Here is a 68,534-nt window from a genome sequence, read left to right on the forward strand (position 1 = left end):
CTTATGTGGCTTACTCCCTTAAAAAGCAAAATAATATATTGTTTTCTCCACAGTCAAAGTACAAGTATACAAAATGACAAGTTGTCTATGTCTAAAACTTTAAATATTCTGTTTTTTTTAATGATGCAATTTTGCTTGTAGTATCTGTTTTCTTTCTATCAGAAGGTTCAAATCAGCCAGACAAAAATATCAAATAGTGATAAACTCAATGTGACAATCTTTGTCTGCAAAAGTTGCGTTAATCTGTGTGTTTGTATCTAAAACCAATTCACTGAAATTAAGCTGTCTGCAGGTAGTTCATATCTCTATTTACACGTCATGCAGGATTATATTGTAGCTGATTAAGGTTTGTTGATCTACAGTGGAGGCAGTAAAGTAGAAAAAAAAAGAACTCACCAGCAACAACCAGCAGTATGGATCCCTGTCCTTTTTCGATAACTTCTGTATAAGTAGCACTTAGTTTGGTATACATACACCAGTATACATCCGTGTCATTTTCATTCAAGTCTTTGATGAGAATATCCACATTTAGGGATTTTCCATGTGTTTGAACTCTATGTATCATTTCTGTATTAATAGCTTCCTTTCCCGTGTCTCTGTGTTTAGTAAAAATGACAGTCTCCACGTGGATGCCCTTTTTTAATTGCAGACTTTCATAATCAGAACTTGATTTGCACTGGATTGTGATGGATTGTCCAGGTTTTTTCCAAACCAATTTCATCTCTACACAACAAGAAATAGCACAGCTTTACAACCATAACATTACTTGAAACATGCATTTTACTTTTTATAATTTTACTTGAGTGAGTCTTACCTGCGGTGCAGCAGAGACATAGGATGGTAGAGAACTTAAGCCAGATGGCAGACATGGTAATGGTTCGCTTTTGCTTTTGCAAAGTTCAGTTCAACTCTGGCACCACAGTCAGAACTGTTTTCAACAAGTTCTAACTTGACAGCCTGAACATACACGGACCGTTTCTGTTTGCTGTTAGGTTAGAGCTTGTTGAATGTTTACAACAAGTTCTAACTTGATAGTGTTAAGCAGCTGGTATAGGAAGTAGTAGTCCTGCGTGAGAGCTTATGATCTTTTCCGAAAGTGCAAGGCAACGCACAAACAAGAGTAACCAAGGAACGCTCTCAGCAGAAAAGCAGAAGAAATCTTTATTTTACTTCTGCTTTTGAAGTTGTTCTGTGCACGGCTAATCTTTAAACTTTCAATTCATACAGTATAAGAACTGAAAGATTTTGATTATTTCTTTTTTCATTAATCATTATGCCTCAGTTACATTCAGGTACCCTCAAGTTCACACTATTTATCCGGTCCTTATTTAAAGAGAAGGGCTAGGGTAGTTTACGGGTTAGACAAGACAGTATGCAACATTATTCCCACTTTAGATTTTCTGACTTCTTTAGTAATCAGAAATCATCAAAGTTAGAGTTTTTGTCAGCCTTGAAACGTAGGACCCAACATTCAAACAGACAGATCCGAATTAGTTCAAACAGTCGTTATCAGCCATTTATTCTAGTCACTGACCAGGGTTTCTGTTTCTACAGAGGATCTGGTTTAACTGCTCCAGCTGGCGAGTGGTCGCGCGCAGTTTATAAGTAAAGACTAAGAGCAATAGTCACTGATCTGGTTCAGAGTTCAGTACGACTACAAAAGGATGTGAGGGATCTCAAGAAGGAGATTGTCTTTTGCTTATGGCGGGCGCCGCCCCCGGAGCTCTGGGTGATGACTGGAGCTGATGCCAACCGACGCCGAGGAGCAGCTATGTCCAGAAGGGAAAATCTGAGCCAAAGTTATAACAGAACCAAGTTTGTAAATCAGACGATAACAGAGCCGATGGGGTAAAGATGAGGGAATCCAAGCCGTGGTCAGACAAACAGTCCAGGCTCGGTAAGCCAGTAGAATCCAGGAAAGAGTCCAGAACAGATCAGACTAATAGAGAAGACAGGGGAAGAGCAGAACTCGGGATCCACAAGACAGAAATAGGTCACAATTAAGTCATCAGAACTATAATCAAAACGCTAGAGTTACTCTCACCAAACAGCTCGAATAATCTGGCTCTGGTAGCTTGAAAACAAACAACATACAGTATATAGGAGCTGGAAACAGGTGGATCAGATAAGCAATGATGAGAAAACGGGCAGAGTGAAACAGGTGGATGGAAAGAACAATCGAGCAAGCCACCAGTGCCAGGACAGCTTTCCTATATACTGGTATAGAATGGCAGGAGCTGACAGGATAACTGAGAGCTAAAAAGATACAATACACTAAAGATGGTGTATCTGGTTTTTGATTGACCTTGATTTTTTTTTTTTTTTTTTGCCTTAATTATTACATGTGACCAAACTAAGAATCTAATAAATAGGTTTTCATTCAGTGTCTTCGAGTTAAACTACAAACATGGTCAAGTTTTTAGACTTCAAAAGTTTCTCTCTGGACTTTTGCAGCTCCTCCAGAGTTACCATGAAGCTTCTGGAAACTTCTCTGGTTTATATTCTTTTTCCCTGACTTGTCAGTTTTGGAGGACTGCTATGGCAGGATTGCAGCCATGGATATCAGATTGACTCACTTTTTTATTTAGGTGACTTCTAAAGCTACACTAAGAGGTCCTCTAAGGGTATAAGCTTGGGTCAGGAGACAGATCCAAGGATAAAGAAGGCAGAATCCAAATAGCAGTCTGAAGACAGGTCAGGCAAAACAGAAACGAGTCAACAGTTTATTAATATAGACTAAATTTTTTCTGTGTGTATAAGCCATGGAAAGAGTCTCTACTAATTTTCGTCATAAAATCACGTTGTTTTGTCCATTCAGAGTTAAACAAGGTCTTGCATTTTCATTATGCTAATTTTCTGTCAATATTTAATTCTGATCCTTGTTTACTTTTTTAACTAATGACAAACAGATATTTATGTGACACAGCACCCCTCTTAGCCAGTCATCTATTAGATACTTGATGCATTTTATACATTCTATGATTGGATATTGTGATGCAGCCCAGCATAAATGGAAATATATCTGCTCTTCAAGCCTTGTCCCTACTAGAGGAGGACAAATACGCATCCGGATGCCTGACAGCACAATGAAAATCCAGACTGTCCGGCCTACAACCGGACATTTGGCCACCCTACTTCAACCAGTCATCAGTGCTGGATTATTCGAGCCTTTGGAGAGAGTTCTCCAGTGTACCTAAGTGTTACTGATTGTCTGAGCCTGACATGTTCTGCTTCTGGACCTCTGAGCCTGCCTGTCCCAGTTCTGACCTTTGTACCTGACCTGACCTCAGACGCCTGCTGGTTTTCTGCCTGTTTACTGAACCCGGAACTGATTTCTGACTCCGTCCTGGATTTCTCTTCAGAACCTCTCTGTACCTCTGATTTCCTGGTTCTGAATCCTGAGCATGCCTTTGAAACTGACTTTGGCTTTGCCTTCTGGATTATCCCAGTTCTGATCTCCTGCCTGTCCCCTGACTTCTGAGACATCAGCGTCTGCCTTAGATTCTGATGCAGTTCTCTACAGTTCCATCTGAAATAAACGTTTTGTGAAACCTAACTCTCTCTCCGCATCGAAAACTGGGTCCTTTAGTTATGAGCCCGACAGTATATTAGTGCTGTTAGAGGGGCTCTTAACTGGAGGTTGGCCCCTTAATCTGATCCTGCTACATCCAACATCCTACATCCATTTGGCAGCTAATGGCGATCCTAATAAAACTAAACTAAACTAAACCTTGGATTCTCCATGTTTGCAGAAGCAATGAGAAAAGCTTTCCTTTAAAAATGTCAAATGCCTGACATAGGGAAGCCAATAATGATTTTGTTTTGCCTACTTTGCACCGCCCCCTTGTGGCAGAAGAGGAAAGCTTTGTTTTATTTACCCACTAGATTCAGAAAGCCAAAGCACAGGAGTAAAAAAAGTCAAAATATTACATTTTCTGCTGACCTTTAAAATAGATATCTCCTTTTGTATCATCAGCTTACTTTACAATATGAATTATTTGTTCATATATGATGGAACGGTATTACTGCTAAAATCATATTTTAAAAATCCAGAATTAAATGCTCAAATATAATTAACTGCTTTGCCTTTTAACAGAATAGCCACAGAATAAATATTAGCCAATTCAAAGGTCTTTAGAATAAAACAACTACCCCCTGTCATTATAAAGAAATGTTTATATTGTTTAATAAAGTTTAATTTAAAGCATACATTAATTCTGGTTTTAAGGTTCTTGACAGATAACAACTGAACTGGTAATATCAGCATCATTGTGTTTTTCTGTCAGACAGGGACAGTTTATATTCATCATAAGAAGTCTACTTATATAATAGATACAGAATCACAGTTGTGCTCATTGATGTAAAACCTTACATATACAGTGGAATACAAGTTCAAAGTATTTTCATATTAAGATGAGCACACACAATAAAAAACTCCATTAGACTGGTAGTCTCCCAAGGGGACAAAAAAATCAATCGATCAATAGCTGCAATATAGGTGTGTCTAGTTTTGTCTCATATCCCCTGAGGGAAAGCAGGAACAAATGGTCCTGGTTTCATGGTGTCATCATTCTTTTCTTCATGAGTGCCCTTCCTCCAGTTTCTTCCAGTTTAGGAGGTGGGATATAAGCCACAGGGGAAAGTGAAAGGAGCTTTTACGTCCCTTTGTTGCTACAGAAACAGTCCTGTCCATTTACCAGCCGGTGCTTCCTGTTTAATGTCCCGGAGGGTGGGAGGCAGCACCAGACCAGACCAGGATGATTCCTGGCTTGGTCACAGTCAGGGCAGGAAATCAAACAAAACAGGACAAGAATGATTCATCTCACTGTTGTTTTTTTAAATCAATAACTAGTCATTTTTGCAAGCCTTTTTAATAAACCCCCTCCACTGAATATTTGCAGAGTCATTTCACATGACTAAATGGTGGTATCGATTAACACACTGTTTGAGCATCACTCAGAAGTGACTCACCTCATTTCCGCTCTCGACTTCCCGTGGTTACGCCTCCTCTTCCTCCACAGAGACCTCTGGATGGCCTCATCTGGACTCCACATGGCCTAATAGGACTGTTGATCAATTAATCAGCAAATGAGCTAGGCTGCTTAAACACATGGCACCCACACATGGTAGATAAATAACTCAGAGAGTACCAGACCTTAAACAGAATGGGGAGGGTAAAGGTAATCTCCCATCTTTGGGGAAAGATTAATCAGATAAACAAAGGGAATAGACAGCAGAGACTGATTAGCTGCTGGCCAGAACAAAAGCACAGTACATTTAAAAAGTATTTATACCCATTTGAACCTTTCACTGTAAAATATGCAAGGAAATGAACTGTCTGTAGTTGATTTTACTGAAGGATCACTCTGTAAAAGGGTTTTAAACATAAATTCGATTATTATAAATTATAAATTTGATTTTATTTGAAGAAATAACGTGTTTTTTTTTTCCTGCTTCACATTTATTTGCTCCTTTGTCTTAGTCATTTGATCCTGATAGAACAAGATCCTAAAAGAACACACTGAAATTTGAGGTTGTGACCTGATGTAATGTGAAAATGTTCAAGGGCTGAGACTTCTTTTGCAAGAGGAAAGACTTTAAAAACTAAAATAAGCACATAAAAGCACAAATCTAATCTTTTCTCTGATTTTTTTTGGTAAGAATTAAAAAAGACTAAGTAGAATATGTGCACTTCTTTGATATGGGCATATAGGCTGGTAGTATGGAGTAAGTGTGTATAATAATTCTGTTCCCTAAGATAAGATAAGATAAGATAAGATAAGATAAGATAAGATAAGATAAGATAAGATAAGATAAGATAAGATAAGATAAGATAAGATAAGATAAGATCATACTTTATTTGTCCCACAGTGGGGAAATTGCAGCGTTGCATCACAGTGAACAGTACAGTAGGAAAAAAGAAAGAATACAAAATATAAAAAATATAAAAAGAAATATATACATTGAGTATATACAGACAAGGCCATCACACTTGGTGTGAACAGTTAAATGGCTAAGGCTAAGGTTACAAATGACAACAGTAAAGTTCTGTGCAAATGATTGATTGTATTAAATTATTGCAGAGTTAAATAAATATGAGTGAAGTATACAATAGATATGCAATAATAACAGGTAAAGTGACGGTGGACATATGGTTGATACGGAGCTAGCATTGTTGGTTGTACAGTCTGACAGCAGCAGAAAGAAAGGATCTGCAGAATCTCTCCTTTATACAGCGAGGGTGTATCAGTCTTTCACTGAAGCTGCTCTCCAGAGCAGAGAGAGTGTCCTTCAGGGGGTGGTCCTCATGGTCCAGCATAGACATGAGTTTGGACAGGGCCCTCCTGTCCCCCACCTGCTGTACAGAGTCCAGAGGACAGCCCAGGACTGAGCTGGACCTCTTGATGATCTTGTCCACTCCTTTCCTATCCCTCTCAGTGATGCTGTTGCCCCAGCAGGCTACACTGTACAGGATGGCTGATGCCACCACAGAGTCGTAGAAGGTCTTCAGGAGTGGCCCTCTCACCCCAAAAGACCTGAGCTTCCTCAGGAGGTAGAGCCGGCTCTGGCCCTTCCTGTACAGAGCCTCCATGTTGTGAGTCCAGTCCAGTTTGTTGTTGAGATGAACACCCAGGTACTTGTAAGTGTCCACCCTTTCAATGTCCTTTCCCTGGATGTTCACTGGGGGAGGGACTGGGGGATATTGTTATATTGATATATTAGGTTTATATTATATTGATATATAGCTATTGAAAAAAGAAACAAGAAAATGTATGTAAATCTGAAGACTTTTAAAATAATAGTTCTCTATTAATTCTGGTCATATCTTCATCAGGAGGTTGAGGCAGCAGCAGCCAATGAGAACCACTGTAAAGGGCACAGGACTTTCCCTGTTTGCACAACACTTACAGCAAACAAGCTTTCATTGAGCGAAATAAAACATCCTGGCTATTCTCCAGGGCAGGAAGTTCTTTTCCTGATCTTTAGTGACCCATGAATGCCTTTCTTGGTAGAAAAGTGGCCGACACACACTGCTGCTGCTGCACAGCACTAAGCAGCATGAGGTTTGGGGCTGAGAGGTTTCTTTAGCGGGTGACTAGGTAAGATACACAGAAAATGTTGTGGTACCAACCATGTTATATAGTATATTCAGAGTCTCGTTTGGAATGTTTTACATTTTGTGACCATCTGAAAACTTCAATGTATTTTTTATGATGTTTTATGTGATAGAGCAACACAAAGTAGCTCATTATTGCGAAATATAAGATAAATCATGAAGATGAAACATCCTACTGAGCCGATATTTGGGATGTCCCCTATTCCTTTAAAATTAAGTTCACACTCAGAATGGATGGAGAACATCTCTGATATATCCAGTCTTGCTACATATTAGTAATTAAATATGGGTCTGACTTGGTCATTCTTACATATGACATGATTTGATCTAAAAACATTTTGTTGCTGCTCTGACTCTAAATTTAGTGTTGTTGTCTGGCTTATCTAGCTAAACCTTTTAGCCCAAAGTCTTTAGCAAACAGGCTTAGCCCATGTTCTTAATAAACCCTGTTAATTGATGGTATACCCTCAGCATGACGCTGCCACTACAGTTCTTAATAGTGGAAATGATGGGTTTAGGTTTATGTACAATGGTCTCGATTCCAAGCCCTTCACCTTGGCTGGAATCATTATGTCTTAGAAATGTTTGCATTTGTATCATTTTCAATTAAAGCCTAGATGGTGAACAGGAGGTTAATATGATGTTAAAAACTTAAGATATTTTTGTATTATCCATTTTAACTTATCAACAAGTTTATCCCTGAGCTGCCTGTGGTGATGATTGAGACTTTAATAAGATAAAATATTAAAAACAAAAAAGGGAAGTGGTCAATTTAAAAAAAAGGTGTGGTACAGTTTAGTTAAACTGAAGAATTAAATGACAAATGCTAGAATTGAAATAGACAAATGTATTGCTTTTGTTTTCCTAAAGATGGTTTTAAAACTTTAAGTCTGTAGAGATAAGCTTCATCATGACTAATCTATAAAGGAGGACCTGCTTCCAAGGGATTACATGCTTCACAATAAGCGGCTTATAGAGACTTATAAAATCAACAATACGCCCCCATTCAAGGAACCCCCATGTTCTAAAGACCAGAACTTACAGTAGAGTTAAGTGCTTGTGTCATCATAGTTCTTCAGACTTTAGCTCCAACAATGTGCTGGATTGTTTTCATGTTTTAAATTATATAAAAAAAAAAACATGATTTATTTTGAAGCTAGCATTTAATCAGTATTTAATAACAGTGAGAGACTTGTGGAAAGATTTTAAACAGGACTGTCTCAAAATTTTCTACTTTCATAGACATAACAAGGAAATGCTTTTAGACATAAATTTAAAGAAGTTGTAGATCTACTTCTGAAAACCTCAGTTTTATTTTGATTTCTTTACACATTCCCATCAGCAATGAAGTTAAAGAGGCTGCTTTGACATTTATGTTCTAATTTTTAAATGTTGCTTTGAGTTTTCAGACCCTATTTAGTTTTTAGTCAGATAAATGTTTGGCTGTTATGCTAACAAATGTCTTGTTTTGTTTGATTAGGTGAAATGCAGCTTATGTCGTATTTCAGACACTTACCAGACAGCTGCAGGAATTTGATTAAATCTTTCTTCCCCCTTGAGAATCTCTCTCCCATTACTCAGAGGTTAGAGGAAGTCCATCTCTTCCTTTTTGGAGCCACGAAAAGGTGGAGAAAATCTAACATAAATTCTTTCAATCTAAGGGATTCCAATAAGGAGCTGGTTGGTAGGATTTACAGTTGAAAATTTTGTCATTAATCACATATTTTGTTTCTGATAGAACATGACTGAAGGCAATGACAAAAACATGACTATCTCCAATATGTTCAAATTACAAAACTTCATTAAATGGAAAAATCTGTATTGACATTACAGCAATTATACTCTTATAAGAGCTGACAGGCTTTTTTAATGTTTTCACTGGTATTTTAATAACAAGCTCCAAGTCTGAGGTTGTAATCTTTGGCTTCCTCCACATATTCATCATCAGTTTCAAGTTGGGTAACTGCCTGGGCAGCTCCATCATATTGTTACTTCCAGTCATGAAAAGCATATTCTGTAAACCTTAACCTGGAAAGGGTACTTATAATCTTGACCTTTACATCGTTACCTTTAACATTTGAATCCCTAAAAAGGTTTTTAATCCAAGCCATGTGCTGCTGAATACTGATTTTATTTTGAACAGAAAATTAAACAATTTAGGAGTAAAATTAAACAATCCACCAACTAGGAGCAAATTAATCAATGATTTGTTCCTTTTAAGGTTTCTAAACTAATTAATCAACGTAAAAATCAAGTAAAAATGCATCTATTTTCAACTGAACACACACACACATAATAGAATAAGGTACTTTATTTCCTGATTAAAATGTAAACCTGAAAAAGGTTTGTTTTTTTTGTTCAAGATCAACTCAGTGTAGTGAAAGCTTTGGGGCATTTGGCCATCATTTAAATGAGTGTTAGCAATTTTTTTATTAATTAATTTCAAATTTTGCTTTACCTTTGATTGTTTAAGTCCCATCAGGTCCCTGAAGTAATGATTCATCACTTAAAATGTAAGTAAATCAAACTTAGAAGAAACTGAAAAAGACCCCTCCCTATGCTATTTTATCCTGCATCCTCCTCCCGTTATTTAAAAATGGTGAATCTCTAGGAGGGAAACCAAATAAGGAATTATGGAAAGACCAGGATGATCTTCCAGCTTCTGTTAAAAAAAAACAACAACCTTTAGACGTAACAAAATCCAACACCCAGCTTGAACCAGAAACACACAGAGAGCCAAATATTCAGATCATGATGTCATAAAAAGATCTTGCTATTCTTTTGACCCATTTCTGCAGAAACTATCCGTTATTTGAGCTGTGCAGCTTTCCAGTTTGTAGCCTGTCTTTGCTCCCTGTCGCCATAAGGCTTCATTTCAGTGTTCATAAATATTACTCGGCTCTTTGCTTCTGGACATTTATGCAGATGGAAACCAAAGAGGAGCGAATTAACAGTCGCTTTATGTGCAGTATGTCTAGACTGGCGGGTTCACAACATAAACTGAGCAGTAAGAAAGAAAACAGAGGCAGCATGGGCAATTTCATATGAATCTTTATTGTATTTAGAAATCCACATCTCAAATCTTTTTCATTCTTTTTGTTTTACCATTTACAACCGGGGAAGAAATGAGGGACAAACTATGTCATGCCTTTCCCAGCAGGCGAGATGCACTACAGGATGGGCTTAAATGGAAGGGGTGTGGGAGATACATAAAGTGCTTTTGTCAACAGTTTTCTTCTTTCAATAGAAAAAAGGATCAAACAAAAGGTTTGAGGGTGGAGTGAGAGGACATGAGAGTCCATGCATGTGAAGGCATGGGGAGGACAGACGGTGGCATGTTGATGAGGTGGAGGAGAGAGGTGGGGTGTTTTTGTTTTCAAAAAATAAAAAAGTGATTGAATGAAAAAAAAAATAGAAAAAGAAAACAAAAGAGAACGTTGTTTTAACCAAGGATGAGGCTGGATTTGCCACCAGGAGGGTTTCTTCGACCTCCCGCGGCAGCATTGGCACCTCCCGACGGGGCGGGGGGCTGTGACGTCTCCTTCTGCTCTGGCTCCTCCTGCTCCCCCTCCACATCTTCAGGACTTTCTACAGCAACAATAAAAGGCCACTGTGACTTCATCTGAACTGAATTAGTTGATTACAGCAAATGTGATTCAAATCAGCAGCCGAAGACACTGCAGACATTTAGACTAAACCAGGGCTGGTCTACTGCTCCTGCTGTATAATGGCCGAACATTCTGGCTCCACAATCATGGTAGCTGATCACAGCAGCTCAGTATCAACTAATCAGAAGCTGAACTTTAGGGCTAATTCACATGAACAAACAAAACAAAAGGTGATTAAAAGAAGCAACATAAAGAAATATGAGAACCAAACGAGCAAGTGGTGGTAGATTAATCTGTACTGACAATAAAGGTTTATTTATGAGGAAACAAACTTATTTGGTCAGTGTGTGACATTGTGGGTCAGCCGATTGGCCGACACCAGAGCTGAACCAAAAATAAGCATGAATAAGAACGGCTGTGTTTGAGCAGCTTTGCAAAGGCGTACATGGACATGGATAATGCCTTTTATTCACTCTGACCTCAAACGCTGCTGCTTTTCCACAGCAAACACTCAGCATGGGTTTACAGTAAAGCTGCATTCAACAAGTGAAAGTTATTATTTAGGTTCATCACACACAAATATATTTAAAACCTTTTGCCTTTTAGTTTGAATGAAGTTTTGAAGATTACAAACTAAAGTCTGTCCTATAGTTTGTACAATTATTAACATTTCTGTTTAATACTGAAATCACAAGAAAGGTACGTCAGTCTGAGGTCACATCTTAGGTAGTTAGGAACTCAAAAGATACTACATCCAAGCAGTATATCAATGGAAAGTTAAGAAGAAGGAGAAATACATTTCCCAGAATCTGGAGGAACACTGGAGAGGCACAAGCTGGTGAGGAAGGCCACTTGTATCCTGGGCTTCGCTCTGCACTCAGTGGAGGAAATGGCTGAGGGGAGGGTCCTGGCCAAGCTTACATCCATCATGGACAACACCTCTCACACCCTGCACCAGACTGTAGAGGAGCTGAGCAGCTCCTTTAGTAGCAGACATAGAGTGTAATAAGGAACGCTACCGCAGGTTATTCATCCCTGCTGGCCTTTACAGTGCCACTGCACTATAACCTGATGTAAAAACGTATACTATCTATTTAACAAACCAGAAACCACACTTTACCTGTCACTGGAATAAAGGGAGAAGTTTCTCTAACTTCCTGTTCTCTTGCTTATGGGAAAAAAAAACAACAACTTGGATGCTTGGAAATATATCCAAAACATCTAACCTTCTGCTTCAATCTGCAGGGGAGGCTTGGTAAAAATGTATTAAATAAACAAACCTTTTAGGGAGGTATTGAGCTGTTTTTCAATGTAAAATGAATAGCTAAACTTAAGTCCTGTGATTCAAAGAGGATGTATTTTGTCTTATTGCTGTGTGTAATGTCCCGCAGCTGTGAGGTTTGGGGCGCTAAAACTTTCTTGTAAACCAAAGGGGGGACAACCAAGAAAAGTTTGGAAACCACGGGTATAGATGATAATATGATGCCTGATCAGTTTATCCTATTAATTTGCAGCATTATGAGTAAGTGTCACATTTCTATCTAAATTGGAAGCAGTTACTTCCTGTTGTAAAGTCCTGAGTAAATATCAAAGTTTGTATTTGTATTATTATCATACCATAAGAATCCCATAGCAGCCCTGCCAAGTGAACACTATTTATGACCCTATTTTAAGAGCAACAGTAGAAGCAGCTGTGGCAACTGGATTCATTGGGAGTTAATGGGCTCTTTGCCACAGACAGTGGGCCTGCATCGTTTGGTTAAAATGGACGCAGATGTTAAGATATTCCTGCAGGCTTTGCTGCCTTTAAATCTGACGCCTTGCTTTCTGCTAGCATACGTTCAAACTGACAAAACAGGAGTTGCAGCATCGTCAGAAACTAGAGTTCATCCAAGAGGAAATAGATCACTTACAGGCAGTGCAACAAAGGCTGCTTTAGTTCCAATATTTCTCCATTCAAACCAGACTGCAGACCCCTTTTATTATCAGAGGACCCAACCATTGGGCTCCAAACCTGCACCTGGTGATTAATAAAAGGCTTTTCATACTAAGTGAAGCCTGCCATCAAAGAACAGCTGCTTGACTCCAGATCGCCATGCCATGATGACAGGAACTAACCACATCAAAGAGGTCATGTGTTGCTGACTCAGAAAGGGAGAAGCTGAATCCTGTATATATATTCTTTTATTTAAGAAGTATGACTTCCAGCATAGATGAGACACTCTGCAAAGATGTGATATTAAAGGGCCAGGATAAAATTACCTGGTTTGTTTTCAGAGACCATGGAGCTTTTCACTGAGTAATCCAAGTCATGCCCTTCTGGTTAGTCACAGCCATCCTGTGACAGACACTTAGCTTTTTTTTTATAAAAACAGATGAGGAAGGCAGAGTGCTTACCATCGTTTGCTTGTTCCTGGCCGTTTTCACCCTAATATGTAAAGAAAAGAACAACAGTGTCAAACTGGTCATTAAAAGTATTAGGAACTTTTAATACATGAAAATAAAAGTACACTTTCCATCGTCTGCTATGTGACCGTCTATCGTAGAGTCCCTGATCCTAGTTTATTCCTAAATTATTCATCTAAATTAAAACTTTAGATTTGCCTTCCAATGAAAATTTCCATCTTTTGACTTGTTATAAACAAAAACTTTATGTTATTTTGTTTGGATTTTATTTTACAGACAAACACAAAGTACAGCATAACTATAAAGCAAAAGAAAAACAATCTTTGTTTTAAAACAAATATAAAAACTGTGGCGAGGATTTGTATCTAGCCGCTAAAAAAAAAAAAAAAAAAAAACGTAAGAAAACAAAATCTAGGCCTTAGAAAGTCGCCTAAACAAAGTCCATTTATTCTGTGAAGTTTTTTTAATGAGGACAAAGGAACCCAACAGTCAGATCAGAGAGCTTATAAAACAGCCATAGAGATGGTCAAGGAATGAATCCACAAAGCAACCACTGGCCATGAACTCCACAAACATGCTGTAGTAGTTTTCATTTACATTTGACCACAAACCAAGCAAAATGGTAATAAAACCCCAAAATAAGCTTGTGGTCATAATGTGACGGCATTCTTAAATGCATAAAACTCATGGGTAAACTGTGGCTCTTGTTTTGACCAGCTGTTTAAAGTGCTTTTTTTTCTCAGTATTTTGTATTTTTAACAATCCTGTAACGTTACAGTGATTATTAGTGTTGCACCCATACCAAAATTGCACTAAAATGGTATCGGCAAGTACCGAGAAATGGGGCACAGATACCATTTTGAGAGCCAAAAGTTTATTCAACTATCGTCACTAATTCCAGGTAGGCAATAAAGTGTTCTACAGGATTCACTTTGTATTAGTCTTTTTCCTGCTTCGCAAAGGTAGGCAGCAGCTTGACAAAGCCGTGATGGCAATTATTTTACATCCAAAACCACACTAGTGGTTAGAAAAGAAAATGATGCTCCATAGGTAAATCTTGCACATCTTGTACAATATGGACTGATAAACTCACTGATTAATGTTCAGGGTCCCTTTTCAATGAACTGAAAAAAGTACAAGCAACATTTAAAATTGGAAGTTTTTTTTTCTATATTTTGTGACGATTTCCTTCACTAAAACTGCTCTTTGAAGACATTCTTTCCATGTCTGCAAGAAAATGTGTTAAAAAACAATAAAATGTGTTGGGATTACAAACGTCGCAGTGAACATTTATCTGAAGAAGTGGATCAGATTCAAAAGCAGAAATCAAGCCATGAAATTTTCCACTCAGACACATTTCCTCTGTGATACTGAGCTCAACTAGACTCTTGCTCTGTTTTGGAAACAGAGCCTCCTCACTGTACCTCTCGTCTCTGGTTCCAGATCAAAGCTGCTCCAGAGTTGTGGATGGTGGTCAGCTCCGGCTGGGGGTTCTTGGGGAAGAGGAGAGGCTGCTGGACCCTCCTCAGAGGGGCTGATGGTTCTCCGCACAGAGTTCCTGTAGGTGCCCCAGCTGGATATTTGAAAGAAAAAAAAAAAAAAAAACACACCTTAGAGCTGCATGGGCGCTGCCTAGATGAACTCATATGGTAAAGCTAAACAGGAAACATGAACATGGCTTCAAAGCAACAGTCACGCCATATAAAGACTAATCCAATAAGCACCAAAGCCAAACCAGACCCAAATATCTTCAGCTCACCAGGACTCATCAACTCTGCTTTGACTAAAACAGCAGCTTTAAAAATCATCTGACTGAAATACGTCACTGGGAACCAACACTGAGCATCAAATCTGCTTGGACGGCTGCTTCAGACCCAGAAAGACGCAGTGGAAGGCGTCCAACCAGACGACCCCGGTTGCCAAGACCCACATTACCCCATGTAGTGCCTTCATCATTTCCCTTCTGCAGAAAAAAAGCGTTAAAACCCAGCGTTGGCTCAGTGCAGAGAGACAGGCCGTGCTATCCGAGGCCACATAAGGCCGCCACTATCATCCAGAGGGCCTGAGAGGCGACAAGCTGCCTTTGTTATGAGGGGAAACACTGGCTGCTGAAGAGCCAGGAGAGAGGCCACTGTTGTTAATGGAGTTCAATGAATTAGAAAGAGTATATACCCCCAACAAGAGCTCGTTCATAACTCAATATTTCTGAGCCCGATCAGCTTAGTGCCCATTGAACAAGACGTATGAAACATGAGAGCATTTAACGGCAGAGATTGATGGATCATACAAAACAGAGCATCCTACTTATCTTTATTGATCTCAGCGGTCCATGGCATAAAGGCATGGAAGCAGCGAGACAGGAAAAGTAATTCTGTGGTTACTGCTAGTCTGTGCTTCCCCCTTTATTAGAAATAGCTCATCATGTGGGCAGAGGCTGAGGGCTCTTAAACATACCAACCAGCTCTGCTGTTATAACATCCATCAATACTTTAGCTTTCAGGCGAACATATCCTCCCGCAGTCAAACCTATGAAGCTCTCATTAAATCATTTCCTCTTCCTGCTTTCCTTTATTGTCTTTTAGTTTAATACTATGGGAAATTAATTACCAATACAGACATGAGTGCTGGGATAAGAGGGCTCTAAAACCTGCACTTCATTAGCAAACCAACAAAGTTTCTTGTGGACTATTTGGAAAGAAAAATAAAACAGGATTTGTTTTGCTGTTTAAGTGGCTGGAGCATTTCTGCAGCTTCTTCCTGACTGGCCGCTACATGGCTCCAGATGGTGGAGACATATCCAGTCCTTATAAAACGCACATTTGACCATCTATCAAGGAATCTACACAGCCCTGCACGCCAGATGAACTATCGTCACACAGAAGCCGCGCAGGCTGAGCCCAAAGCTTGTAAACTGTGAGATAAGTTACCATTACCCCTAAATACATTAACATCCTCCTCCTCTTCTTCTTCCAGTTGTGTGAGCAAAAGAGGGGCAAGTCTAAGAAGCGTTTCTAAACTTGAAACGGTCCCAAGTAAAACAAAGCAGGCAGGAAAAAAGGCTTTACTGTAATCAGCTGCAAGCTGTCTAAGGCTAAAGAACCCATTTGAGGTCAAATTCTTGCCTGTTCCCAGATAATTTTTGTGAATTTTACTTTTGCTAAGCTTGGGATTTTGCTCTTTCTTGAACAGCTATCATCTGGTGAAAAGCAAGGAAACCGGTACAAGCTAAACATTGAATAATGACGGAAACTTTCCGGGCTTTCAGTCCAACCACTCTCGAAGGCATAAACGTCAGATCACATTTAAGCCTCCGTGGCTGAAAGTTTGCAGCGACCTTGATCGCTCCCGGCTCCCTTCACTTCCCTTCTCCGCGTGCAAGGCCATGCCTTTCACCGAGTGATACCGTTTTCCCGTCTTTCCACTGCAAGCACAGATCTACAGCCTTTATTTAACAAAGCTTAGCTTCAAATTACCCTGATGCCTGCACTCCAGGGCCTTTTGGCTGCCATATATGTGGGGAAACTCCCTCTGATGAGCAAAATGAGCCTCTAGTCTGCATCTTATGTTGCCTGCTTAGCCAAACTTTCTGTGTCGTTTATTTTTCCACTTTTTCAAAGTGTTCTAAATGACAGAACTACGCAAAGTAGTGCTTATCTGTAATGTGGGAAGATATCNCTATCGTCACCAATTCCAGGTAGGCAATAAAGTGTTCTACAGGATTCACTTTGTATTAGTCTTTTTCCTGCTTCGCAAAGGTAGGCAGCAGCTTGACAAAGCCATGATGGCAATTATTTTACATCCAAAACCACACTAGTGGTTAGAAAAGAAAATGATGCTCCATAGGTAAATCTTGCACATCTTGTACAATATGGACTGATAAACTCACTGATTAATGTTCAGGGTCCCTTTTCAATGAACTGAAAAAAGTACAAGCAACATTTAAAATTGGAAGTTTTTTTTTCTATATTTTGTGACGATTTCCTTCACTAAAACTGCTCTTTGAAGACATTCTTTCCATGTCTGCAAGAAAATGTGTTAAAAAACAATAAAATGTGTTGGGATTACAAACGTCGCAGTGAACATTTATCTGAAGAAGTGGATCAGATTCAAAAGCAGAAATCAAGCCATGAAATTTTCCACTCAGACACATTTCCTCTGTGATACTGAGCTCAACTAGACTCTTGCTCTGTTTTGGAAACAGAGCCTCCTCACTGTACCTCTCGTCTCTGGTTCCAGATCAAAGCTGCTCCAGAGTTGTGGATGGTGGTCAGCTCCGGCTGGGGGTTCTTGGGGAAGAGGAGAGGCTGCTGGACCCTCCTCAGAGGGGCTGATGGTTCTCCGCACAGAGTTCCTGTAGGTGCCCCAGCTGGATATTTGAAAGAAAAAAAAAAAAAAAAACACACCTTAGAGCTGCATGGGCGCTGCCTAGATGAACTCATATGGTAAAGCTAAACAGGAAACATGAACATGGCTTCAAAGCAACAGTCACGCCATATAAAGACTAATCCAATAAGCACCAAAGCCAAACCAGACCCAAATATCTTCAGCTCACCAGGACTCATCAACTCTGCTTTGACTAAAACAGCAGCTTTAAAAATCATCTGACTGAAATACGTCACTGGGAACCAACACTGAGCATCAAATCTGCTTGGACGGCTGCTTCAGACCCAGAAAGACGCAGTGGAAGGCGTCCAACCAGACAACCCCGGTTGCCAAGACCCACATTACCCCATGTAGTGCCTTCATCATTTCCCTTCTGCAGAAAAAAAGCGTTAAAACCCAGCGTTGGCTCAGTGCAGAGAGACAGGCCGTGCTATCCGAGGCCACATAAGGCCGCCACTATCATCCAGAGGGCCTGAGAGGCGACAAGCTGCCTTTGTTATGAGGGGAAACACTGGCTGCTGAAGAGCCAGGAGAGAGGCCACTGTTGTTAATGGAGTTCAATGAATTAGAAAGAGTATATACCCCCAACAAGAGCTCGTTCATAACTCAATATTTCTGAGCCCGATCAGCTTAGTGCCCATTGAACAAGACGTATGAAACATGAGAGCATTTAACGGCAGAGATTGATGGATCATACAAAACAGAGCATCCTACTTATCTTTATTGATCTCAGCGGTCCATGGCATAAAGGCATGGAAGCAGCGAGACAGGAAAAGTAATTCTGTGGTTACTGCTAGTCTGTGCTTCCCCCTTTATTAGAAATAGCTCATCATGTGGGCAGAGGCTGAGGGCTCTTAAACATACCAACCAGCTCTGCTGTTATAACATCCATCAATACTTTAGCTTTCAGGCGAACATATCCTCCCGCAGTCAAACCTATGAAGCTCTCATTAAATCATTTCCTCTTCCTGCTTTCCTTTATTGTCTTTTAGTTTAATACTATGGGAAATTAATTACCAATACAGACATGAGTGCTGGGATAAGAGGGCTCTAAAACCTGCACTTCATTAGCAAACCAACAAAGTTTCTTGTGGACTATTTGGAAAGAAAAATAAAACAGGATTTGTTTTGCTGTTTAAGTGGCTGGAGCATTTCTGCAGCTTCTTCCTGACTGGCCGCTACATGGCTCCAGATGGTGGAGACATATCCAGTCCTTATAAAACGCACATTTGACCATCTATCAAGGAATCTACACAGCCCTGCACGCCAGATGAACTATCGTCACACAGAAGCCTCGCAGGCTGAGCCCAAAGCTTGTAAACTGTGAGATAAGTTACCATTACCCCTAAATACATTAACATCCTCCTCCTCTTCTTCTTCCAGTTGTGTGAGCAAAAGAGGGGCAAGTCTAAGAAGCGTTTCTAAACTTGAAACGGTCCCAAGTAAAACAAAGCAGGCAGGAAAAAAGGCTTTACTGTAATCAGCTGCAAGCTGTCTAAGGCTAAAGAACCCATTTGAGGTCAAATTCTTGCCTGTTCCCAGATAATTTTTGTGAATTTTACTTTTGCTAAGCTTGGGATTTTGCTCTTTCTTGAACAGCTATCATCTGGTGAAAAGCAAGGAAACCGGTACAAGCTAAACATTGAATAATGACGGAAACTTTCCGGGCTTTCAGTCCAACCACTCTCGAAGGCATAAACGTCAGATCACATTTAAGCCTCCGTGGCTGAAAGTTTGCAGCGACCTTGATCGCTCCCGGCTCCCTTCACTTCCCTTCTCCGCGTGCAAGGCCATGCCTTTCACCGAGTGATACCGTTTTCCCGTCTTTCCACTGCAAGCACAGATCTACAGCCTTTATTTAACAAAGCTTAGCTTCAAATTACCCTGATGCCTGCACTCCAGGGCCTTTTGGCTGCCATATATGTGGGGAAACTCCCTCTGATGAGCAAAATGAGCCTCTAGTCTGCATCTTATGTTGCCTGCTTAGCCAAACTTTCTGTGTCGTTTATTTTTCCACTTTTTCAAAGTGTTCTAAATGACAGAACTACGCAAAGTAGTGCTTATCTGTAATGTGGGAAGATATCTAACGGTTTTACACAATCTGAATGATATTGTGAACACTTAAATTTAAATTCCGTGACTTTTCACTTTGATGCCTCAAAATAAAGTCTACTGTAACATTTAGGATTCACCAAATTAAACAAATCTCAATCTCTTTTCTGAGGGTTTTGAAGTTTTGCTATAAAACATTGGCAAAATAAATATAACAGAGAACAAGGAGCACAGCATATAGATCAGGGAGACAGTTGTGGAGAAGTTTAAAGCAGGGTTAGGTACTAAAAGCCCCCCCCAAAGAGCATTTCACTTCATTACAGATACTGTAAAACGAGTGAAACAATTGAAAACTGCCTAAACACAGCAGTATATCATACTTAGTTCAAACAAGGAGAGCATTTATTTAGAGTAGCAGACAAGAGGAGTTGTAAAGATTCATAGCTAAGGTAAGAGTCTCAATACTATTGGTCCAACAATCCAGATGAAATGGCGTGTTGAAAAGAAGCCATCAGACTCCTGTTTCACATTTGCTACAAGCCATGAAGGGGACATGGGGAAAAAACTGAAGGAAGAACCAAAACTGAACCCTCTGACCTAAATACAAAAAAAAAAAAGGGAAAACTGATATTAGCATTTAAGACCACACCTGCATTCAACCGGCGTTTACAAACCATCTATATAATGTCACAGAGATAGGAGATATTTGCTTAATTTCCAAAGAAGTGTAAGAGCATATTCTCATTCTCAAATGTACAAAAGCAATTAGAAACATAAAAAACCAATAAATGCTGGTTCCTCTACAATGATGCACTACATTGAGTTGGTCTAATGTTTGTGGTTAAAGTGGGAGTTATTAAAAAGACGGTACTGTATTTGGGCTCAATAAATACATGGTACTTTTGGTTTAATGGGGGCTTCTAGAAGTTCTAGACTCCACTAAACTCAGCCACAGTCATCCCGTAGATGTAAAGCTCCTGCAGCTTTGATTATGTTTGGCAGCTCAACTCACTTGGTGGATTGTTCCTTCGATGAGCATGGGGGTCATCCGGTTCTGCGAAGATGCTAGAGGCCATCTTGTTCTTGCGGTTGGGGGTTGCGTCTTCATCTGTGCCAAGAGAGAAGTTGGACTCCCCACCGGGCGGCCGTAGTACCCTTAGGGATTAAAAACAAAGACTGTAACAATAGTGTAACGGGAGGCTTTAACAGCTCAAAACAAAAAGCAGCTGTGCAAAAAGAAAAAAAAAAGAAAATCAATAAATCAATGAGCAAATACAACATGAGGATGCCCTTAGGCTCAAATCCCCCCCTTTACTAAACACATAGAGCGACCGGTGGGTCTAAGCTGCGGTTGTCAGCCTCTCAGTCACAATCTCTGCCCTTCAGCTGACTCTGCTCGCCTTTAAGCGCAGACTTAGCAAGCTAGCTGCAGCCTCATCTCAGCAGATTCTTTAGCCGTGACACACAATGACTTGTTCATTTTTGGACTCATTTGGAATCCCAGCTTCAATTTAATTAGGGGTTTCTATTGGACCAAAATCCAGGAACTGAGGTATGAGTCTGTAAAGGTCATTATACATTCAGTACATTTAGTTTACTTTTCAGTAGAACTGCAACTAATGATTACTTTACAAATCGATTAATCTGTTGATTATTTTTTGCAATCAATCATTGATAATCGGTTGGCAAAATGTTCCTTATAGAAGACTTTTTTAAATGAAATTAAACCAGGTGAAACCAAAACTTTTGCGCTTGAGGAGTTCTGGACAGAGCATATTGATAGAAGAAAACATTATCTATTTATTGTTTATATATTTCTTTACAATCTTGGTATAATTACTGCTCTAAGTAGGAAAGTTGATGATTATTTTTAATAATGGATTAATCATGATTAATCTGATTAGTTGTTTCAGCTCTACTTTTCAGAGACACAAAACTGTGCAGCGAAGCCTTTAAAAGTTCACTATGTGGAGCGACAGTTGGGGTGGATGACAGATACCAATCTGCTAGAACAGCCCATGTCGGACCCCTCCCTCTTCTTTTCAGCAAACTCTCCTCTCCTGGAGTCCCTGAAGCCACCAGCTGACACACGGAGCAGCTGTCCGAAAGGCCGGGCAGGCAGATGGAGCCCAACAAACACCTCACCTCCTCCAACCATACAAAGGAAATAAACCAGAGACATATCTGCACAGCACTCTTCAATGGATCCTTTTTTTTTTTTGGTGTCCCTCACACACGGCTGTGACAATAATGCCTAAACCAGACTTTATCCCCCGGCCAGAAAGGGATGAGCTCATGGTTTCCACATGGATTGTGATGAGAAGGGGAAAGCTGTTAGCAGCATGGCAGCTGACCCCACCCTAGATCAAACTGAAACACTATCAATAAAATAATCATCTGTTATAGGGAGCAAGAGGGCAGTTTAAAGGGCAGATGCAGGAGCTCCACAGTCAAAGATGGAATGTGTGATAAAGCAGGGGTAGGAGGGTCGCTGATGACCTACAAAGATTTGATCTCTTTGTTAAAAAAGCTGCTCTCTGGATCTTATTTAGACACACGGAAACAGAAATGACCACCAAATTGTAAAAAAAAAAAAGGGGGCTTTAGAGACCAAAAGCAAAGAGCTATGATAAGATTTAGAGGCTTAGTTAGCCCCCACCCAAGCCCCCTACATCACCCAAAAGCAGCTTGCAATCTCACAGCCGACATCTGACAGGCTTACCTCCCAAAATCTAGAGAAATATACATCTATTTCTATAGAAATATAAATTCAGAGAAGTAGAGGAAGGTAGCTTTTCTGTTTTTTTTTTGTTTTTTTTTACTGCAAAGGGGAGGAATTCATTCAGACCATATGCATCACTTACAGGAAAGGAATGACTGCATGCTTTAAGCATGAGGTGGTCTGTTTTAAAGCACATATAAAAAAAAAAGCCGTTTATCATGACTGATTAAATTCCCTTTCACCAAAATCACAGAGACTAAGATGAATGCAGACTTAAAGTCTACTCTAGGCAGTCACATGCTATTAATAAGAATGTAAAAATACTGAAGGTTCAATTTATCAGAACACAGAAAGACATTTAGTTGTAACAACAAAAGAATAGTTGAGGGAGGTTTGTGCACTTCTTAAAACGGAAAACAGAAAAAAAAAATTGTTTTTCTTTCTATTTTAGTCCAGCTCTCCTGGCTAAAGCCCACACTGCAGGCTTACCAAACTAACTTATGGTGGCTAAAGGGTATGGTGCTTCTGCGACCCAATAAGATTAACTCAATTAGCAGCTCTATGTGACAGTTTAGCTCAATCCAGTTATACCCTTCACCACCAATAGCGGACTGCTTTTAAACGAAGCAAGCCGTCTCCCCGCATCCCACTCCTTTTGTTCCTCCGTAGAAAATATTCAACGGCTCCTTCTTTTTTTATTTTTTTACCTGGAGCTGCTTTTAGTACCGGGGTCTAACCCTTGAAACGTGGTGGTGGTCGTCATCTTCGAGGAGCCGTTCCAATGTCTCGGCGGTCAGCGAGCAACACTCAAACTAATATAAAAAAATAAAAAATCCTCCTCGTTGCCCGCAGAGAAGCGACGAGATGTAGACTCCACCCGAGACTGGGAAAAAAACCATAAGAAGAAGAGTTCTGTTGCTTCTGCGGTGCCAGCCGTTCAGACTCAGCCCAATGGCCGAATCACGTACTCTGATTGGATATGACCGTTCAGAGGCTCCTTCTGATTGGTCGAGAGGCTCAGCGGTCAAACCTCTTGTTGGTGGCAAGCGTCAGTGACCAGGCAGCCCACATCCCTGAGGCCATATTCCATACAGTGCTTGAATTCATTTGTGGGTTTATAAAAGTGTTATCTGTTATTTGAAAAGCAAATATAATAAAAACTGCATTTAACTTTTAGGAAGTTCATTATAGAACAAATGTGCAGTATTAGAAGTGCAATCTGGGATTAACATTAACCCCAGCCGAAGAAAGAGCTTCCATTTCTCTCTAAGGAAGTCAGGATCACAATTTCTTAAATGTAGTTTTGTACAGTCACAGATGCATTTTAAATTTTCAATTCGAATACTAACGACATATATTAAATATATTCACTGATAAGAACTTGCCTCACCAGTGCAAAAGTGATCCTGCACTGGGGTCCACCTCTAATGGTGCAGGGTACTAGAAGTCATCTGTGCATGTAGAGGGCCCCTGCAGTAAGCAGCCAAGGCACAATAAAATATATGCATTTTGATGCTGTAGATGCTAAAATATACTTTCTACAACTATATTTTCAAGTTTTTAAGGCCAAAATTCAATAGTTTTGAATCTAGCTTTACATTTGAATTGCCAAAATTGCACTTAACTTTTATTCATCTACACTGTGATTCTCCAACTTAATTGCAGCCCTCACACAAGATTATTACCATCAATGGCTACTATTATTGAAGCTAAAAACAGTGTAATCTGTTCACTGTATAACTGTGGCAATTTATTATGGCAAAATTAGGCACTATGGCCCAGTTAAAGACTGAAAGTAAATCTGTTTTTAGTGCAAAAAATGGTTTTCAGTGAAAGAAATAGTACTTAGATTACGTTGCAAAATATATATCAAGGACATAATACCAGAAATACAATACCAAGAACATATATAACTGTCCCCAAGTTCTAGTTTCTGATCCATTGGTTAATGCGGAGCGCTCATTATGAGAGCCAGTGAAACTTAACATTTGATGAACTAATTACACTTTGTTACTTTAACAAGTGGTTTATTGCGTAAAGGCTCATATTAATTTTGTTTACTTTGCTTTTTTTCAGTTTTTTACGGCACTAGTGGCTCATTTTTTCAACAGTAGGCTGACAAAAAAAGGGGGTATGAGAGTGGGGGCGAGACATGCGGCTAAAGACCACAGGCCGGATTCGAACCCCTTCACACCCTTTTGTTTACTTTGCAAATGTCAAAAAGCACCACTAAAAGCACCCATTGTACTACAGGTTACAAATAATATAACCAGTAAGTCCAGTTGAAGTGTTTAAACAGCAATAAAGAAAGAAAGGAGGACAAAAATTGGCTGATCTGCAAGGATCTCGCATAAGTTTCATTCCTAGATCTGAAAATGTAAACAAGTAAACCTTTGGGGGAAAGAGAACAATAACTTTATTTTAACAGGCATTTGAATAAACAATACAGATGTATATTTAACCAAAACATCCTTTTAGCCTTCCCAAAGTATGAAGTGGTGAAGTAAAATGAGTACTCTTAACATCCAGTACAATATAAAAAGTATAGATTTGTTTTCCCTGATTACAGAGTTAAACAGCAACCAAGTCGTGTTCCCAAGATTGGATGTGCTGCTCACTAAATGACAGCCAGACCCAAAACATAACAGCTTAAGAAGAGATCTGCTAGACAATTATCAAGCCTAGCTTAACAGTAAATAACAAGATCAAAAAAACTTTCATTTTTATCTGCTCTCAATATTTTTCTGAGTCTGTGCAGAACGAACCTTCAATCTGGGAGGGAAACTTCTACAAATTTATCACAAAACAGCATGAAAAAAAAAAAACAAAACAAAAGAATGCAATGTGTTCAGGGTGTAATTTATGTACAAAGACAAAAACAGTAACAGGGGCATGAATAGAAATTCTTTACAGCAGTTTTTTTTTTTTTTTGTGAAGCACAGAAATTTAAAACCTCCTCTGTAAGAATTATGTTGAGACTGTTGGAGAAGTTGCCAATAGCCAGCCGCTGGGTGTTAACGGGCTGGGGAAGTCAGTCATGTTGGAATCAAAAAGACGGCAGCTGTGGTCGGTTAGATCAGACCCCCCGTCTGTTGTTGGAACACATCGATCGTATCCTCATCTTCCATTTCCAACTGCAAAGAAAAGCAGATAATGTTGTTACAGGAAAAAAAGTGTCCATACCCATCACCTCTATCCACAGGTTAGAATCAAAAACCTGTATTCTATACAGATTTGATGTAAAAGATAGCAGAACATAATCCTGCTAAAGGGGTTTGGTAATCTAAAAAGTGCGGCATGCATTTGATTTTAGAGCCCTGAGAAGGCATGGGATGGTTACCGGTTTTGCATTACACCACCATATTAAAAATCCTGGTTTCAGTCAAACTTTTTTGTAGTATAAGTATTCATTTATACATAAATCTCCTCAGAAAACATTTGTTGGCTCCCTTAGGTGCACCTGCAGCATCACCAGCCCTCCCCCCATGGCCCCCTGTAGCTGCTAGTTCTGCAGACTACATGTTAGCTGGAGAAGGGGAGCATTCTGAACCTGCAGTCACCCTGTCACGTATAAACTTTATACATAAATATGAAAGTGCACCACGAAGGGAAGTGAACCCTGCATTGGAGGGACACTTCTACAAGACACCTTAGATCTTAAACAGCTTCCACCGCTGACAATTAGAGCCAACTATGACTATGATATCATGAAAAGATCAGACCAGTTTAGCAAACTTTTCAAATATTTATTTATTTTTTATTAATAAATTTCAAAATAATGCAATGGCTTTAAAGTTATCATACCTCAGAAGTTCATACCAGCCCATACTTCCCCTACTGCAGCACTTTATATCGGTTTATTCTTATAATTAAGACTCCATTGGGTTTTCTTTGACTTGTTTGTGTGATAATGAAAGGGAGATCAATATAGATTTTTTTTTTCCATTCATACCATGCAATTTCATCAAAGTCATTTAAATCAATCCATGTTATGCTTCTTGTCAAAATAGTTAAAGTTCTTTTAGATTGGATGGAGAATATTAATGTACAGTGCCTAACCTTAAACCCTGATGTTTACTTGGATTTGGGTCCAACATGTCTGAACCCTTCTACTGTTGCTCTAAACTGAAACATCATTCATATTCCAGTTGTAAGGTTGGCTGTCACTACCTGATCCATCCCATCAGCTCATTTGTCCATGAGCAACCAGATATACATCTAGGTTTCTATAATCAATGTAATTCTGGTACTAAAATGACTTATTTTTTATCCTAAAATCATTAAAGAATGTAAATACAAACCATTTTGATGCTTTTTACGTTTTCTCCATTAAACTGCTTATCTGACGTCATATTTGGACATGCTCAGAATAGTCCGGCAAGATACAATTAAACCATGTTTATCTTCTTTAAGTTGTTTCTTTCTTTAGGTTACGCACTTTATACCATAATGTTAACAGGAAGGGAAAACATAAAACTCAAAAAGACTCAATTTATGTTTAACTCCAAAGCCGTAAAAGTTGCCTTCTGGAAGTAGCATAGGATCCCATTTCTGGAATAAAGTGGGCACAGGTGAGTTATAGAACAGAAAGGATTTAAATGCATTGATTTTCTCAGAAAATACAATATTAACGTTTGACATGTTATACTTTAGTATGCTTATTATATTTGGGGAGGAAAAAACATAATTTAGGTCTTTTTTATAAAATAAAATCGAGGGCAACCTGGACGTATATCTGGTTGCACAAACGAGCTGATGGCACGGATCGGGTAGTGACATGGGCCTCTGCTGCATTTTAAAGATTATTTGGAGTCTGTAACAGATCTTCCACAATTACCTATTTTTTTTTATTTTTATCCCATTAACTGTGACTAGTCTCCACTATTATCCATCCCTCTAAGGGAAACTTCCATTAAGGTCAGATTTGTGAGGTTTGTGTCAAAAAGCCTTCCCAATGACATGTTCTTCCATCTGTGCTGTAAAATGGTTCCTATATTTTTGTAAATGTTAAACATTATTTTAATGCAAAGATATGTGTCTAAGACAAAAAAAAAATATTAATCTCTTATCATTGCAGCTGCTCTTTTTGTTTGCTTCTTTGATTAATTCCCCCCTTGGCCAGCCTGTCAATACAACAGTTCTAAAACATGCTCTACGACAAACATCAAAAGGCAAAATCTAAATGTTAAAAGGTTGCAATTCTTTGGTAGTTGGGCTCAGGGCGACACTTTGCTCTATACAAAGTGAATTCTATGGTCTGCAGGCATCAAACAGAAATGCTGGCCACTGAAACGGCAAGCTGTATTTGCCTTTCTTGACAGCAGCAAAGGGAATGCAGACTTGCCTAGCCGTGTAGAACAATACAATAATGATTTGTGACGACCTCAACCACAAGCTGCTGTGAGTGTAACTGGCATCTGTCTGCAGAGACATATTTAACTCAGCGGCCCGACTGGGACTGAGAGTGGTGCATTGCCACTGCCAGAGGCGCTAAAGGCTTATAATGTCAGCGCCATGACCTGCATAGAGGCAGCGAGTGGCAGGTTGCTCCCCAATTACATGACTTATAATTGCATTTATAAAGATGGATCTATTGTCTATTTGAGAAACTTTAACCCCAGGGCTGAGATGACGAGTAAAGAAAAATAGTGGGGATGCACCAAGATGAAAATTCTTGGCCAAAACTGAAAACAAAAACATGAGGATACTAATGCCGAAAACCAAAACACTGAGAGAAGCTTAGTTGGCATTGGCTACAATGTCTACTAACGCTTTCAAATTAATTATATATATATATATATATATATATATATATATATATTTATTAGGGATGGGACGATTTATGAAAACCGTCCGAACCGTTCGGTTCGACTGTCTCGGTTCGGTCCGCGTGTGTTTCGTTCGTTTCATGCGCTGCTCCTATTTCTCATAGGCGAAGCGTTTACACTCCAGAGCAGAAGGTGGCGGTACTGCGACCAATGCCAACCGCCAGTAGTAAACAAGAAGAAGCGGCGAAGCAGCTTAGCCGGGTGTAGCAGAAAAAAATCAGTTGTTGTGGAGAATTGTGTGGGTATGGCGAGTGGGAAAGAACAGGAGTTGGAAGACGCGCCAGCAGCACTTTATAGGTCTGCTGTATGGGAGCGCTTTGCATTTAGAGTGACCTACGATGACGGCGGAAAGAAAGTTGTGGATAAAAGTGCAACAGTGTGCAAGCATTGTGCAACACGTTTTGTTTATGCTAACAGCAACATGACCAACATGTCATGCTAACCCCGAAATCCCTCATACTCCGTCAGCAACCACCGCTCTGCCCCGCTGCGCTCCAGACCGCCTGCTCAAAGCAAAGCCTACAGCCCCCACTGTGGCTCCCGTCCGCTCCCCTCTGAGTTCCTTGGAGATGGTAGAGAGCATGCGCGAGATGATTAAATTCAAAGCAGCAAAACCTACGGAAATGATCCAGGGTTTCCGCGGATCATTAAAAATAATTACAATAAATTATTTTTTGGGGGATTTTTTCATTAATTTCATAAATTTTTATGGGATTTCGGTGTAACAATCAACAAATACCGAATTGAAACGAACCGAAAACCGTGACAAAGAAACCTTGAATCGAACCGAACCATGGATTTTGTGAACCGTTCCACCCCTAATATATATATATATATATATATATATATATATATATATATATATATATATATATGTAAATGTTTATTTAATTTCCCTTTGAAAGGATTAATAAAGTTTTTTGAATTAATTTGAATTTATTAACCACTGGCAATGTCATGTCCTTTATCTTGGCAGAATATCTGTAAAACTTTCTTGCATTTCCAAACACGTCACCACAGACAGTGGCCATGTTTGGTAACAGCTTCCTTTTCTGTGTCGAATTCTTCTCATATTCACAATGTGGACGTTTGGATTTCTATGGCAATTTGTGCCACTGAGCACGCATTGAGACCTTTGTGCAGAGTTCAAACTCATGCACCCTCACTCAGAACCTGTCAGCCACGCACTCAATTACAAACTCTGCTCCACCACCTGAGCAATCTTACTTCAGTACTTTACTTCACACAGTCAACGTTTCTGCATATTGGCTGTACTGTTTGCTTGCAATCCTTTCCCCCCCGTGCTTGATGTGCTGTTTGTCGAGTCATCGCAAGTTTCATCCGTGTTGTTTTGGCGTTAAATTTCTATTGGCTGAAAACTGAAAATGCACTTTTCAGTGCATCCCAAGAAAATGACCTCTTAACGGAAAAAAGGGTAATGGATAAATGCATAATCACTCAGCACTTTTGAGTTAAAAATAAACTTGAAAACGATTAAAACAATAGAAGCAGATCTAGGTTTTACATTTAAATAAGCAAAAAAAGAAAAAAGAACTGACTTATGTAGTTCCAAAAGAGTGGCTTTGTTTTTTTTATTAATTAAAAGTCTTTTGGTTATTAAGAAATCCTTGGCCTTCTTACACCACGGCACTTCCTGGCTGGAAAAAAATTATTCATCCCTCACAATTTCAAGTACTATTTCTTATGTGTTGTTTCTTTTATATTCCGAATTATTAGATTTATTTTATCAGAACATTTGAAGAATAACAACGTGGATATCTTGTCAACAATTCCCAATTCAAGCTCATGACAGAAGGCTCCTTTCTTTATTCAATAAGCCAACGATGATCAAATCCAAGGCCGCAGCAGTCAGTTATTTTAGTAATTGAATAATTCAGCAATTTTCATTTTCCAGTAAATCTTTAAAGAGATACTCTTACCAAATTACTGACCTAAAACAAGTCTTTGAACTTATAAACAAGCATTTTTAACTGCATTGTCAAATGGCGAAAAAAAAATAAAAAATACACAAACTTAAATGTGCTTAAAGGAGTTCTGGATAAGTAGGGTTTTCAAATGCAAAATGATTCCATTTTTACAGTATTTGCTTACTGCTCTACCTGGGTTACCTTTCAGCAAATGGCCCCTTGAAGAGTTTACATACGTATATAATTGAATTAAACAAATACTAAAGTAGCTTGCCCTATAGAAGTCATTCATGTCATCTTCCCGCCTTACCTGTGCTGGTGTGTCTGTCTCATTTATTGGCTGTCCGTCAAATCTGAACCGGATTTGCCTCATCGAAAGTCCCTGGGAAGACGTAAAACGCTTGTCATTCACAGTCACAATCCACATTAAAAACACTTATGCAACAACCTAAGTTTGCTAATAATAAGACAACAATCAAAGACCTAAAAGAGGAGGAATGTGTTTGTTTGATGGCCTTAAAACACACCAACATAGTCAATGTTTGTACAAAACCAAGACTTTCTGGGTGAATCTGCTTCAGTATCAAGGACTTTATTGCTCTACAGCAACAACCTCAGACTTCATTGTCCCTGAGCTTGGAAAGAAATTGGCAATGGAAGTCAAACATGCGAATCAGAACCAAAGCAGCATGAAAATCACTTTCTGAACCCATATAAAGATTTTAAAATTTAACGACAGTCTTGTGCACTGACACTCTAGTGCAATAAATGCTTAAGATTAAAATCTGATTTTGAAAATAACCACCTATCTATTATTCCACCAGTTGCCAGTCTGTTGCAGGGCAACATAGAGACACACAACCATACATACACACACACTTTCAGACACTTAGGGACTATCTAGATATACCATTCAACCTAACAGTCATGTTTTTGGACAGGAGGAGGGCAGAGAACCCAGAGAGAACCCTTGCATTCACAGGGAGAATTTGCAAACACCATGCAGAAAGACCCCGGGCAGGGATTCGAACCCAGAACCTTCTTGCTGTAAGGCAACAGTACTACAACCTGTGCCACCACATGGAGCAAATCTTCTTATGAGGAAAATCCAGTAAATGTATAGATTGTAGCAATGAGAAGTAGACATGTACAGTCTGGGATATCTCTTTTTCTTGTTATGTCTTACAAACATAATAAATGCTCTAGGTGTAACAACTGGAGCTCCTGTTGGTGCTGGTTAGAAGTTCCTTTGCAGCTGGAAGAAATGGACACTGCTGCCTGCTTTCACCCTCTGGAAGGAAAGTATTTCCAAATGTGTCATTTCCCTTTACCCCCATGGTGTATAAACCCCAGCACCTTAACTGCTTCTAAAAAAATCTGTGACGGAATGGGTCCCTCTCAGGAGCTCAGTGAGTCCCTGATTGGTACTGAAAGCAGAATGTGACGTGGCCCTTAGATTAGCCCAAGAACAGAACACAGAAAGCTTCATGGAATGTGATCCCATGGCCAAACAGCTGCATCCAAGCCTTACATCACAAAGACAACTTGTCCAGTGGTGTAAAATTGTATTTTTCAAACTGGCTCCTCCAGATCTACTCTCCTGGATGCTTCCGGTGTTTCCCTGATCCTCACATAATTGGTCATTAACATTTATGTCAGGTGCAGCCATTAGTGGTAAGTCATGAATACTGTTATTTGATGCAGGCTGGGGCGTCCAACGTTTAAAAACCATTGTGGTAAACCTCCTGGACTCTGGAGCGGAATAGATCTGGAGAGGAATAGATCTGCTTTCTGAAAATCCAGTAATGAGCCTGGATTCAGCTGCTAGCCAAAGAATGGTAGTTGTTTGTTTGCATCGTAAAGTCCCATAAAATCCTGAATTTTAACATTTCAAGCTGTATAGCAGCAAAAGCTGCCCAACATCAAATCCAGCCCGATGGGTAATGATTGTTCATTCATATGAATGCAGATGTGTAAGGTAGGGGAGTGGTGGCCTAGTGGTTAGAGCATTGCGCTTGGATCCCGGAGGTTCTGACTCCCACTCATTCACACAGCCTCAACTCTGGGTCCCTGAGAAAGACCCTTAACCCCAGACTGCTCCCTGGGCGCCGCACAGTGGCAGCCCACTGCTCCCCAATGGGATGGGTTAAGATGCGATAAAGGGATTTACATTTAAATGTGTTTGGTTAAATAGTGTGCATTGAAATATGATGAAAAAAACTGTTCATTTTTTTAGATTTAAACAAAGCTGGATGAGATAAAAACAATTTCATGGCTTTTATTCTCTACAGTTGACCTTAAGTGAGCTGCAGTGGATTAGACATTGTTCAGCTAAAATATGATGCCTGATTCATAACATAATGTCACAAATTTATTGTCAAGGGAAATCTTAATTACATCTTAATTAACTGAGTCACTAAGGTCACAATTTGAGCCAGAACCTTAACATCACAGTGAATAAATTCCTAGTGCTTTGTAAAAAGATAATAATTACAAAACAATTTCGCTTCTCAAACGAGAAAGACAAGTGCATAGTTTGGAGGTGCTGCTCTGAAATAAAAACAAGCTCCTTAGCTGGTCCTTTTAAAAAATGAATTCAGAAGCAGATTATCCTTAACGTTTGTTAGATGGTAAGAACTTTACTGTGCGAAAATGTTTCCACACAGGTTTACTTTATGACTAAAAGCTGCAACATACAGGGAAGGGTCCAAGTACAGTTACTGACATTAAGACAAAAAAATAGAAATCTAAAATAAATGGGTCAGATGTTCTAATACCTTCTGCTTTTCGTTTGAGTAATATCTCATGATCAAACCTTTTCTAGCATCCCGCACTACAAAATGAAGAATAAAGGTGTGTAGCATTTGTGTTGATATTGTAATCGGGTCGATAACAGTAAACAGCCTTTTTTAGTAAAATGGGAATAATCTTATGTTTGGGTGAGAACGACTGCAGGATTCCTTACATCTGAGAGGCTATTTGCCCACCTGTCTCTCGCAGTAAGCCTTCATGAGTTTGATGAGTGGCGTGTGTCTTTTGATCTTGAATTGCACCACAGATCCATCCTGTCCTGCTACCTTCAGGTTTATGTGTTCGTTGTTTTCCGTCTTGACGCCCTCCTGAGTGAAAAGGCACAAGATAAAAGAAGAGAGAGGTTGGGAATTAGAGTTAAGGGTCACTGTTTGCTAGGGAAGGTTATTCATTGGGATTTTCTGAGGCAGACTGAGTAAAAGTGGTGTCTAATTGTACAGCAGAAGGAAAATGTTAAGCATTTGTTTTCATGAAAATCTGAAAAGCCTGATGTTTATTTATACTCAGTCTCTAAAAGTTAATGCTGGGTAGAACATAATTTTTCTGCAGTTAAATCTGCAGCAGCCAGAGGTTTACATTTTGCCAGCCCTTCTAAGCCAAACAGCTTAAACTCTTTCTGATTGGATGGAAAGCACATTGTGGATCGCCTCTGAGCAGGACACAGCATCATGCTGCCACAACCATTCATGACCATTGCATAATGTGTTTTCCATGTGAGGCATTTTTTTAAATTTCACACTATCTTTTGAAACATGCTCTACAGGGAGTCCACAACTTTCTATATTGCTGCAACACCTAGTCCTGGTTTAAACTTTTCTGCAACTTAAGCTGACTGATCTGTTTCCTGGTCCGTAATCACAATTATCACTATATCAGCGTGGGAATACACAGATCTGCTTTGATGCAATACATGGAAAGTCATGGCATTTCAGACACAAAGCATTAAAACGCCAAGCTCCAATTAGGATGACTTTGATCACCCCTTATGGCAACAACTGATAAAGATCAGACAGTGCAAAAAATGTACATCTAAACAAGTCATGTTTTCCTGAAATAATTGCATTTTTTTCTTGAACTTTGCGACAGGAATAGAACAAATTACATTTAAAATAATTAAATACAAATATAATAGATAAAACTATTGCATTGTCTTATTTCAAGTGCATATTACCTAATAATCTTATTTAAAGAGTAAAAATGCTCATTCCATTTGCAAATCCCCTTATTTACATACTGAAATGAGGGGTAAATACACTTACTTACACAGTAATTTTTACTTAGTTCTTGATCATATTTTCAGTGTAGCAATCAGTTTATCATATATAAATCAATATCTTCGTCATGTCTTATGTTCTTCATCAAAATGCGCCCTTAACAGAACAGCTAAAATCACACAAAGAGGTATTATAACTGATTTATAAGAGTAATAGGTTATCACTTTCACCTTTTTATTTACAATGATGCTCCATTTTGCATTGCATATAAAAAAAAAATCACAACAAATGAGTTCAGTGAGCATTAAACAGTTTAATAGCTATGAATCATTTTTTAAACTAATTTAATCAGCAACCAAAAAAAGTACGAGGAAATAAGATTTAGTATTTGGATTTAAAAATCCCCAGGAATTGCTTTTGACTTATAAAGTTTGTGTAATAAAATGGAAAACAATGTTTTGCATCTTCATATTTCCATGTGATCAATTACACTAGTGTTTATACTATAACAGCTGCTTAACATTGAGAGAACAAGCAGAGAAAAACCGGGCTGCGCGCGTTCACATGCGCGCTCCCAAACCTTCCGGTCTATCAAAGTAGGTAAAGCAGATAGTTGCATTTCAGTATGCAACTTTCAAAACAATCATAACGGAAAATTCCGGATTATATCTTTGTTTTTAATCGTTTCATATCACACGACCTATAAAATGGATTAATATTATCGGTTAAACAGCACAAAGACTTACCTTTGGTTTCTCATCAGCCATGGTCACTCTTTTGGCGCTTCACTATGCTGCCACACAAAGAATACGGGTACGCGCACGTACTCGTGCCCGTCTAAATTATTCCGAACGACGTGCGCGGTCCTGTGTCAGTGCGCGTTCACCTCACGCTGCATTTACTGGCCAGGGGTTGTCACGAGGGATAGAAGCGCAGTCACGCACATGGGCGGGAGACTGATATGCGCGTTACAGAGGCCCCATTTCACGTGCACGCGCACACTGATGTTTTTTTTTTTTTTTTCTTCCCCCATTTGATGGTGTACTTTCTCAGTTTGTAGCCCTGATTTTCTACAAAACACACGTAATCCCACTGATGGTCTCGAATCTGTGTTGTAACTTTCAGTTCTGATCATCAGATGGCGTTATACACGTTTAGAGAAAAGCAACATGATGTTATTGGTGTTTGTACGTCATGTCCCAATGGCCATTTTGTTTCACCTTCTAAGCATAATAGAAATGATCAGCTAAAAGAAATATCCCTAAATTCCAGCTTCTACGGGGGGTTTAAAGGATTATTTTTCAGTAAAATACGTGAAGCTTTAAATTCTCCGCATACGAAGCTGATCCAGTATTTGGACATTTTTAATATGTGATTATCTACGCATCGGAGGAGGAAAAAAATAATAGCCATCCCTGAGGACACGGTCGGTAGGAAAATTCAGGCAATGAGAAGGGCAGCCCAGGCGCATGCGCACTAGCGGCTTCTTAACGGAAGACAGAGGCGCGTAAACGCTGGAAGTGAAAAGCACATGTGTTTCATAGCATGTTTATAGCTGAATTATTCGAAATTTAGCTACATATAGGATCTGTTGTACTGCTCCCTGATGGAGGAAGTGGATGTTGACCCGACAGTCACTGTAAGTTATCTTTGTAAGGTTCATTTTATTCATTCAATGCAGCCAGACTGAGTTTCACTGCTAACCATTTAGCTAAGTAACGATAATCTGTTTCAAATTCTCACAGTCATTGAATAAGAAGGCGTTTATACCCCGCAAAGACGGCCAACGTTTCTAATAGTAATAAACTGTGCTCCCTAACACACTGAAATTATGTATCTATCTATCATCTGTGTATCTATCATCTGTGTATCCATCTGTCATCTATGTATCTATCATCTATCTATCATCTATGTATCTATATATCTGTCATCTATGTATCCATCTATCTATCATCTATGTATCTATCATCTATGTATTTATCTATCATCTATGTATTTATCATCTATCTAAACTATCCATCCATCCATCTATCTATCTATCAACATGTTTAATATGTGATAGACTGATGCTGCCTGATTTAATTATTTTAGAAATAACATAAACCTGAGATCCATTGTCAAGTTTAATTTAAACTGTATTTGTTGTTTTTTTTGTTTTTGTTCGTACATTACTGGATACTCTTGGAACACGAACACTAAATCTAAAGAGTTGCTTGTTTGTTTTTCTATCATTTTGTATGTTGTTTCAATACAGAATATACCAGGAATCAGACATGGGAAGCATATGGGTTTTGCCTGGGGTCCTGGAGACATCCTTGTTTATGAGACACAATTTAAGCCATCGGGTATGTCTGCAAACTGCCTCTTACAAAGGCATTGTTATTATTATTATTTTATTGTAGATTTGATCACGTAACAACCAGAAAATGTTATATTTTATAGGATTTTTTGTGATAGACCAACTCAGTGTGAGAAAGATATAAAAGGTTTACAAATTCTAAAAGTATTGCTATTCCACATAGTACAATCCTTTTTTGCATCTACATCTGCAGGTTTTTGGAGATATGCATCTTTTCACATTTAAGGACTAATTTTTCTGCCTATTAATAAAAAAAAACTGCACACTCTCAGGTTGAATGGAGAGCTTCTGTCAACATTCATCAAAAGTTTTGCCAAAAAATTCTGAATTAGATCTAATGAGATTAGATTAGACCTCTAAATGCTGTCTGTATTGTCACAGAATTTGAGTTACACACATTGGATTACTCAGATTAGAGAGGGGCTGCGTAGAACTGTATGCCACATTTTTATTTTCTTCCTTAACAACTGAGCTCTGTTTTTGAGGTGGTCTGTCACATAACAGATGTATGTTAATGCTTCTACCTGAACACACTGTGAATAATAAAGGGTTGCTATAGTTTTCTGGGACTGTCCAGCCTTGCCTCTCTGGGGGTTGTGACTGTCTTGTTTGTCTTCCTTCCATATTCTAGGTTCCTTGCTGCCAGATGCAGGTGGGGCCTTCATCCACAAGGTCAGGAAAGATGAGGACATATACTCCCCGATTTTGCGCAAACTTTTCAATGAGTCGCATCACATCTTTGTTGGACTGCAGACGATCAAAGAGGACGTCCCCAGCAAGAGCAAAAGACACCAGTAAGTCCATTTGATCACATAACATTTTAGCTCCCCTTTGGCCAAATAAGTTATTTACATAAAATAATTTTTAGGCTGTGTCATTATTTTATTTTTTTAATCTGTAGCCTGTCTGTCACGTTTTTATAGATTTGTCAGCATCAGTAGAAACTATAGATCTGTGATTCGGGCTTGCATGGAAGAGCTCCAGCAAGTTGCAGGTAATTCCCCTGAAAAAGTGATTGAAATGCTTTTGAATTGTTTTATTGAGGTTAAAAAAAGTACATTTTTTTAAAAATTCCCTCATGTACATTTATGTGTTTTTTGTAGTTTCCACGAGGGATACCGAAATGGCCACACAATACGGAAATCAGGCATGTATCAGCTACTTTAGATATACTGGGTTTATTAGAGTGTTTTATTGTCGTCTATTAAAATGTAGATTTTTCTTGTTTCAATCCTCTCAGTGTAATGACCTCGTTCACACTTTTTACTTTCCCCTTTAACACAACAAGAAACAAATCAGAGTTTAATTTTTGGTTTGGATCGTATTTTGTTAACTAAAAGTAAAAAAAACACTAAAATAGTAGGGTTCTAAATGACATAGTGAACCAACTTTTATTATTAATCAGCTTGTTAATCCAAACAAAGTTGTGTATGTATTAGGGCTGAACTTTTTTTTTTTTTTTTTAAACTATTTTTAACCAAAGTTACGATTTTTAATTTCATTTGCACTAACCCCAAGCTTGCAGCTGTTTCACCTCCAGGCTTTTGGTTTTTGAAAGCTTGCTTGCCCAGAGTCCATTGTTATATAGCTTTAATTCCATTCATGGATCTACGTGCTAGCTGCAGCTCTCTCTACCTTTCTGTGTGAAAACAAATCCATTTCAAGTGTTTAATCACCACCTAAAGGGCTGGAGGATGAAATTTTGTGTCCTACTCTTGTTAAATATCGTGTGAATAAAAATCAGTGTCTCTGCAATTTGGAAATTGCATGGTGTCACTTTGCAATTATTTTGCAAAAGCAATTAATTGCCCGGCCTTAGTATGTATGGAAAAAGAGCTTCCTGTATTAATGAAGTATTCTCTGGCAGTTAAATGTGGAAGAACTAATCTAGGTCATCCTTTGGAACAATTTTCAGATACCTGATGCTACTAAATCATTACTACGTCTAATTAAATATAAGTCAATGTAGAGTGGGGATGTATTCAGCTTTTGTTTATTATAGAAGTGATTTTTCAATACGTCTCTTTCATAGACATAGAGGTAGTCCTATTTATAGTCATGGGTGTGGGAGGTAATGTGTGACCTTAGTGCAGGAGCTGAAAAGGTAAATTTCTGGAAGTATTTTGCAGATAGAAAAGAGATATCCTAGCTGTAAGAAAGCAGGAAAACTTAAATTTGAATTGTTTTGTTTGAATAGGAGGGTAAAAGGCTTCGATTAATATGATTTGCCTTATTATTATGACAAAAAGTGTCAGAAAATGATCATTGTTCTGACCTTTTCCAACTCTTTGCCTGTCTTGTCACAGGTTTCTATTCTTTTGGCCATAGAGCTGATCTGGAACCTGTGTGAAGTGCTTTTCATTGAAGCTGCCCCTGGTAAATCTATTTTATTTTATTTTTATTTTGATCCAGTTTCCTTCTTTTTGAAGATCTCCCACTTTTTCTTTTGTGAAATGAAAGCGAACATTGTTTTGATTTTCCCAGCTGGCACTCTCTTGCTTCACCTTCTGGACTGGGTGAGGTTACACAGGGCTGATGTGGAGGAGAAGGCAAAGGACGTGCTGCAGAGCGACAGCCCTGCAGAGCACCACAACTACTGGGATGTGGTAGGTCCTGAATAGGTTCTAGTAGTACTGATGTTCATGATCCGTACAAGGCAGTGGCAGATCTCAATTGTTGTGTGTTTGGTGTTTGCAGGTGGTGAGTTACGTCCTGCAGGGCAGATTGGAGGAAGCCAGACAGATGCTGGGGAAACAGGCCAGCCTACAGCCAGCCTCCAGGGACATTTATAAGCTAATGGACGGCTTACTCAGCAAGATGCCCTTTTTCAATGTTAGTATACTATGAAGTATGCTTTATTGCTTATGGTTAATGAATGAAATTATATGATACTGGAAAAAGTACTGGTTTTCAGTTTGGATGCCTTTCACGATCACAAGAATTTATTTTTGTTATGATGTATAATGATTTCTGACCTAAAAAAAATTACTTTCCAGAGTGAGAACCAGCAAAGCTTTATATGCAGAGCTTCTTACACCCAAATAAATGCTTTGTTTCCAACCTACTGCATTAAAATGAGCCTTATTAAAAGGGTGCACAGAATTTAGAAAACATTTAATTGCTATTTCTTTCCGTCTTCTGTCGTTGGATGAAAATGTCTTTGCATGAACCAGCTGATAGCGTTCCTGTCTTCATTTTCTAGCCTGCTGGCACTCAGACACTAACAGAGTTTGATGTGAAGTGGAAGAACTGGCATGAAGAGGTGGACCGCTGCCTGAGCGATAATTCCTTTGCGAGCAACGGCCATCTTGAGCTCATCTGTAAGGTCAGAGACCCTCTGATTGATTATCATCTATGTTTGGTCCTGTTTTTGTAGTAATTATGTTTATTTGGAGGGTTTGAAAACATTATAAACACTTGTTTATACTAACGTTTTTTTTTTTATATATAATCCATCATGATTTGAGCTTTTTACGACATTTTCAGTCTTTGTTGGTTTGTTGCTTTTCTAGATCCTTGTGGGCGATGAAGACACTCTGCTAGAGCAGAAGGAGTTGCTCGGTACCTGGTATCACTTCCTCGTCACTCGACTGCTCTACTGCCACCCTACAGTGAAACCAATCGAGTTACATTACTACGCACAGGTAAACGCCACTCTATGCAGTGTTGTACCGCCTCTTACTGCTACAGCGTGGCTTTACTCTTCTTCTCTTTGCATTGCAGTCATGCCTCACAATGTTCTTGGACTCGAGGAGCGTCCAGGAGCCTTTGGACAGCATCTTACTGGCTGCCTTTGAGTTTGACATTTATCTGGTGATCAAAGACTGCAGGTAGGATAGTAGAACGATGTTGTGTTGATCTCCAGAGATAAGCAAAAATATTTATTATTAAAAATATTTCTTTAACATCTTTTAATTTCCTTCTTTTTTTGCTCAGCATTGTTCTCAACAACTGGTGGTTTGTGGCTCATTTAACGGACCTGCTGGATCACTGCAAACTCCTCCACTCTCATAATTTAAAGTAAGGATCCGTTAGGTTGTAAAGTTGATTTGGAGATGACAGGATGGTGCAGATTAAAATGGCAATAAGTAAAAATTTATTGTAAAATGAACCAAAATCATTCTCATTTGTCACTCGGGATGAAAGTAACATTCCCTAAAAACACCTGTCCTTTCCACCAACAGCTTCTCTTCTTTTGAACCTAGAGGTACGGAGCAGATCTACTTTGGTGGATTGTGTAGTACATGTTTACTTCCTGGTTTTTGTAACCAATCATAGGAGAGTTCTCTTGGTTCCCAAAATGGAGAGCAGCATTTGGTAATTTATGAGAAGAGCAGCCTGCAAACATGGAAACCAGCAAGAAAGGCAGAAAAGAAACGGTCTCAACAATACCTAAGAAGACTTTGCATTATGGCTGAAATGTCTTTACTTGCCTTTTTGAACGTATGCCTCTATTGACTGCTGAAAAATAGTAAAATCTGGTATCTTTCTTAAAGCTACAGTGTGTAATAATTACAGGGATATACAGTCAGAAATGTAATATATTATACATAACTATGTTATTTATCATCTACGAGCTCAGCCTTTTAACCTTAATATTTGCGTTGCCTTAGAATTCGTTATTTATAATTACATAGGAGCGGGTCTCGCAGCCATGGAGGCAGACATCTTTGCGCTACGGCAGCGCAGAGCCAACAAACTAGTGATTGCGAGATCGCCCATTACGCTCGAAAGTAACTACGGCAAGTTGAGAGAGATGAACTGAGACGTTACTGAACACACAGACTAATGAAATACTATCTGTAAAATTATCTATGTAAACAAACCTCATCACTTGAGAAGGTAGGTGATGCGGACGTCGTGGAAGACATTTTGTCCCGTAACGCTCGCCGTACTGTTGGGGGGGAGAAGCGGTGGGGGGGAGATGTTCATGTTGCTGCAGTCTGCAGTCTGACCGCTAGATGTCGCTGAAAAGTACACACTGTAGCTTTAAAGCACATTTTAAAAAGAGGTATTCCTTGGAAAACAGACATATAATTTCACTCTTGTTGCCCACTTCTAACGGAGGGAGGTATCTTATTTGGGCTCCAACTTGAATAGATTCTTCCAGAAAAAGATGTCTTTTCCAACACTTCCTCGTTAAGATCTTAGCTAAAAAGTAGGAAATACTGCTACTGCTGCTACAGGGTTGTTTCAGTGAGGCATTTATGGTCATAATTTTCTCAGGGTCACGGTTTGCTATCTTTCTGAGAAGAAAAAGCCAGAATATCCAGTAATTTACATCGGAATTTATTCTGGATTACCTCTAACTCTGCTTTATGGAATGTGGTCTAGGTGCCATTTTTACACAAAGCTCTAATATTAAGGTGTTTCTGTTTGTGTTCAGCTTTGGATCCAACATGAGAGAGTTCCTCCTGCGGGAGTACGCCTCGGGTTTATTCACTCATCACAGGTAGACTTAAATTCTTAAGGTTCACATGCTCCTTCCTTTCTTTTTCTCTGTTTTCTCTCTTCCTCACCCTCATGCTAGGGGTGAGCGATGTATTTTTTTTATTTATTTATTCGTTTATTTGATAGGGACAAGTATGTTTCATGCATCATGTCACACACTACAACATTTTAGCTAAGGCTAATTCTCAATGCCTGTCCCCAGTTAGGCTTTTACACAAAACACAGTGACTGTACACAAGAAACAACAGAGCAAATTGCACATTAAAACATCACAGAAATAAACTCAGGTCAGTTAGATTATTAATGTTCACATGACTGACCTCTCAATAAAAAGTCTTTAAGTTTATGTTTAAAAAGGACCCAGTTTGACTCTCCCTTCAGTTCTCCATGTAATGTATTCCATGTTTTGGTGCCTTGTACAATTAAAGCTGATTGACAGAAAGAGGTTTTGCGTCTGTATCGAATATACTCCACAAATCTCAAGTTTTCCCACGCACAAAGTTAAAATGACTATCGCAGCCATCGAGTACAAATTTGCATAATGGCTTTAAACTGTCTGCATCTATTTCACTAAGTTTTATTTTTCCCACACACTTTGAATGCATCATAAACCCCTCGTCTAAACAGAAATATGGCAACAGCAGGTGTTTCAGCTTAGCAATATATGGCAGTTGTGTGGATTTCACGCCAAGGACGTCGAACAAAAGGTGGTAATATGTAAGATGTGCTGCAAAAGGTAGCAGTAGAAATTTATTGCTCCACCTAAAAGTAATTCGCTGCAAAATGAAGAATGTTGTCAACTCTGCTTGCCAGCAATGATGTTGGCGTTGCCGTTTGAAAAAGCGAAAGGAAAAAGTAGAGATGGAGGGAAATCACAGAAGCTATTTATTACGTTATTGAGATGTTTTTTAGAAGCTCTAATACCTGTGATGTGGTCTTGTTCAGAGGTTTTGCAGGTGTTCTCAATTTTACTACTTTGTGCTTCTTTACAATTCCTTGCACGTAAAAGTCAAAGCAAATAGTTTTGAAAGCACCAGTAATCCTCTATATTTTAGACAGTGTTTTCACTTTTGTGTTTGTAATTTGAGGTCAATTTCTTTTATTGTGCTTTTCTTTTTCTTTTTTTTATTATGCACAAAAGAGCCCTTTTTTATTTACATTTTATTTAGTATTGTCTTTTTTTCTTTGTTTCCTGTTTGATTGCTGGGATCTTGTTAAAGATTTATTACTGACACTGAAAGACATAATATGGAAGAATTATTAGTGAAAAGCTTTGAGCTGGTAAAAATAGGTGGTTTTGAATTTGAAACCAAATGTTTGAATGAGCAGTTTTATGCTGTCTTATTGTTTTTGAGGGTGATTTGAACATATCATGATATATATCGTGTATCGCGATATAGCCCAAATAATTTGTGATATAAGATTTTCTTCATATTGCCCAGCCCTAACTCATGTCCTTCCTTACTTCCCTCCTCACTCTTATGTCCTACCTTCCCTCCTTGCTTTTCTTCCTTTCTTAGTCTGCTTTTCCTTCCTTCCTTGCACCAATATTTATTTAGAATGTAATTAGAAGTTGTCGTTTTTTTTGTTTTTTGGATATTCTAAATGTCTTTCCTCCTGCTCTGCAGTCTCTGGCAGTGCGCTGTGGATTACTTTGACCACTGTCCAGAGTTGGGGCGAGCTTGCCTTGAGCTGCAGATCGAGCGTGTGCCTTTAGACACCGAACGCAAGGCGCTCAAAGTTCTCCGGATTTGTGAGGAGAGGCAGATGTCAGAGCAAGGTAAAAGCTTTCCTTTTCCCTTGTGTAACGTTATCAGGGGTTTGCAGTGCATTTTGCATTGAAACACTGCCTCCCTGTTTCTCTTTCAGTGCGGAGTATCTGTAAGATCATGGCCATGAGAGCTCTGAGGAACAACAGACTGGGCTCAGCTCTGTCCTGGAGCATCAGAGCCAAAGATGCTGCTTTTGCAACCCTCATTTCTGAGAGGTTATTAGTTTTCTCTGTTCACGTTGGGTTAACAGTGATCTCTTCATTTATGGGTTACAGCATCATTTAAAAGTATTCAGTCACATCACTACCACTGATTTCTCAGGGTAAGGATGCTGTGTTGTGGAAAACCATAAAAAAATCACACAACTGTAAAGAAAAGGAAAAACGGTGGAAGATTTTTATGTTTTATGAAACAAAACCTTCACATCTACAGTTATGTGACACTAAAGAGGTTCATTTCAACCAACTAGCTCAGGTTTCTGTTAAAGTTCCTTTGTAAAATTGACCAAAACAATAACAAATGAATGATTTTTTATTTTTATTTTTTTTAGGTTTCTACAGGATTATTGTGCCAAAGGGACTTTTTCTGACTTGGATCTGATTGACAATTTGGGACCAGCGATGCTCCTCAGTGACAGGCTGACTTTCCTTGGTATGAACACCCCTCCTCATCACACGGCGCCTCCCTTTAGACGCAGATGGGTCTTTCACAAGTTCAGTCTTCACTTCACACTGGGGAAAAAACATTCAGCATGTAGCTTCACTCACATTAGACTCAAAGAAACTGATCTAATCAGAGCTGCGCTGTGCTAAATGTAAAGCTGTAGCCTGACAGACTCTGCTTGGACCCAAACTTCTATAAAGATCAAGTTTTATCTAACATCTCACTTGTTTAGAAGTTGAACTCTCATTAAATGATTTTGCACAACAATGAGCTGCATGGATGTTGTTCTATTGCTTTCACTAGGAAAATACAGGGAGTTCCACAAACTGTACGGGGAGAAGCGTTACAAGGAGGCTGCAAAGCTGCTGCTCTCCCTCATGACGGCAAAGATCGCCCCCAGAAGCTTCTGGATGACGCTGCTGACGGACTCTCTACCGCTACTGGAACAGAACGAGGTCAGTCAACATCCTGGATGCCATTAAACCTTTAAACTGGGGATTAATGGTTAGAAATGCAAGGGGAAGGCTCTGTAGCGATGTGGTGTCTTTGTATTATAAGCTTTAGAAATACATTTTAGTCCTGCTTACAATTTTTTTATGTACTGAGGAATAAATTCTAGTGACTTTATTTGTTTATAGCAAACACTCGGTTTGCTATATAGCGGTATTTTTATTGAGTAATTATGTCTACTCTACTAATTCTTAGGGATGCACCGATCTGATATTTTTATTGGTATCGGTCCAGATAGAAGAAGAAAAACTAGATCAGTATCGTTGACAATTGACTCGATATAGGGGCTGATCTATTCATTCTAACTCTATGCTATGCTCTGCCGTCATGCGGCAGCGCAACAACAGAACATGGTCATATTAACTATAACACCACCAACTAAATGAAACACCTCCAGAAGTTTCATAACAAGGAACATGCTGAGATTACCGGACTCGGCAAACAAAAACGAAGCAGCGGGAAGCAGCTAACTTCTCGAAGCAAAGGAAGGAAGTAAAATTTTTCCATGTAGCAGTATACAGGCCAAAAAAAATCCCACAGATGATACTTGTAATAATTTATCATGTAATATAATATAATTTTTTTTATAATCTTTTTTTTTTACATGTTGACCAAGTCAGAGAACTTTTGGTTTAGGATTTTGCCCACAGTTGTTAAATGAATGAGTCATAACATTTATATTTGGGTTGGTTCCTATTTTGTTTTTGTTTTTTTAAGAAAAGGGAAGTCCAATCATATGCACAGAAGAATGGTCCCTTTTTTTCACACAATGAAACCATTTTTAAGCTAATAATTCAGTGCTGTTTTTGGTATCGGTATCGGCCGACATTACATTTCAAATATCGGTATCGTATTGGAGGTGAAAAAAGTGGATCGGTGCATCCCTGCTAATTCTGATATTATGTCACTCATAAATCTATCCAGTTAATATCCAAATGTAACTGCCAAATATGTACAGTGATGAAAGTTCAGCTTCTTTGTTTCTTCTGTGCTAAAATTTAGGTTGGTTTAAAAGACAGTTTTTCTGTCTAGCCACAACCTGTACTCACCTGAAAGCAGCAAGTGTAGCTGGGGGAAAAAAATTGTGATGGATGAGTTATGCTGCATCATAAATTTTCTCATTATTTGTATGTCTTGTCTGCCTTTGAGAGATTAAGCATCTCTGCTGCTATAAAATACGCAACAAATATTTGATTTGAAAGTCTAAACGGCAGAGCAAATGTATTTCAGCTGAGTTAAAGTTGCAGTCATGGCCCTTTAAACAGCAGTCAAGCAGTCCTTGGTGCATGCATTGCTTATGTTGATGTTGGAAAATGAATTGGTGCAGGAAGACACTCTGTCTTAATTAGAAACTCCACAGCTAAGAAGAAGTACAAAATCACTGAAATCACATTACAGCAGTTTTTTTTATTGCCATAATTAAAACTTTTAATGGATCAATTAACTCTAATTGGAGGTAATTTTTAGATGTATCTTGGGAAAAAAACATTTTTTTTTCTATTTCTAACCCTGTTTTCCTCTTTTCAGGTGATCTTCTCTGCAGATCAGACCTACGATTTGATGTATTGTTTAGAGGAACTGACGTCCTCACTGGACCCTGCAGCTCCTGGTGCAGATAGACCTATGCAGGTATTATTCTGCTTAAATGATCCATCTCTGAGTTTAAACTTTAATGTCAAAAGAAGAAGAAAGATCTCTATTTTTTTATAGCAAAAAGTTTGTAAGCTATAGATGCAAACTGCAGATAGATTCCCATTATTGTTTTTATATGAATATGTATAGGAGTTCCGACATCAAAGATGCAAATACTGGTCATAACGTGTTGAAAGTTTAAACTTAATTCTCCAATTGTTAAAGTGTCTAACAGGCTGATTCATACAAGTTTAATTTAAGCATATTTGTGTTTTCAGGAGGAAGACGTGGAGCAGACCAAAGTGGAGCTCCTCAGGCTCTCTCTGGCCAGGAATCTGTCTAAGGCTATCGTTAAAGAAGGAACCGTGGACACATGAGGGAGATTCGAGATTGGAAACACGGCTCTTTTTTGCCTGTTTTTGTGTTGTGTAAATATGAATAAAAATGAAACGCTCAAAATATGATTTTTGATAATAAAATACTGTTCATGATGTACATCTGATTTCTTTTTATTAGATAAAAAAGTACTATAGGACAAAATATGAATACATAGAGCTGGAAGTTTTAACCATATCATTAAGAAAAGTTTATGTGTGCACAACAAGAAAGGATTTATAAATCCTAAAACTATATGTGATCAAATGGTTACAATTTCCAAGAAGCAATAAGGAAAATATGGAGAGTGTAGACATACCTTATGTTTAAAGCTTTCACTTTTTTTCTTCACGTAAATTTGATGGGAGAATAACGTGCATAAGTATAGACACTATGTATCAAATAGTTGTAGACCTCTATGGTCATATGTTGTAAACCAAATGATCCAGAGCCAGGATCAAGTCTGGGCATGCTCTGCTGCTAAACCACAGGATCATCATTCCACAACTACGTTTTCTATCTGGACACTTTAAAACTAAACTTAGAAAACGAGCAAAGATTTTTGGTTGTATAATGAACGATGGTGAAATATCTAAAACATTTCCAAAGCCTTGATTTCATCCATGGATCATTTCTGATCTTTAAACTGACTTTTTTTTTTTTTTTGACAAATGGAGAAACGGGACAGTTCAGATCTGTATTTAGAAGCGAGATAAGGAATATGGTGAAGTCTATACCTGATGCATCTAATGACTTTGGAGAAATTAAATTTCTAGTTTTGTAAATACATTTAGGGCTGAAACTATTTCATTTCCAAATAGGAATATGCAGTATTGTTTTGGCCCTTGAGTGCATTCTAAACTACTTTATATTTAAATCTATAGTTTGATCAGACTCAAACTAAGTCAAGGCTAATAGCCATTTTTTATTTACTTTTGTCAAACAAGCAACAGTGAATATTTTAATAATGTGGAAACACTCATTAAAAAGGAAATTAAATCAATAATGTGACTGAAAGATGGCAGAGTCAGAAGATAAGCACTGCTAGATGGATTTACAACATTAAAGTCGAAGAAAGAGAATAGAAGGTTTAGCATCCATTTCCAAATCACACTTTGGTTTAATACTACAGAGTTTGAATGATTTATTGCATGACCACAGAGCATTGTGTCATTTACTGACACGCAGAGATCTATATAAAATTCAAAAAGACTGGGAGGTAATAGCAGTATGAATGGATACTATAAAGAAGAGGTTGTCATATCTCGACTTGGAATTGACTATACTCGACCTAAAAATTCTCTTTTCAAAATAGGGAAACATGAAACAGGGACTTGTAATTATTGTAATAAATGGAAATAGGATTTTCTATGATCAATCTTTTAGAAAGTAAATCAAATTTAGTTAGAAATCAATTAATTCAATAAAAAAAAAAACACTGGATTATTTAATCATATTTATTTGATTGCATAATTTATATATATTAGTGTGTATGGACATAAATTTGCAGATTCATGCATATCATTGAGGTATGTATTATTAACTTCCCTTTTACATTATTGATGACCAAACTCAAGTCTAGAAGGTGATGCACCTTAAGTTGGTTGCCATCCTCACCGATAAAAAAACTAAAGAAGAATAGTTTCATTATATTTAATAGGGAGGAAAAATAATGATAAATGTGAAGAATGTGTAGAAAAAGAAAATGTAGAACATATACTGATAAACTGAAACTTGTTAACATGAAAGGGAGAAATTGAGAAGGATGGTTAAAAGGACAGGCAAAGAATGGAGTCTTAAAGGAATATTGGGAAATTAAGGAAATATAAAGGATGTTTACAGATTAAGGAAAGCATTATTTATTTATCTACAGAATACAAAATAAAAAAGTAAAATTTGGTGTAAAGTGATGTTGCTACACACTCATTTACAGTAGGTGGCGGTATGCCCCTGAAAATTGCTTGCGATCCGCCATAATAGAAAAGAAGAAGAATAAGAGTTTCCACTTCATCCCATCTGGGGGCGATAATGAGCTTCAGACAACTGAACAATTAACATTAAACGAGAAGAAGAAGAAGAAGAAGAACGTCACATTTTCAACATGTCTGCTTCCATCTCAGGATTACTAAAACCTTGGACACCGAGGTAATTCTGACTATTTCATCTAAGAATGTCATTTCATCCGGTAAATCAAAACCATATGGATGATTGTTTACCAGTAAAGATTTGGTTAAATATCAATGGAGACCGTTGTGATCTGAAGTGCAAAGTGGCGTTTTGTTTAACCTGGAGCAGTTTTCCTATTTAGAGCGCTGATTAAACCTTTTATCAACCCAGTAGAGGAAATATTTATAAGATTAATAATATATGAGTACAAAATACATAGATCTAGATTGTGGATGAAAATAATTAAGAAAAAAGCCTTCAACAGTCAGTGAAAGTGTTTGCCTGTTAACATAATTTATTAAATAACAGGACATGGTGTACATTTTATCTTCTAACAGCCTCAAACCATTCAGTTTTATTTTAATTAATTAAAATTAAAAGTTCTAGTCCTGGATGTGCAGCACTTTCCTACAGTATTTTGTAAGCCACCAACCTCGCTGGATCATCACTGAAGTAGGGCAGAGATGTACATTGAGATGAGCATTGAGCACGTTTTATTTTTCGGTACTAATTTGGAAATGTTTGCTGCATATTTGTACTTAGCTCCCTTAAATTAATGTAGAACCATATGGTCTGTCTGATCACAATTATATTAGAATAGAATAGAAAAGAAAATCCCTTTATTGTCCCTCCATGGGGAAATTCAGATGTTTACAGCAGCAAAAAGATTATAGAAAAAATGGTCACACAAATGTGGACCTTAGAAAAATGTATAGAATGACATAATAGTGAAAAGATAAAGAATAAAGAAAGAAGATAAACCATAAGACTCTACTGTCAAGTTTTCTAACTATATAAAACTGCACTGAGGCATAAAACAACCAATATACAGCTATTTGACATTTTTACAGTAATGAATATTTGAAAATAGCAACATCAGAGATGTGCAAAATGACAGCAGCATCTTATTTAACTGATTAAGCGAGAAAAACCTTGCAAAATCACTGTGAATGTAAAAGGTTATTTAGGTTTTTTGGAACAGTGGTGGTGGTGGTTAAAGAAAAGTCCAGTGGCATCCAATCAGAGAACTGGCCTTCCTGATCACCTTTTCCAGCCGCCTTTTCTCAGTTACAGATAAGCCATTGCTCCAACGGAGAGCTCCATAGAAGATGGCTGATGCCACAGTAGTCATAGGAGGTCTTTAGGAGCGCCCCCTGAGCTCCAAAAGACCTCAGTCTCCTCAGCAGGAAGAGTCTGCTCTGACCTTTCTTATACAGAACCTGAGTGTTGTGAGTCCAGTCCAGTTTGTTATTCAGATGAACACCTAGGTACTTATAACTGCTTTATTATTATTATTATTATTTATTTATTTTTTTCTTTAAACTGGGGAGAGAGTTTGGTAATTATATATTCTAATACTTTTGGATTTTAAAAGCATGAGGTTAGCTATAAATGTTTATTTTAAGGTGGTGTTCTTACATTAAGAAAAATAACCGTTTGAAGCTGCTTAGGGCTGCAGCTAATGATTATTTTGCAAATTGATTAATCTGTCACTTATTTTTTCGATTAATAGATTAATAATAGGATAGCAAAAGGTTCCTTAAAGAAGATTTTTTGTGAAACTGAAGGCAGGTAAAACTGAAACTTTTCCACTTGAGGAGTTCTGGATAGAGCATATTAGCAAATTATTTTTTAAAATCTTAAATGCAAAATATTTGCATATTTATTTTTACAATTTTGGTATAATTTCTGCTCAAGGTGGGTTGCCCTATCAGCTAAAGGCTTTTTTTTTTTACAGTCACTACACTCCAGTTAACAATCAGTTACTAAATTAGCTGAGGGTTATTTCAATAATCAGTTAAACCCGATTAATTGTTTCAGCCCTAAAGCTGCTCTCACCAAGCATTTTAACTAATTGTATTGCCTAAAGATTCTTAAGCCAAATTAATGATGCATGTTTTTAGGTTGCACCCTTATTGCAGTGTTTATAACAGACTGTTTACTTGTTTTATCTGCAGAGTTGTCCTGGTGAGATGGAGCAGATACAACCCCTACTACCTGGAGCCGGAAGTCAGGAAGGAGGTCTACAGCCAACCAGAGAGCGAGCTGAGTGCTGAGGAGAAGGAGGAGCGCGAGCTGAAAAAACTCCGACCCATCAAAGCTGCTCCCAATGGACTTACCAGCTCTGCTTTTGATGACCCAGTCCTCAGGTGATTTAATAACTAACAAAACAACAACAAAATAGATTCATGTAAGGTAAATAAAAAACAATTGTTTTCCTCTTCCATTCTCAGTAAATTCATCAACATGATGATGAAACATGGAAACAAGATTCTGGCCAGAGAGATTATGATGCAGGTACATCGGAGAAAATAAAGCTCACATAGTTTCCGTCTTTAGTTGGTTTCCAGGCAAAACAATAATCAAAATGTCTCTTCTTAGACCTTGGAAAACATGAAGAAGAAGCAGGTGGAGAAATATCACAAAACGACAGATGGGAAGAAGGAGGAGATTGAATGTAACCCATACACCATCTTTCACGAAGCCTTGGAGAACTGCAAGCCTGTTGTTGGGCTGGCCAGCATACAAAAAGGTGGAAAATATTACCAGGTCAGTGGGTTTGGATAAATAGAGCTCTATTGTTTATCTCAGCATTTTTTCCACTTTCTTGTTTCCTACAATTCCATCTTTCCTTCCTTTACTGTGATGGATTGTATGTCCCTCCTTTCATATTCATTTTTATTATAAACCTAAAGAGCAAAAACCTTTGAAAGTTGAGTCTGGACAATTCTGACTTAAATGTGTGGGAATTATTTCAAAGAGGTGAGATGGAATAAAAAAAAAAATCAAGAGCTTTTTGACAAAAAAAAAAATGCATTTGTTTTTGAGGTTAAATTTTCCTCATAAATATCTCAAATCCTGATCCCTACCAGGTGCCCATCCCACTTACAGACAATCGCCGGCGCTTCCTGGCCATGAAGTGGATGATCACAGAGTGCAGGGAAAACAAAAACAGACGCACGCTCATGTACGAAAAACTCTCCCAGGAGCTGCTCGCCGCTTTCGAGAAGGAGGGAAACGTCATCAAGAAGAAGCACGAGCTGCACAAGATGGCCGAAGCCAACAGAGCCTATGCCCACTACCGCTGGTGGTAGACAAGGCTGTGCAGGACTGAACATGCAATAAGGACGAGCCGTCGTTGTAAATAGTGAATATTCATGATGGATTACAAGAGACAGGAAAAGGACTTAATGATGGGTTTTTGATAAGTAAATAAAAAAACTGTACTCTGAATTGTTTCAATGTTTTATTAAAACATAATAAAATCCAACAGTAAAAAAAACAGCAGAGAAATGGAAAGTATTGCCAGTTTGTAGTCAAACTTCAAAATAAACTGTCTCCATTTTTAACTTGATTCTACACATCCAGGCTTGCTTCTTTCCTGCATCCAGCCGGAATCCTTGAACTTCAACGAAAATGTCAATCCTCAACCAATTTCAGAAAATATTGTCTCAGAGCTTTGAATCAAACTCATAACATTAAAAGAAACAATTGGTCAAACTACACAGTGCCTCAGACTTTAACTTGGTCAAATGTATTAGCCTTAGCCGTGCTATCAAATGAGCTAAAAAGTAGTTTTGAAGTGATGCTCTGCTGGGAAAACAACTTTTGATCAAAGATGCACAAATCAGTCTGCAAACTTCCAAAGACCTTTAGGTGAACCCTGATCCTTTTCTATAAACATACCCAAAAACTTTGTTTCACTTTAGTAAAATAAGTTCAAAGGTTAAAGGCATCTTATTTAAAACATAAATGGGTAATCAGCCTCTGCACCTCTGGGCTCCAGATTTGACACAAAACAGTTTTAGGTGTTCTAGTTCTTAGCAACAAAACAAAAATCAGCGGGCCTGATTGGTGCATCTCTGATTTAAAGAGGTGTTACTATGATTCCACAATCCCAACAAGATTCTTATGCTTAAGATATGTTGGCACTGCTTTTTCAAAATAAAAGCATTTTCTTCGCTTATAGAAAAAAATCTTTTCTAAAACAGAGTAAATATTTTGGTCTTTCAACCGAGGCTGTGAGAAAAAGGAACCAAAAATAAAATCCCTGAATAAAGATGGAAGATTCAGGTGACAAAACAGCCTCTCATCAAGCAGTAACAGAAATCCAGCTTCTACAGCAAACTCTTAAAAGTTCAGACAGGAGATGAATGTCTAGTTCTCTGCCAAGAATTCAATACATTACAACAATTATAAAAGTAAAAGCAAACACTAAATCAGTCTGAAACTGACTGGAATGTCTCTTTGATGAAAAAGTTTGGTAAACTTGAGGAAATGTTTCTATAAAACCGGAATGCAAAAAAAAGGATTGAAAATTTCAGAGCTTCTTGGTTTGGATTTAAAATGTAAAAAAAAATCTTGTTCAATCCAAAATGTGCCTGAATGTGGCAAAAATAAAAGAAAAACCCATGATAATTAAAACCTTTGTTAACTATTGCACATTCCACATCCATCACCTGGATCAAACCCAGTGAACTCTTAACGTCCTTATTGCCATCTTCTCTGATTGCCTGGAGGACAATTCCTTCTACGAAGAAGCTGCTGGTATTTTAATCAGTGGTGACTAAAGGAAAGTGTCCAAGGTGCATGAAAGGGCCTGACGCTCTCTCTCAGTCGGCAATTTCACTGTAGTAATATTTGTGGGCGGTGCTGCTGAGCATCCAGCCGCCGGCCCTGAACTCCAGGATCTCTAGGAGCAGGAGGCGGGCCATGGAGGTCAGGCCCTCCTGTAGGAGAAAGCCGTCCCGCAGCAAGAAGAACAGCTCGTCCATCCGCTGGCTGTTCACCTTCTCCAGCTGCTCTCCGATACGATGCAGCTGCTGCACCAGGCAGTCTACCTGCAGGCGAGAGAAAGAGGACACTTTATTTTATAAAATGCTAGAAAATTAATGTAGACATCTAGACAGATTGGGACTGGAAATTATTTTTGGAGTTAGGGGTCCTTCAGCTTAATCTTAGATTATGTCTAAACCAGGGGTCAGCTGCTGCATGTGGCTTGAAATAAATAATACAGAGGTTTTACTTGAAGTGATTGAATGTTATCCTTCAGACTAAAGAAAAAAAGAAAAGATTTAAAATCCTGTCAGTTCTGCCAGAATGCCTACTAAAGCTGCTCCTAATGGTGGACACCACAGCAAACCTGAACAGGACGCGCAGCGCTACTGATAATGGAGAGGGTGAGAGTGTTTGGGCGCAAGCTGAGTGTCAGGGATTTACAGAGAGGCCCATGGTCTAACTTCCCTTTCAAAGGGGGTTCAAACAATCGCAATGTGAGAAATGCAGAGTGTTTGCAGCCTGGAATCACCACAGAGAAAAATTAAATAAACACAATTGCTGCCCCTCTGTTAAATGTGACTGCCTTTGCAGGAACAAGGTAACCTGATTGGGAGCTGACTGACGGGCAATGTAATTCAAATTCAACATTTTCACCCACCGACAATCAAAAGGAGAAGGATGCAGTTTTAGAATGCTATAACAACCATGCCTTATCCCACACGAATAAATGGTTAAACTCTTGAGACCAGAAGCAACATTCATTCCTGTTGCTTCTCACATGGAAAAAAGTATTTAAGCTGAACACAGTGGAGGATCTTTGATGCTGTGGTTTTATTTCTACCCTAAAACCACAAAGAACCTTGCTTGAGAACAGGGCATCTGAAAAAGGCACAATAGGTTGAACCTAAACCTGTTGACATCTGTCAATAAACTTCAAAAGAACCATCACTTAGTTTTTCCAGAAAAGGATTAGAAATATAAGCCCAACACACAAAACTGACATGTGTGCATTGTCATCAGTCTGGTTTCCACTTAATTAGAATTAGACTAACTTTATGTTTGTCTAATTACAATACTACTACTTCTAATAATACTTATACAATATATGGAGAGATGATAGTACTGCTTTAAAACATTTAACATGTAATCATGGAGGTGGGATATTATGATGTCCTTTTCCACAAATCCACACTTTGTTTCACATAAAATATGGATGCACAGTATTGGAATTTTGACAGATCTAGACCGTCTTATAGACACCATGTAGTGTTCTTCCTCCTGCCTCCCCCGTGCAGATATTGCTAATAGTCTTTTGGTCTTCTGTTTCTGAAACTCTAACAAAACATGAACACTACCAAGAGCATGTTTTCTGTGAGAGACTCGTACATCAGTTGTGTGCATGAAGAACTAGATAGATCCATTTAGAACACATGATGGAAATCTGACCTCCTCTTCGTTCAGCAGAGCATCTGGTTGGGCCAACCTCATCAGGCAGTCATAGACAGGAAGGACCAGTGCCCCCAGCGGCATGTTGTTCACCTGATAAAGGTTTACCAAGGCAAGAGTTTCGTGATGCAAAGCAGGAGCATAGAGGATTATATTAAAAAAGATAAAATGGCGCGTGGGCGAAATGTAGATATCTCCTACAGAAGTCACATAGAAGCAGAGAAAAGTGTTTGGGGTTCAAACCTTGAGGTAGTCGAAAATGTTGCAGATGAACGTGACGTAGCAAACCCACTCCTGCAGCGAGCGTTTCCTCGTCTCCTCGCGTTCCTTGAACTCCTGCTGCAGGCGGTTCAGCAGGTGTCTCCTAAACACCGTTCCATTGTTTTGCTTGGCCTCGCCCTAGGAGGGAAAAAAGAACCAAGGGATATTAAATAGTGCCTTGCAAAGTAATCACACCGATTGAATTCATGCATGTATTCTGAGATTACCACCATTTTTTTCCCCCAGATATATTTCTAATTTTAAATAAATTACTGCAATAGGGGAAAAAATTTGAAAATATTCCCTCTGAACAAGGCCTGGGCAAATAATCGAGCCAATTAATTATTCTGAATATTTTGTTGCGGGCAAAAAAAAAAAAAAAAAAATCTATTTTTTGCATAACACCACATTCTTGTCTCCCTGGGGCTTCCGTAGCTGGAGTATTACTCCCACGGTGCAGTTCAGCAAGCGACATTAAAGCTACTGGTGAGAGTGGGAAGTTATTCCTGAAAAAAGGAACAAAATCATCAGTTGCTTGGAACTGCTTTGGGTTTAATGCGACAGTCGTGGAGCAAAAAAAACCCCCACACTGCAACAGAAATCAACAGAGACACTTTTGTTTGTAGGCTGGAAGGTGATGAAAACAAACATACCAAAGATCAACAGGAAATGTTTTTGGAAGCTAAGGTAATTAGAAAGACAGTTACCATCTTCTGTGATGGTAAAAAACTGACTTTATGTGGAGATTTTCTCATCATAGAATGTTTATATAACGTATAATAGGGCCTCAGGATCGCTTAAAGAGCAGGAAGTCTAAGCTTTATTTTACAAATTCTGATTTAATATGCTGCTATACCTTTATTAATTGTGCTTTGGTGTTTATGGTGTCCATAAAATGAACTTGGTGGTTGAATTGTGGAGAATCTAAGCTTTCTAAGGATGTATAACATGTCTATATTGATAAACTAGTGTTTTTCTCAGGCGTACTGCTGTGTTTAATAGAAATATGCAAAATGGAGCAGCAGAGATTATAGGGTGGATGTTAAGAGGTTAATAGGTAAGGTGGTAAATCGGGGAAAAAAAATGGTATTCGAATTCGAATTATTCGAATTAAAAATAAAAAAAGCTGAGATTTTATTTTTAGGCCGTATTGCCCAAGCCTACCCTGAACCAATACTTTTATCATTAAATTCTATTACTGATTAGATGCTCTAATTAATGAGCATTTAATCAGTTCACCCACCTAAAGCAATGTCTTGGTAGAGTTGCATTTGCACCACTTCTCAGAAACTACTACTAATTGATCCTTGTTTCCTTGTTATAATGACATCATGCTTTGTGTCAATGTTTAACATAAGATCTCAACAGATGTACTAAATGTTTTGGTCATAATGTGAATATGTGCTGTGAATAGCTTAGAAGCAGGGACAAAAGATTATATATGGAAAAAACCAGCAGTGAGTGACTGAACGGACCTGCACAATGGTGTAGCAAATACGGCCAGCCTCCTTGCTGAAAAAGGGATCTTTTAAAGATTGGTCCACAAGAATGTTGGATACTTTCTCCAGGTCCACAGAACTTGGATCTGAATAATAATAATAATTAAAAAAAAAACACACAAACAAAAAAGCTTTGTAAGTTCAAAAATATTTATGATATTATTTTACATTAACAAAGGAAAATAAATGTTTACCTTTCAAGGCTGTTTTTAGCAGTTTCTGTGTATCCACATCAAATGACTGGATCCTGTAGTCTTCACTGGAGTTTTCCATTATAGATGTTATGTGAAAAAATACACCTGGGAGCTTTCACTCTGTAAATATGAGACATGGTTCATGCAACAAGTCTTAGAAAAGCGGACACAAAGCAAGTCTTTCATAGACAGCAAACCCGGGGACAACAAAACATTAGATCCTGCAGAGTCATCAAACTGGCTGCTCCACTCAGATTACTCACTATAGCAGGGATTTAAGCGATTTCCTATCAGCTGGAAGTGGTATTTATTCAGGACATAGGCAACATTATTTTTTTTTAAAGGAGCTAAAAAAAAACATACACAAACGGGTAAAGAACGACGTTATCTGGGCGAAAGGGTATAATTTCAGCACGACAGATTTTTATCCACTATTATCGAAGCGACAATAAAGGTTGTTTTCTCACTGATAAACTCTTTGCTAGCCCGAGTGTTTCGGGTGTGCTTCGCCTTGCTATCGTCAAGAAATGGATTTAGGTGTACTGAAACGCTAAAACCGGTACTGCATCGAACTGTTGCGATAATTCACCTCACGAAATTGGACATTTTAACAAAAAATATACCTTTTTATCGCTTCTAGGCTGACCATACCACCTGAGTGAAGAAGAGACTTCCAGCTGCACAGCTCATCGAAGATCAACTACTACCGACAAGATGAGTCTCTGTCGCTTCTTCCGAGTTTACGCTGCATTGTCTTTTCTTCTTCTTCTTGGATTTATTGGCGGTTGGCAACAAATATTTAAATCCTCCTAATTATTCCTGCTATTATTAAGTATTAAAATAAATATTGATAAGTTTTTTTTTTACTTTTTCTGCAGAATATCTATCAAATCAAATTTAACTTTCCCCTTATTTAGGTCTGTAACCAAATTCCTTCTTTCTTCTTCATACTTCTTACATCAGTACTCAGGAAAACATGAATGTTATTTTGTAATTTTATTTCTTTAATTAAAACAGAACTGTTTTTAAAATCTGTACGGTTACAAAGCGTCACACGTTTCCTCTTCTAAAGGTAGAGAACGTAACAAAAAACAAAAAAAAAAAAAAAAAAAAACAAACGAACAAAAAAACAAAACACGGTAGCTGAGTTCGGTGTGGGATATGAGCCTCTTGTTTTAACTTATCTTTGAAATATGGCGCATGCGTTGTTTACTTTGCGGAAGTGCAATGTGTGGCTTGATGTTAGCCAAATGCAATTAGTGTGGAATTGGTTGTCCTGCTTGCCTGTCTGTTGTATTAATGAATGACCTTCAGTTTAAGGTAAATTACCTCATTTCTCATAGCTTCTGTCTTTTTTTCTTTTTCTTTGACCTAACCTGAACAGCTGCCTTGTAATTAGCATAGCTTAGCTCAATCCAAGTTTCCCCTCTCTGTCCTCCACAAACTGTCATACTTATTTTTTTTAAGTTTTTGGACTATTTTAAATCATATAAGTGTAGATCTCTCGGACAAAAACATGGATGATTTAATTTTCACTGAGAATCGTGCTCACATCTTTTATGCTCTTCCCAAGTTTTGTTAATAGTGCTGTAGAGACATGGTGGGATATGACCCCAGGGCTCAGAATGCAGCACCCTCCCCAAATGAGGCAGCCCTTGCTGGATCAGCTGCTGGGATGGTCACCAGAGCCCTCATCAGCCCTTTTGATGTCATTAAAATAAGATTTCAGGTAATGATTGAAAAGTGTACTTCCTTTTTTAATATAACTGCTTCTTCCAGGTGGTGGCAGTGATGTGTTTGTATAGTGTGCATCTTTTGATTAAATTCTAATTTTTAATAGGATCTTTTTATTTCCACAGCTGCAGATTGAGCGTGTGTCTTCACGAAGCCCTGAGGGGAAATATAGGGGAATATATCAGGCATTCAGAAGAATTTACTCTGAGGAAGGTCTCTCTGCTTTCTGGAAAGGTCATATTCCAGCACAGCTCCTGTCTATTTGCTACGGGGCCGTCCAGGTAAATACTTGGAATAGGAAACTGCTCATCAATATATAAATTTTCCATAATGAAACTTCTAACCAGTTGTTTGCTTGTGATTTGCAGTTTGTCAGTTTTGAGTTTCTGACTGAGTTGGTTCACAAGTCAACCCCATATGACAGCCAGACTTCAGGAGTTCATTTTTTCTGTGGCGGCCTAGCAGCCTGTTCTGCTACAGTGGCCTGCCAGCCTCTGGACACGCTGAGGACGCGCTTTGCAGCTCAGGGAGAACCCAAGGTGGAATATTACTTAATGCTTGATTTTTAATCAGCATTTTTTTCTGTTTAGTTTAGAGTTTTGTTTAGGGCTGAAACAATGGTGATTGATTATTGAAATAATCAAGTAATTTAGTAATCCATTAATCGTTAACTGGAGTGCATAGACTCTGTGCCTTTAGCTGACAGAGCGACCGACTCAGAGCAGCAGTTATACCAAATTCTATAAAAATTCTATTAACATTTTGCATTTAAGATAAAAAGGTTTTTCGTCTGTCGATATCGATCCAGAACTCCTCAAGTGGAAAAGTTTTACTTTCACACGGTTTAATTTCGCAAAAACTCTTAAGGAACCTTTGGTATCCGATTATTAATCGATGAATTAAAAAAATTATTGATAAATTAATCGATTTGCAAAATAATCGTTAGTTGCACGCCTAATTTTGTTATACATGTTAGCTAGTGGCTGGAGTCGAACTACAGCCTCTTTCAGTTCAAAGATCTTATACATCTCATTCAACATTAGATAAACAAAATTTCTTTCGGCATCACTGTAAATTCTATTAAAAGATTAGCTTTTTTTTCTGTTTGGTATCAAAGCTTTATTTTGTCACCCTCCCATTTAGCGGTTCATAGTGGTGTTTATGTTTGATTGCAAGCCCATATTTTCAGTCCTCCGCTGGGTTTTGTTTATTCTTGCAGTATGTAGTGATGTTAACCATGCATTTATTACCAGCAGAATGAAGGTCAAGGTTTCAAATGTGACGTTTTTTTTAAAAACACCTCATTTGTCTCTCGTCGTCTCTAACGTTTTTGTGGTTTAAAGTCCCGTTAATGAATCACAAGAGATCAGATACATGACTGTTTCCTATCACAGAAAACTGAGGGTCGATTTATTAGTTTCCAAGGCAGAAAACTTGAAACTTTAAACCTAATTCTGGTAAATTTGCATCTTCAATACATATTTAATCTATTCTTGTTTTTGCATTATTCAATTCATCCTGTTGTTGTTTAATATGAGCCCATTTGAACTCATTTTAATCCTGTAAATGTAACTAGATGGTGCATTACTATGCCATGATTTAAAACCCCCTCTCCTGCCTCCTCAGGTTTACGGTAACTTGCGGTATGCCGTGTCCACGATGTGGCGCACTGAGGGGCCACTGACGTTTTATCGCGGCCTGTCTCCAACTCTGCTGGCAGTGTTTCCTTATGCTGGACTGCAGTTCTTCTTCTACAATGTCTTTAAGCAGCTGTTGAGTCCTCCAGTTAAATCCAGAGACTCAGGAGGTTAGTGAAAAACCCACAGGATGTGTTTGGGTTTACCCCGCGACCATGGAAGGAGAGAAAACTGCTGAGATTTTGATTCATTTAAAAAAAGGATTGGAATAACTTTTGGGAAAAAAGTTTCATTGTTGATAAAGGTTTTCCATAATTCTGTGCATTCATTTTAAAAAGAAAACTAATCATTAGGTGAAATAATAGTTTGTTGATCCATGATGTCAAACAGGCTAAAATCTATGCATATTATTGGAAAGTTTAATAGAAGGTCAAACAGTGGCCAGAAACGTTGCATAGTAACAGAGATAGACACAACTTCCAAAGGATTTCAATGTCCAGCTGAGCTGATCTGCACTACTTATAGCTTTTATTTTGATGCACATATGCAAACCATTCATGTGTGTCCCTTGTTTTACAGGAAACCTGAGAAGCCTGGTCTGTGGCAGTGGAGCTGGAATGATCAGTAAAACCCTCACATACCCCTTTGATTTGTTCAAAAAAAGGCTGCAGGTGGGGGGCTTTGAGAAAGCCCGAGCTCACTTTGGAGAGGTAAACTCCTATGCTGCATGTTTCTCCCTGATGCATGAAGTAACCCCAGCCTTGTGTGCGGGTGTTTTCACCTGTTTCTGTGTGCAGGTGCGGACCTACAGAGGCCTGATGGACTGCGCGGTTCAAATAGCCAAAGAGGAAGGTATTCGAGGGTTCTTCAAAGGCCTCTCTCCCAGCCTCCTGAAGGCGGCTCTGTCCACAGGCTTCACTTTTTTCTGGTATGAGTTCTTCCTCAACATCATGAAGAACACGAAGGAGAAACGGAGAACTGATGACCTCAGTGGTGGCCGAAAGGAGAGATGATGAAATAAAAAAAAAAATAAAGAAAATGAGGCAATCACGCACACTATAAATGCACTAATGCCTTGTTGCACTGAACACATTTCTCAACTGGCAAACAGACTCTGGATTTGGATTTTTATGGTGTTTACATATGTTAAAAGGGGAAAGTTAGTCATGTATATCATTGTATTTCTGTATCATTTGCTTTTTTGTGCAACCTTTATGTTTATGTTATGTTTGAGATGACACACTCACAGAAACTTTTCCCCCAAATTTTAAGATTTATTTAATTTTTTTACATAACAAATTCCTAATTTACTTTTTTTTTTCTTTTAGATCTTTTTAATACAAACCTATTATATAAACATTACATGATCAAAACTAATACTAAAGAGTTTATTTCAAATGCATAAAGTTTGTTTGTTTTAATTGTATAATAGTAAGGTTACCTTTATGGAATTGAAACAATAAACTTTATGTATTTGAATTAAAAACACTCAGTATAAATTCTGAGTAAGTTTATCATTATTAAATACATGTAAAATAATTAAGCTTTATTATTCAAAAATAGTGATTATGTAAGGTTTATTTAGTTTGTTAAAAATCAACTAAAAGAATTAAATGGGAATTTATGTAATTTACATAAATATTAAAATTTGGGTGATATATTTCTATCAGTGCAGAATGGCTGCAACCGCTTTACTGGGTCAACTATTGAAAGCAAGCAGAGTCGGTCATTAAAGGGGCCATGTCTTTACTATGATCACTTTACCTTAAAATTCAATTAGTAATCAAAATCTGGGTCTTGTTACATGTTTAGAACAGGGAGTGGTATCTAAACAGAGTAATTCAGACTGGAGATAGATGGCTAGAGGGGGAAAATGAACAATATTCATGCAGAGTCAATCTATCAAACAATGAGCACAGGAACTAGAATCCCTGTTAGATATATCCGCCTGTATCTTCAGCTACTGATGAGACTGGTGCCACACTGTTTGGTACTCGCTCTTATAGAGGTTACTTCTGTCTTCTGTTTGTGTCATATGCTCCTGCGCTGCCACCACCTCCTAAAATTTGTCAGAGTGGCAACAGTGGGTCAGCTTCAGCACCCCTCCCTGTTCTGTGTCGTCAAATCTCCATTGTGTATTGAAAGTACATGAACACAGAGTAAAAGGGAAATATCAACGTGTTTTAGGAACTTAAAGGTTTACATGTGATGTCCTCTTTAGACTTCATGAAATGTTGCACATTTTCTGTTCAGCTTTGCTCATGTTACCTTACAGTTTTTTGGGGGAAATCATTTGATGTCCTAGCGTTGCATGCAGAATAACACCTCCATTAAAATACTTGATATTTATTTTTATATAAACTGTATCTAACAAGGAAAAACCCAAATGTATTGTTGACTTTTGTAAGTCTGAATCATTTCAGTTTGTCTGGAATTAAACCATCGGGCCAGCTGCTCATATCTCATGATTTTTCCTTTGCTGTGACTTGCAGGATTTTATCTCTTTGGAATTAAAATAAAAAAGAACAGTGTTTAAAAATTGACTTATTTCTTTTGATTCCATTACAGAATGTAAACCTATAACACATTTTGATTCAAAATACATGTCTAAAGAGCAAGAATAGAATAATGTTAAGCTATTTAGAGCCCAAAGTATTCACACCCATTTTGTTTTTTTATTGCATCTAATAAACTTTTGTTATTTATTTGAGGGCATTTGGGGGAAAATTAAAAGGATTACAGATATATATTTGCAAAACAATAATGAATTTGAAACACTTCAAAGGTATTTAATCATAAACAAAGGCACATCACACAAATTAATTGTGGTTTTGGATTAAATTTAATTTTAATGCATACAAAAATTATATTTATCTGAAAATGAAGGGAGACAAAGTCACATCTAGAGGACACTGCATGAGCAGTCATAAAACCATGGGTAAAACACATCCAGTATGAGAGCAAAAGACAAAACAATCAATTATTAAATATTTTAAAGCATTATGGCACCAAGAGAGATTCACATGGCAGAGATAAGTCACTATAGATACACGGAAAAATTAGTCTGGCAAAGAATGCAACATAAATCATAGCTACTTCATCACAGAAGTTCAAATTAAGTGTTTACAATTTATTGTTTAATTCATGTTCATACAGTATATACATCACTCAATCACTGTACATATGAGTTTATAACTCTTAATGTTTCACTATCACATTGTCATTACCTTTTCCAGATGAATAGAAACACAGATTAAAAAGCTTCAGGTAATAAAGCCACAGACTCAGAAGAGGGTGAAACAGCAAAAATCTAATTCTGTACATAATGTGAACTAACTGAAACCCTGAAAATATCTAGACACTGAGTTTGAATGGAAACGAGGTTTGTTCTCTGTAAACTGGGATGGATGTTCTACATCTAAGACATGGAGGTTGCAGCTCCTTTTCGGTTTCTATGTTGGAACAAACTCTGCTTTGACTCCTCAAATGACTTGGGTATTTTGAAGGGGCGGACTCTCTACCCGTAAAGGCAGCCTCAGAGCTGCTGACTGCTGTAACACCTGCAACTCTACTGAGGGGGTGGGGATGACCAGATCTGCGGAAAGCCTCTGTCACTTAAAACTGGCCAGGGAGTAGTTGGGGCATCGTTGGATGTGCAAAGCAAGCATCCTCTAGTGATTCACAGGTTAAAGTCTAGGCCTAACCCTCATTCTGGTTGCGGACTGGAGTTCCAGGAGAAAAAACTTGGCAGCTTGAAGAGTGAATCCCTGCGTCCTGGATCAGGCAGGGTCAAGGTCTCTGGAGCTGATTTTTTTCTTGGTCGCTCCTTTGGCACAGACAGAAAGTCCGGAGCTTCGGTGGAGAGGGGAGTTGTTGGTGCGCTGTTGGGGCCGCTGCGGGCGCTGGACGGCAGAGGCGTCTCTGAGATGGCAATGGATGGGGGGAAGGTGCCAATTTTCAGATTGGTAGCCTTCTGAGTGGTACGCTCATACTCCCTCACCTCCTCCATGGTCATATCTGGAATAACAGAGAAACTAACATGAACTCTGACTGGCATATAAGTCACAGTTGAATGTAAGAGGCAAGAAAAAAAAATAAACAGAACACTCAAATACTCCCTAGATCTGAATTAATTAAATATTGTCATTAAATACTTTGTTCTGTACAAAGTTGAATGTACTGACAACAAAATCACACAAAAATCATGAATGGAAACGAAATCTATTAACCAATGGAGGCCTGGATTTAGAGTCACAAAATTAAAGTAGAAAAACAAACTACAGGCTGATTCAACTTTGATGTAATGTCCTTAACACAGCTCAAATTGAGGCTTAGTATTGTGAGTGGCATCCAAGTGCCTGTATTACCTCCCAAAAATGCCTGAGTATGCTCCTGATGAGGTGGTCTAATGAAGGATCTCCTCCCAGACCTAGACTAAAGCATCCGCCAACTCCTGGAAAGGAGTGGGACATTGGTGGATGGATGGAGCCATGATGTCCTAGATTTGTTCAATCGGATTCAGGTCTGGGGAACGGGAGTGCCAGTCCATAGCTTCAATCGCTTAATCTTGCAGGAACTGCTCACACACTCCAGCCACATGAGGTCTAGCATTGTCCTGCAGTAGGAGGAACCTAGGGACTCATATGTGCTCAGTGGGAACCTGCATTCATCTGTGAAGGCACATGGAGCCAGTGTTGAATTTGTGAATCCTGGTGTTCTCTAACACAACCCTCATCTGTGGACAATGGGCCCTCATACCATCCTCATGGAGTTTGTTTCTAACCATTTGTAGAGAAACATGCACATTTGTGGCCTGCTGGAGGTCCTTTTGCGGAGCCCGGGCAGTGCTCCTCCTGTTCCTCCATGCACAAAGGCAAAGGTAGCAGCCCTGCTGCAAGGTTGTTGCCCTCCTACGGTATCCTTTACATCTCTTGGTGTAATGGCCTGTCTCCAAGTAGCGCCTCCAGCGTCTGGACACTATGCTGACAGACACAGCAAGCCTTCTTACCATAGCTCGCATTGATGTGCCATCCTGGATGAGCTGCACTACCTGAGCAACTTGTGTGGGTCATAGAGACTTTCTCATGCTACCATGAGTTTTAATGCACCACCAACATTAAAAAATGACCAAAACATCAGCCAGAAAGCATAGGTACTGAGAAGTGGTCTGTTGTCCCCACCTGCAGAACCACTCATTTATTGAGTGTATCTTGCTAAATGCCAATAATTTCAAACCTTTGTCTATTCCACTTGCGCTTCCTAAGTGGACAGTCTGATTTGATAGAAGCTATATTGTGTTGAGAAATGAAAAAAAATAAAAATAAAAAATGAAACAAACCTGAGCAAATAAGATCTCTGTCAAATATGAAGACTAAACTGAGGTACATTTTTTTTTCAGTTAAAACACCTTCTTCTTCTAGGTCTGTATGAAAGCACTAATAAAAACAATGACATTTAAAATATATAGATATATATTTTTATTGTCTTTTAATCAGACATTTGTTTTGTGTAATTAATTTTTCTTCAATAAAGGGAAGAACATTCAATTAAGTACCAGCAAATGTAATTTCAGTCATTTCAGTTGGTTACAGCAGTGATGGAAAGAGGAGCCCTTTTATTACAGAAAGAACAACAGATTTCACAAAAGGTACTAGAGTTTTACTTCCAACCTAAATTCAATAAAAAAAAAATTGATTGTGGGCATCTTGAGCTGGTTTTTCGAGTAAGAATTGGTAAATATGCAACAATATCTACACCAACGTTTTGAACTCAATATTTCACACAATGCTGCCAAAGATGAACTCAATTGATGCATTCGGTTTCATTACAAATTTCAAGATGGTTAAATCTAAAACCAATCAGAACTTTCTTATTCTTCTGACCATCATCTTTAATAAACTTACCAATCCACTCATCCACCCAGGCAAAGGCCTGCCTGTGTCCTAGAAGAAGAACATCTCGTATCACCTGAGGACAGTTAGAAAATAAGAGGGTGAAATCACAGCAGAACATGTGGAGGAGGCAATTCAAGGTGAGAGGATGTGAATCATACTGACTTAAAACCGGAAGGTGAAAGTCTGAAAACAAGTTAATGTTTCTGTTTCTCCACAGAAATAAATGATTAATATGAGTCACTCTGAGCGTTACCCTGTGAGTAAGTGCCCTGACTGTGTCTATGTATGTGTGTGTCAAAAATGAGCCTCCGGCAAGGAGCAAACAGGGACAGTCTGACCCAAGGACAAATGCTGCTAAGAGCTGGGAAAAATACTTCTGGGAAATAGATAGAAATATTAGGTTTAAATGCTGCCGGCAGGACTAACAGTGAGAGGTGACCAGGATAGATGTTAAAAGGCAAGATAAGAGAACAGCAGATTTCGTTCACTGCTATGGTTATATGTTTCACAGTAGAAAACTGGAGGCAATGATATGTACAAACAAACAAACAAAAAAATAGTGAGAATTGGGAATCAAAGACTGAGGTTCTGTTAAACTGACCTTGTGCACAAACTGTTCCACACGTGTTTGTAGTCCCCACACTTCAAACTTCACTGTAACAAGTTTGTACGAGCACATGATGGGGTCCTGGGTGTTGATCCATCCTTCCTGGAGATTCCCTCTGTCGGTCTTCTTCGATTTAAAATATCTAAGGTCCTGCAAAAAGGATAAGGAGGACGTTCACAGTAAATCAATACTCCTGCAGTGAATATATATTAATCAAAAGATTTATACTAGATCTCTGCTACTCAGAATAACCTCTGGATTATAGTAGATTATATAGGAGAAATAGATAATGAATTATGTCTACAGGACAGGAACTCCTGCTTTCATTACAGTACTCAGACAGAGTCCTTCATTGTAGACTTAACATGCATTAATCACTCCTCCCTGTGGACTAATTATGTTGTAGTGCTCATTTATCTTTGTGAACATGTGTTTGACTGAAAGAGAATGTGTGCAGGAGGGAGGCAAAGATTTTTGTCCCTGCAGGGAGCTCCTTATAAAAGTAGTTGGATTAAAGCCTGTTGAATCACAGAAGAATATCAAGGATAGATAAAAAAAAAAACATTTTGTCCTCAGTTAATACTGAAAATCTAAATAAGCTATTCTTATGACGCTTAAACTGCTTTTCTTATGCTATACATGGTATTCTGAAATAGACATTGTAGATCAAAATGACACAAAAACAAGCTCTGGCTCTAATATGCAATCATAGGACTCTTTCATTAACCGAACATTTTTTATTGGTTATGTCATTTCCTAGTTTACAATGTTGTGTTTTCATAATCCATGGGCTGAAAAGGTGAATAATTTGATGAAATAAAGGATTGAAAACATCAATCTCTGTCTTATTGCTGTATAAAATGTGATATAACTCTGCATAAACAAAGTTATTCATCCGTGGACATGGAGGGGACTAAAGCACATGACATAGGTAGATACTTTGGCAACATAGTGTAGTACATAACTGGTTTATTTTCTACCAAAACTGCATATTTTAGGGCTTTTTACTAGCTGAAAACCTTTAGAACAATAAAGACAAGAAACTTAAACATCTCCTATATAACAAAAGTCCAGCGTCCCATGTATTTTCATCTTCCATGTAAGTTGGGACATCTAAATACTGATTTTGAAAACTTCACTGAATAAATTTTTATGTCATTATATTAGGGATTGCATCATTTTATGAAAGATGTCTCTCTGTGTTTTCTAATGATACTGCTTCCTAATTGACCTGCTCAATCATTATATCATAATTCTCTGCTCGTATGTCTTCTACTGGAGCCTGAGCACTAAAGGCTAAGGGTGTCCCAATACAACTTTTTCAGCTTTGAGAATTGACCATAACAGATATTGACCAGATACAATATTAGCACAAATCATATCAGCTTTTTTTTTTTTTTTTTACTTATTGTATACTGTAGAATGTTAGAAAAGTCTTGATCAAGTGATATCACTAAAACAGGGAACATCAGTAAACAACAAATGA

At 38.4% G+C, this 68,534-nt stretch overlaps 7 protein-coding genes and 1 long non-coding RNA gene across 8 annotated transcripts; 3 read left to right on the forward strand and 5 right to left on the reverse strand.

Moving 5' to 3' along the window:
• LOC107103327 lies at positions 1-968 on the reverse strand. Its single transcript, XR_001482177.1, has 3 exons — positions 815-968; positions 397-723; positions 1-17 (listed from the first exon to the last, which is right to left on the reverse strand). It is a non-coding gene; the product is annotated as an uncharacterized LOC107103327 (long non-coding RNA).
• A 9,238-nt stretch (positions 969-10,206) lies between these two features.
• On the reverse strand, positions 10,207-23,248 carry hn1 (hematological and neurological expressed 1). Its single transcript, XM_015402992.1, has 5 exons — positions 22,996-23,248; positions 20,579-20,721; positions 17,349-17,497; positions 13,123-13,153; positions 10,207-10,705 (listed from the first exon to the last, which is right to left on the reverse strand). Exons 1-5 carry the CDS (start codon positions 23,049-23,051, stop codon positions 10,560-10,562), a joined length of 525 nt encoding a protein of 174 aa, XP_015258478.1. The 5' UTR covers positions 23,052-23,248; the 3' UTR covers positions 10,207-10,559.
• Positions 23,249-24,678: 1,430 nt separating this feature from the next.
• sumo2 (small ubiquitin-like modifier 2) lies at positions 24,679-35,035 on the reverse strand. Its single transcript, XM_015402991.1, has 4 exons — positions 34,816-35,035; positions 33,032-33,163; positions 30,355-30,426; positions 24,679-25,422 (listed from the first exon to the last, which is right to left on the reverse strand). The coding sequence occupies exons 1-4, from the start codon at positions 34,834-34,836 to the stop codon at positions 25,360-25,362; spliced, it is 288 nt and encodes a 95-aa protein (XP_015258477.1). The 5' UTR covers positions 34,837-35,035; the 3' UTR covers positions 24,679-25,359.
• Positions 35,036-35,539: 504 nt separating this feature from the next.
• Positions 35,540-46,848, forward strand: nup85 (nucleoporin 85kDa). The gene is made up of 19 exons (XM_015402977.1): positions 35,540-35,708; positions 36,324-36,414; positions 37,060-37,222; positions 37,352-37,422; positions 37,532-37,575; positions 38,735-38,804; positions 38,913-39,034; positions 39,126-39,260; positions 39,631-39,753; positions 39,941-40,072; positions 40,152-40,258; positions 40,365-40,448; positions 41,815-41,880; positions 43,508-43,659; positions 43,749-43,866; positions 44,202-44,302; positions 44,618-44,769; positions 46,352-46,453; positions 46,735-46,848. The coding sequence occupies exons 1-19, from the start codon at positions 35,676-35,678 to the stop codon at positions 46,831-46,833; spliced, it is 1,965 nt and encodes a 654-aa protein (XP_015258463.1). The 5' UTR covers positions 35,540-35,675; the 3' UTR covers positions 46,834-46,848.
• Positions 46,849-48,891: 2,043 nt separating this feature from the next.
• mrps7 (mitochondrial ribosomal protein S7) lies at positions 48,892-52,235 on the forward strand. Its single transcript, XM_015402994.1, has 5 exons — positions 48,892-48,976; positions 50,956-51,147; positions 51,232-51,295; positions 51,380-51,547; positions 51,871-52,235. Exons 1-5 carry the CDS (start codon positions 48,933-48,935, stop codon positions 52,090-52,092), a joined length of 690 nt encoding a protein of 229 aa, XP_015258480.1. The 5' UTR covers positions 48,892-48,932; the 3' UTR covers positions 52,093-52,235.
• Positions 52,236-52,280: 45 nt separating this feature from the next.
• On the reverse strand, positions 52,281-57,899 carry mif4gd (MIF4G domain containing). Its single transcript, XM_015402995.1, has 6 exons — positions 57,800-57,899; positions 57,177-57,296; positions 56,959-57,068; positions 55,466-55,621; positions 55,223-55,315; positions 52,281-53,838 (listed from the first exon to the last, which is right to left on the reverse strand). The coding sequence occupies exons 2-6, from the start codon at positions 57,253-57,255 to the stop codon at positions 53,611-53,613; spliced, it is 666 nt and encodes a 221-aa protein (XP_015258481.1). The 5' UTR covers positions 57,256-57,296; positions 57,800-57,899; the 3' UTR covers positions 52,281-53,610.
• Positions 57,900-58,360: 461 nt separating this feature from the next.
• slc25a19 (solute carrier family 25 (mitochondrial thiamine pyrophosphate carrier), member 19) lies at positions 58,361-61,969 on the forward strand. Its single transcript, XM_015402983.1, has 7 exons — positions 58,361-58,496; positions 58,750-58,905; positions 59,036-59,191; positions 59,279-59,449; positions 60,537-60,717; positions 61,127-61,257; positions 61,345-61,969. The coding sequence occupies exons 2-7, from the start codon at positions 58,774-58,776 to the stop codon at positions 61,558-61,560; spliced, it is 987 nt and encodes a 328-aa protein (XP_015258469.1). The 5' UTR covers positions 58,361-58,496; positions 58,750-58,773; the 3' UTR covers positions 61,561-61,969.
• A 1,419-nt stretch (positions 61,970-63,388) lies between these two features.
• LOC107103322 (cytoplasmic phosphatidylinositol transfer protein 1-like) lies at positions 63,389-67,198 on the reverse strand (the record flags this gene model as incomplete). The annotated part of the gene is made up of 3 exons (XM_015402978.1): positions 63,389-64,564; positions 66,451-66,514; positions 67,043-67,198. Coding segments are annotated over 3 exons (531 nt in total), but the record flags the coding sequence as incomplete, so codon positions are not given.
• Between the last annotated feature and the right edge of the window lie 1,336 nt (positions 67,199-68,534).

Source organism: Cyprinodon variegatus, unplaced genomic scaffold, assembly GCF_000732505.1.
Source record: "Cyprinodon variegatus isolate N-32 unplaced genomic scaffold, C_variegatus-1.0 Scaffold1422, whole genome shotgun sequence".
Classification (NCBI taxonomy): Eukaryota; Metazoa; Chordata; class Actinopteri; order Cyprinodontiformes; family Cyprinodontidae; genus Cyprinodon; species Cyprinodon variegatus.

Coding starts and splice junctions, on each gene's coding strand:
- hn1 (XM_015402992.1), bottom strand. CDS start 23,051: ATGACGACCACCACCACGTTTCAAGGGTTAGACCCCGGTACTAAAAGC. Junction 20,722..22,995: donor GGTACTAAAAGCAGCTCCAG/GTAAAAAAATAA, acceptor TTAATCCCTAAG/GGTACTACGGCCGCCCGGTG. Junction 13,154..17,348: donor TCTGGAACCAGAGACGAGAG/GTACAGTGAGGA, acceptor TTTACATATTAG/GGTGAAAACGGCCAGGAACA.
- sumo2 (XM_015402991.1), bottom strand. CDS start 34,836: ATGGCTGATGAGAAACCAAAG. Junction 33,164..34,815: donor TGGCTGATGAGAAACCAAAG/GTAAGTCTTTGT, acceptor CTTTTCACTCAG/GAGGGCGTCAAGACGGAAAA. Junction 30,427..33,031: donor AGGCTTACTGCGAGAGACAG/GTGGGCAAATAG, acceptor ACGTCTTCCCAG/GGACTTTCGATGAGGCAAAT.
- nup85 (XM_015402977.1), top strand. CDS start 35,676: ATGGAGGAAGTGGATGTTGACCCGACAGTCACT. Junction 35,709..36,323: donor ATGTTGACCCGACAGTCACT/GTAAGTTATCTT, acceptor GTTTCAATACAG/AATATACCAGGAATCAGACA. Junction 46,454..46,734: donor GTGCAGATAGACCTATGCAG/GTATTATTCTGC, acceptor TTGTGTTTTCAG/GAGGAAGACGTGGAGCAGAC.
- mrps7 (XM_015402994.1), top strand. CDS start 48,933: ATGTCTGCTTCCATCTCAGGATTACTAAAACCTTGGACACCGAG. Junction 51,296..51,379: donor CCAGAGAGATTATGATGCAG/GTACATCGGAGA, acceptor GTCTCTTCTTAG/ACCTTGGAAAACATGAAGAA. Junction 51,548..51,870: donor AAGGTGGAAAATATTACCAG/GTCAGTGGGTTT, acceptor GATCCCTACCAG/GTGCCCATCCCACTTACAGA.
- mif4gd (XM_015402995.1), bottom strand. CDS start 57,255: ATGGAAAACTCCAGTGAAGACTACAGGATCCAGTCATTTGATGTGGAT. Junction 57,069..57,176: donor GCTAAAAACAGCCTTGAAAG/GTAAACATTTAT, acceptor ATTATTATTCAG/ATCCAAGTTCTGTGGACCTG. Junction 53,839..55,222: donor CTCTGCTGAACGAAGAGGAG/GTCAGATTTCCA, acceptor TCTCGCCTGCAG/GTAGACTGCCTGGTGCAGCA.
- slc25a19 (XM_015402983.1), top strand. CDS start 58,774: ATGGTGGGATATGACCCCAGGGCTCAGAATGCAGCACCCTCCCCAAAT. Junction 58,906..59,035: donor TCATTAAAATAAGATTTCAG/GTAATGATTGAA, acceptor TTATTTCCACAG/CTGCAGATTGAGCGTGTGTC. Junction 59,450..60,536: donor CAGCTCAGGGAGAACCCAAG/GTGGAATATTAC, acceptor CTGCCTCCTCAG/GTTTACGGTAACTTGCGGTA.